Source organism: Amphibalanus amphitrite, unplaced genomic scaffold (assembly GCF_019059575.1).
Source record: "Amphibalanus amphitrite isolate SeventyFive unplaced genomic scaffold, NRLGWU_Aamphi_draft 000924F_arrow, whole genome shotgun sequence".
Taxonomy (NCBI): Eukaryota; Metazoa; Arthropoda; class Thecostraca; order Balanomorpha; family Balanidae; genus Amphibalanus; species Amphibalanus amphitrite.
Genome location: NW_024882418.1, coordinates 205055 through 276759, shown reverse-complemented (window position 1 = coordinate 276759; position 71705 = coordinate 205055). Strand labels below are relative to the sequence as shown.

The 71705-nt window shown below is 49.9% G+C and overlaps 2 protein-coding genes across 2 annotated transcripts; one reads left to right on the top strand and one right to left on the bottom strand.

The window, feature by feature from the left end:
• The first annotated feature begins 31911 nt into the window (after nucleotides 1-31911).
• LOC122368118 lies at nucleotides 31912-48538 on the top strand. The gene is made up of 4 exons (XM_043341765.1): nucleotides 31912-32022; nucleotides 34930-35046; nucleotides 47140-47259; nucleotides 47700-48538. Exons 1-4 carry the CDS (start codon nucleotides 31944-31946, stop codon nucleotides 48152-48154), a joined length of 771 nt encoding a protein of 256 aa, XP_043197700.1. The 5' UTR covers nucleotides 31912-31943; the 3' UTR covers nucleotides 48155-48538.
• Nucleotides 48539-49519: 981 nt separating this feature from the next.
• Nucleotides 49520-68435, bottom strand: LOC122368117. Its single transcript, XM_043341764.1, has 12 exons — nucleotides 68286-68435; nucleotides 67723-67830; nucleotides 67099-67254; nucleotides 66570-66750; nucleotides 65774-66027; nucleotides 65443-65560; nucleotides 65047-65143; nucleotides 52593-52650; nucleotides 51924-52277; nucleotides 51488-51663; nucleotides 50716-50905; nucleotides 49520-50520 (listed from the first exon to the last, which is right to left on the bottom strand). The coding sequence occupies exons 1-12, from the start codon at nucleotides 68433-68435 to the stop codon at nucleotides 50248-50250; spliced, it is 2115 nt and encodes a 704-aa protein (XP_043197699.1). The 3' UTR covers nucleotides 49520-50247.
• Nucleotides 68436-71705: the final 3270 nt, after the last annotated feature.

Here is a 71705-nt window from a genome sequence, read left to right as displayed (position 1 = left end):
AGTAAGACCTGCTAACGCCTCTCACTGCCGGCTTTGTAAGGACTGTCGCTGTAAGTACTACACAAATGGCAGCCCACAACATGCAGTTTATCAATGCCTTGACCGGGAGGACCTACCAGTCCACAGAGGAGCCAGTCTCCTCTGTCCGACAGGGAGGGCCCACCGAGCGCACAATGGACCCACAGTGTGGACAGGGAAGGTTCACACAGTCCACTGTCGGCAGGGACGACCCACCCAGTCCACTGTCGGCAGGGAGGACCCGGTCGGCCAGTACCGCGAGTGGTGGTGGTGCGGCCCAAATGGGACCAGCTGCCACAGCGCAGCAGACGGCGCGGCGCCACTGCCGTCTGGCCGGCCGGCGGAGTGGCCATATGTCCCACCGTGGGGACGGTAACACTGAAAAAAGTTTTTACCATCAATTTACTAAGTTACTAGCTTTGGTAAATTTTACCATCAGCCTACCATCATATTACTACCAGCCTACTATGGTGCTGAATACTATCCTGCCTTGACATGTTGATATTACCATGGTTACGTTTATCAGGGGTGGTTTTGTACCCCAGTTTACAAGGTGATAACCACCTGAGGCTAGTAGATACCCTCGTAAGCTAATATTCCCTACCATAGTAAAATCAACCTTTCCACGGGCGGATCCAGCAGGTGAATTCGGCGATCAAGTCTCCTCCTTTCCATAGAGGTGTTTGCCAATTTTTGATATGTTGGAAGGAGCGTCATCCAAGGACTAGCTGAGACCCTGAGCAATTAATAGTTTTATGGACGAAAGGCCAGAAATTTCTTGCAACAGTTCCCTGGGTGTGCTTCTGCTGCTATGGTAAGGTATACCATGGCAACACCATGACAACACTACACCCTTACTAACAATCCACGTGCGTCTGACTCTGCTGCAGCGGCGCCGCCATGTCAGTTCCGGCCGCGCGCCGGCGTTGTGAAGGTGCTCCGTGGTTTTAAATATTTGAACGGTGATTGTGTGGGTGGTTAGCGTAGCTGACGGTGGAGGATACTCGGAAATAACAAGTAAGTCGTTGTATCTTCAGCATAATAATACTTATCTCACGAGTGCCATTTCCAGCAAAGATCGCAGCCTTTGTTTCGGTTCATGTTGTTGAATTTCCTTGAGACCCTGTTGGACCGGGTAGGGGGAGGGTGGTGGGGTGGGTATCATTGCGGGCATTTCCCAGCGTCGGAAATCAACGTGTTTTTTTATTTGTTAACCCACGCCTCACTGGGGTATGTGCTCTAACGCGCCCCACAGCACGTTATAGCACGTTACAGTGGGGGGGGGGGGGGGCTCCTAACTCCGAAACTACTGGGCCGATTGTCAAAATTCAAACGGCCCCTGGTAGCCCTGGAAATATTGTTGAGCGAAGCCTAATGTCATTGACCTCGAGGTCATCGATGACGTCACAGGTCAGGTCAAAGTAAAAATATCAGCGTCTTGGCACTCTGGGCGCCGGCCAACAAATCAGATCAGGCTCATTTTTTGTTTGCACACTCGTGAATATATGCGTAACATAACCTGAGGGTACCGAACTTGTACTTCGAATTTTTCAGGTCAAGGCCATCTCATCCCAGGTCACGAAAGCTTTATATCGTGCATCGGTGACGTGAGACATGTTTTATGGTTCATGTAGGCCATATATATCGAAATCAGTGTTGTATGTGTCAGTTTAGGCCATTTTAGCTGAATATAGCTGAGGTCAGGTCAGGTCACTTTAGGTCAAAAATGGTCAAATTTTGAAGTTGACATTTTTCAACAAAAAAGGTGTTTGTCAGATGAAGTTCACATATATTCAACGCATATGTGTTCAATCACATATAGACCCCGTTTCCATGGGCATCACTGATCCGGATCAGCAAACTTAAATCGTATTATATTTCTCGAACTCTTCGTTACATGATATAATTCCAAGTGGATTAGGCTTATATAATCAGTTAATCCCTTATTTTCATTTTCATATATTGTCTAACTATACTGGATTAGCTAATCCATTTTTACTGATCCGGATCAGTGATGCCCATGGAAACGTGGTCATATTCTGCTTTTTTTCATTCAGAAACGTATATGTAAAAAAATAAATACAATTTCTGAGTTTTTATATTTATAATTTTCAAAATATTCAACATTTCGAAAGTCCGAAATCAGTTTGGTAGCCCTGTAGAGTCCACCCATGCAAAAAAAAGGATCTAGCTTAACCCTCAAGGCGGTGGGGGGGGGGGGGGGCATTTTTTGCATCCATCTTTAGTTTTTTTTTCGATATATCTCCAGAACCGCTGCGCCGATCTTCACCAAACTTTCAGTACCCTTTTGCACATTGTGACCAAATTTTTTTTCCAAAGGCTATGATAAGTTGGCCGCTACGTCGGAGTGACGTCATTTCTGCCATTGTCGACCAAAAAAAAAGCTTCGCGGGAAGAGCTGTCAGGTCTATAAATTTGATTATGCATAAAAATGTTCAAGACATGAAATGTGTAGAATTACCAGGGCTACTATACTGTTCTCTCGATTTTGTTTTTGAAGTTGACCCCAAAAATAAAAAGAAATAGATATAATAGCCAAAAAATCCCAAAAGTTTTTCGATTTTCGAAACAAACGGAATATATGTAATAGCCACTATGGACTTCTATTCACATTCCAAGTATTAGATCGATAACTCCTTTTTGCCAAGTTATAACAAAAAAAAACTGTTCAAAATTAATGACGTCAAATTTTCAAACTCGATTTTGGCAATTCTAGACCACAAAGCGCAAAACAAAGACCACCATTAGACTCGCCGTGACGAGTGGCATCGAATCAATACCAATTTTATGCGAAACTATCAACTTTGACCTGAAATTTGACCTTTTTGACCTGACATTGACCTGACCTCCACCAGAAAGTGACCAAAAAACCGTCCCTGATGGTCTTATAACCAACACCATTGAGGCGAATATGAAAAATTGGCCATAAAACATGCATCGCACAACCCTACTTAGTAAAGATAGGTTCATGTGCTGACCCTTGGTGATCGGACCTGGTATTATCAGTGACCTCCAATAGCAACATATGCTCGTATAATAGGCAACTCACGCCCTATCGCTGATTTTTGACAAAATGCCCTTTACTCGATGTTGCAGCGCATTCCTTAAAAGACCCGTGAACGGTGAAACATTTTATCTTTGACTTGGCCTGTGATGTCATCGGTGACCCCGAGGTCAATGAAATTGAAGTTCCCTCGACAAATTTAACAAGGCTATCGAACGCCATTTAAATTTTACCGATCCGTCATAGTAGCTTCGGAGATTCGGGGGGGGGGGTCAAAAATCCCCCCCCCCTCCCACCGCGCGGAAGGTAGCCGGGAGGCCCACCGCTTGCCGGGTTAAAACTCAGATCTTGAGAGCGATTACCGTTGTTCAATGCTTTGCATCAAAATCGGCCGAACATGATGTCACTCTGGCGTCATTTCCGGCCGATCTATAGTAGCTACGAAAATTTTATTAGTGCACAAGGTGTCAAATAAATTGATGCAGCCGAAGGTCCTAAAAGCTTTGTTTTGATACGTCCAGCGGTTTTAAAGATATTGCGTAAACACGAGAGGGGCTATGAATAGCCCTCCCCACAGTAGGGTGGGGGTTAACCCTCGCCCGTATTGGTGTTTTTCCAGCCACGAACGTTTAAGGGGGGGGGGTCCGTTGAACCCCCTCCTTGCCGTTTCGCCCCTGATTGAGCTAGAGCTTCGCGGAAAAAACGAGCGTGCTGCCCGTGACGAGAGAAAGCCGATGGTACCCAATTTTATCCTAGGTCGTCGGTCCTAGGTCATCGGTTGACCTTCCAGGTCAGGTCAATGACCCAAAAGTGGGGAAAACTGGGACCTGTTAGAACGTCGTAAAACGTGGCTGCTATTGGGTTTTTTAGGGAACTGATCACGAATATCATGTTAGCTATGATCATAGATGATGTCTTCATGCATTTAGGCCAGGTCGGGTCAGGTCAGGTCAGGTCAACCAGTAAGGGTTTTGCCGGGTATTCGTAGTAGGTGCACTAGGTGGCAACCGCCTCTGACAGCTTCGTAACATGTTACGAAGGCACCAAAACTACTTCGTAAATGTTCATATATGGTTGTTAAATTCGAAATCAGCTAAAAAAACTAGCCTAGAAAGATGCTGATAAAACTCGAAAAAGTAAACCGAGGTCATCAAAGGTCAATGAACTGACCTGACCTTCTGGTGACCTTGACATCCACCCTAATGCATGGGAGCAGCATCATATCCCATGTTTGAACGCTTGAAACCACGAAAGGACTGCAAACGCGCGGTAAATGCGAGCCGACATACGCCGAATCGCGATTCCGGCCAAACATGGTCTCGAAAAGTAGGTCACAGGTCAAAGGTCATTAGTCAGGGCCATTACATTTTTTAGGGTAGGTGTAAAATTGATTATAACTCGAGGGTACTGAAAGCTTCGTTGCGGTCGGCCGCTTTTTACGCGAGGTATTCGCGAAAAACCGAGGGGGAGTCCGTTCGACCCCCCCCCCCCCTATACGGGGGAGGGTTAACAAGCCAAAACGTTGCTAATTTTTATTTTGATCTGACCTGTGACGTCAACGGTGATCTCGAGGTCCATAAAATTAGGTTTTGCTCGACAGTTTTTCCAGGGCTATCAGACGCCGTTTCAGTTTTGACAATCGGCCCAGTAGTTTCGGAGTTGGAGCGGGGGGGGGGTTCTATAAATAGCCCCCGCCTCCCCCAGTGGAGTGCGTTACAGAACATACCCCAGTGGGGCGCTGGTTAAGAGTAGAATTTTTGAATTATTGCCAACACTCAACACTGCACCTCATGGCAATTAATTCATTATAGGGCATTTTACCTGAACCAGCCTCTGGCCTAATGTCCCAAATTTGCTAAATTCCTCACCCTACAAATCCCCTGTTCTATTAGATGCTGCCATTTTTTTAAAACAACTTATCTTAAATCCTTGTTTCATCAAACTGGGAGCTAGGTCACGGGACACTGCGAGTCAAGGTGGGAGGGGTAGGAGATAGAGTGTCACTGCAGCACACACAATCAATCTTTCCATTGGTTTATCTTATATCAATGCCTGCTCTTTTCCAGAGCTGGCTTTCGAAGTTCGAACCTTCGGTATATGGCTACCAATGCCCTTGGAGAAGGTGTTGCGTGATAAATCGCTGGAAGGGCGACATTCAACGATTGTGTGAAAAGAGACCGATTGCATTGTGATGATAAAGTGAACTGTAATAATTGTTGTTCATGCGCGTTGTTTGGTTATGTGCAGACGTAACTTTGTTTGTGGCCAAATGCTTTTTATGTGTGAAATATTTCATGTAGGTTACTAGGTAGATGCTTTGGAAAAGTGAAGAGCTGCTTTGTCGACTGCTAGGTAGATACTGTCATGCATGCTGTTGTGCATCAGTAAGTGGCTGTCGTAATGATAAACAAATTTGGCATGGATAGGCTAAAGCACAGCATATGAAGCATGCTGGTTGATGACTAGTAAGATCCTGTTAACCGACTGGTAATATCACAATAAATGTCACATAGTAAACTATTGTTTTACGATGGTTGGCCAGCAAAGCAAAGCTGGTATCCAGATGACAAAAGGATGGTTTTACCATGATAAGTCATTAGTAAGCATTACCAGGGAGTAGCTAACGATAGTAAAGTCCTAGTTTCGTGCTAGTATCACGTGGGTTTTTGGGCATGGTATGACGACATATAGTTACCGTGTTAATACCATGGTAATTTTTACTGGCATTGGTATTCACATGGTTTTACATTCATATTAGGCCTAGTATTTGGGTCGTAAGTTAGTTTACCATAGGTAAGAGGCTGTTCAAAATATGACCACCACTCGAAAACTAACTAGGGTGGTATTTTTCTTAGTAGGCGGTACCAGGATAATACTAGCGTTAGTAGAGCTTTGGTTTCTTATTAGTTATGCTTTAGTTTCAAGGTAGTATGATGAAAAAATATTACCGTACTAAGACCATGGTATTTTGATGAGCATTGGTAGTTGCATAGTATTCCTTTGATATTGGGCCTAGTATTTGGATCGTAAACTGGTTTACCATAAGTAAAAGGCTGTTCAAAATATGACCACCACCCAAAAACTAACTAGGGTGGTATTTTTTTCTTTCAGTGGGTGACGGAAACTGGACAGAGGGATTTACAGATCGGTCACACACACACACTTCCAAACGCAGTTATGAAGCAACTAAATACGCAGCAGTTGGACTTTCAGAGTGGAATATAAGGAAACGAACGTGTGAAATGGTACACTTTCCGAGGCTTGTACATTACATCTATCTATACGGTCGATGATAGTCAATGTTCTTCACTTTATGTAAACACTGATTCTAGCAAGGTGCCCACAGCAGTACATAAGTCTGCGTGATAAGCATACCATACCCTCTAGTCATCAAAGGCAACATAGCAGCTTTCCATTTTATGGCATTTATCTCCAAAAGACTGGCCTGCTCTACCACAATGAAAACTGCCTGTCGCCTGCTTCCATTTTCCCGATCCACTGATAAGGCCATCTGACACGGCCGGCTCCTTTTTCCATGTCCATCTGACGTAGTACAAATTTACAGCCAGACGAAACGACTTGGACAAGACGAGCCACTTTGGTAAGTGGTGCGACTCGTCGTGCCATCCGGTGGTTACAGGCCACATGTGTCGCTGTTCCCGACGGCAACTGCGGCGGACACTCATCGAAAGTAACACAAGCAGCGTCCCGTCTCTATCCCGCAGCCGGACGGGTGGAATACCGCCGACGTTTCGGTGAGAGCAGCGCCTACGTTGTGGATGTGTATATCGAGCGCCCGCCTCTGCCATTGTCGTGAGCAGACAAGCACAGCGGCGCCCTTTGTAGGTGCTTTACTGCAGTCTCGGCCCGAGTCTGATAATAATCGTGTCACGTGCGCTGCACAGAGAAAACCGGCGTGACGAGTGAAAAGCTTAGTGGAGAACCGACCCGTGAGTTTTTCACCTGCAAAGCGTCACATTTGTTTGTCATTAGGTACTTCCTTGTTTGGTGAATCAACAATCGATTACCATGTTATACAGCACTTGTTGCGTCAACACAAACACTCGCTGCATCAACACAAACACTCGCCGCGTCCACAGCGCACTGTCTGACGCCGCTGCGGCGGGCGGAGCGCCGCGGTCCTGCCGCCGACGCGAGCCAGTGCAGTCGACCTCGTCTGCTTCTCGCTGCAGAGCACTACGAGGTCACCCCGTCGGCGGTAGCGACAACGACCTTCTTCGGCTGACCGGTCACACACGACGAGCGTCGCCGCCGGCGGAGAGCGAGGCTCACTGCAGCCGACAGGGGCAGCCCTGCGGCCCTTACTGCAGCCGACAGAGAGCGGCCCCACAGCAGCCGACAGGGGCAGCTCTGCGGCCCTCACTGCAGCCGACAGAGAGCGGGGCTCACTGCAGCCGACAGGGGCAGTCCTGCGACCCTTACAACAGTCGACAGAGAGCGGTCCCTCAGCGGCCGACAGGGGCAGTCCTGCGGCCCTCACTGCAGCCGACAGGGGCAATCCTGCGGCCCTCACTGCAGCCGACAGGGGCCACCACAGCCACCGATTGGGGCGATCCTCGCCGGGAGCTGATCCCAGCACTCCGCTCGCTGTAATTCGTGTCGAAAGCCGACCATTACAACACCGCAGCATAGGTGGTTTGTGCCGAAAACAAGACCCTCAGCACAGCACGGTGGCGGTCGACGTCGACTGCTTTTATTGAGCTTAGCCTACTGAGGCAGCAACTACTCTGGTCTCTGACAGCTGCATTCATTGACACGCAGTCACGATAGCCCGTATACGGAGTCCAGCTGACCGCATCTGGTCCGCGCTGAGAGGAGCACCGCCCAGCGACGCCATCGGCCGTCCGTCTTCGCGCGCTGATGGCCAAAAGAAGCGCAGCGCACTCAAATGTAACCCACTTCCCCATCAGCCGTCAGAGAAATCAATCATATAAATTATGGGCCGGTTGGGTCACACCGGCGCATCCTCGGTGCTTTTTATGGAAAAGATTGCATCAGTCCTCTGGCTGGTGTCGCCTGGGCGTCAGGTTTCCCTTCAGGCGCGCGCGAGCGGACCAGATCACGACACGAGCCAGCCGCGCGGTGATGGTCTCACTCAGTCAGCAGTCTCGTTAATTCGGCGAGTACAAACAGGTGGCGATTGAGGCCGCGTCCATCGGGAGAGTGAGCACGGACAGCCGGGCAGCGTAGCCGTAACTCAGAGAAGGTGACAAAGAGATGCAGTAGGAGGGGGAATTTGGGATAAATAGATAAATATCAAATCAAATCAAGCAAACGAATGAAGAGAGGGAAGAATGTGAATTGTGAAGGGAATAAGGGGAATGAGAGGAAGACAGGGATGGAAGGAAAAGGGGAGAAATAGAAGGAAGACAAGAAAGAAAAGCAAGGAAGACAAGTGCAGCCAGGGAATCAATGAAAGCAAGTGAAGTCAGAAGCATTCATTGTACTGACCATTTAGTGTGTGTTTGGCCTGCAATGGGACTAGTGTGAATGGCTGACTTAATACAACTGATCAGCTGAGCTCAGCATGAAAAGAAAGACACACGGGACAAATGCAGAATCCCTGTTTCATTTTCATTCTGCTGTCACACCACTGATAAATCCGCTCCGGCTCAGCCGCCCGAATGTGGCCTAATTACCGTTGGCCGTGTCGGGCTCACATTTCGCAACTGATCCTTTGCAACACGAACAAGGACTTTACATCACATTCATGAAGAAACAGTCGCACCACGTCTGAATTGAAATCAGATTGGCTGCTAAGCCATTGCCTTGGCTCGTTACAGAACAATTTGTTAAAAATAGTGCAATGCAAGGTAACAAAGGTAATTTTACGATGACGGGAAGAAGGCGACGTTGATTACCCAAGAAAAGCGTCACGAAAAACAGCATCATTGTTCGATTAATAATAGATGAACCTTTTTTTTAGTGATTTACTTTGTGTACGTCTTGAGTTTTATTCAGTGGTGCTTTTCATGTGCCATCGTCGTTCATGAAACAGAGGTTGAACATATCGCGATAAGGGTAAAAAGTCAACTGCTGTCTCAGCAGAGTGACCAACCAGATCAGCCACGCCAGCTCTGTGTCCGATCTGAGTGTGAGTCCGTCCGGACACACTCAACTGCTGATGATCAATCAGCACGGTCACTTCTGCGTCTGGTCAGACTGCTGCACCTCTGTTAAGTGCTGACATCAGCACGCTTCTCTCTGCCTCTGATCTGCCCGCGCCTCCTCTGACGAGTGCTGATATCGGCGCTTCGGTTGCGAAACGGCCGAGAGGAGGCGGCGGCCGCCGGCGGCGGGCGGCGGGCGGGTCTTTTCTCCGGGTCTGACTCTCTACTGACCGGTACGTGACTGCACGGCCGGTGGGCGGCTCACGGACCGCCAGCGTGCCGCCCACAACGGGGCCGGGGGCTGAACGACGGCTTGGAAACGACGGCCTCTGCTGGGCAACGGCCGCTTATTCTGGGCAACGACAGTCACCGGCTGAACGACAGCCTCCGCTGGGCAACAGCAGCCACTGGCTGAACGACAGCCTCTGCTGGGCAACGGTGGTCAACGCTAACGGCGGCCCATAGGCTTGACAACGGCAGCTAATGCTGGGCAGCAGCAGCTGACGTTTGGCACACGGCGCACAGCAACGCGCCGCAAAAGCGATGAAGCCGATTCTATAGCTAGCCCAAATCTAGCATTGTTTTGCTGTAGTTGTCTTGCTTTCAGATGCCAAACTTGCAGGCTGGCTGAATAAACTGAAACTAGGATCTAACGATTCCATTGCAGGTAGCGTATGATTCAAAACGGAAAACAATGAATTGAGGGCAATATTTTCAATCGTCTCTGTATCCTAAACCCGCGAAGTCGTGATCCATCCTATAGATCCTCTTCCTAACATAGACCGTAGTCGAACAAGCGATTTGCTATCTTGAAGACTCGGACACTAGCTAAGTGGTTGTGTTGGCTCAGATGTGATACTGAGGTGGGAGACACGTTACCGGGGCATTCCCACACTATTGCCCCAATGACCGTTCAGCAGGCGACTGGTGATTTTCTCTTTCTCTGGTGCTGGTGCCATGAGCAATGTCAGGGTGGGAGCGACTCCCTTACATCTCCCATCGGCACCTCCTAACGTCCATGACCACCACATATTTCTGGCCAGCCATTCTCACACCAGGAACGCATTGCACGGGAACTCCGCGAGCCGCCCTCCCATTGCACGGGAACTCCGCGAGCCGCCCTCCCATGGTCAGCTGGGTCGACCATAAACTTTGTCGCAACTCATCATAAACGAGCAGCCTGTCCCAGCCATGCACTCTGAATCATGTATCTCGAGGCTATTGCTTTGTGAAGGAATTAAGAACCATTCCATTCGCAGTGTTAAATTGATCGCCAACACATCTTATACCGACATATTAAAAGCAAATACTTCTTAATCAACACCAGCGAACGAGTCTCATTGACTGCATGAAAAACTCCAGCCAAAATAAGTACAGACGACCAGGGGAGCCGGTAGCGTTCCACTGGTCCCAGTTCATAGACAGTTCGAGAGAGCCCCACAGCGCTGTATGGCCGTCACTCACCTATGCAGACGATCAGCAGAGCGGGCATGCTGGTGGCGCGTGCGACATCCACCGGGGATCGCGGTGGGCGCGGGGCGGACGCGGCAGCGGCTGGCGGCTGGCGGAGGGTGCCGTGACTTCAGCGCGGCGGGAGGCGGACCGGGCAGCGGGCAGCGCCGGGGGAGCCGTGGTGAGCTGTGGACGGCACAGTTCAGCACCTGAGCGTTACAGACGGAGCCAATCAACACCTGAGTACAGAGAGATAGCACAATCAACACCTGAGCACATACAAACGGGACAGTCAGCACATGAGTACAGAGAGCAGTCAGAGCCTGAGCACATGGATAGACAGCACAGGACACCACCTGAGCACACAGAGACAGCACAATCAGCACATGAGCATATGTGTACAGACGGTACACATCGATCGAGGATCAGCGCCTCAGCACACATATATAGGGCACCGCCAGTCACCTTGTAGACACCATAGGTACTGACTCACAGAAGATACACAAAGTCAGGCTACGTGCACAGACGGTGTGATAAGATAATCTATGTCAATGACGATAGGAAATATGTTTTTTTAGCAATCGTAATTGATTCATAGATAGCTCAACTAACGATAGTCATCGCACCCTAAGCATATCGTAACAAAACGACAAAGCACCTGTCCGCAAAAACCGGGCGACAGATTCACCGCCATTAAATGAGTCAACAAACACTGAGCGTGAGCACCCGAGCACCTGCATGTAGGCATGCACGAAAGGCTGATACGAATGAACAGTTCTGCAGAGCATGAAACAAAGATGATGCTAGCTAACGCTGAACCATAGAGTATAGGAACTTTCATACACTGGCGGATCCAGGGTGTCAGCGCGGGGGGGGGCATACCAGGTCACGGAGCCAAACCTAGGGTACCCCCAAATCCTGTTTTCTCATCGGATTTAGGCCACTTATTTTTCGTCATAGCCCTGACACGAGTTTTTTTTTCTAAAAAAAAAAACAGAAATTGTAGGACACCTGAACCCCATTGGCAGATCCAGGAGGAGGAGGCTTTTGGGACAAATACCCGGGCAGCGCCAGAAATCGACGAAAATTGGTGGGGCCGGTGGGGCCCTCAGAATGACTGGTGTACCTATAGAGCCGACCCAGGGCCGCCGGTGTGGCACCTTAAGAGGTACTGGCGTGGGACCATCAAAGCTATCGGTGTGGGTTCCCCAGAGGCAGTGGTGTGGGACCCTCAGAGGCACTGGTGCAGGAACCACAAAGGAGCCGGTGTGAGCCCTCTAAGGTGCTGGTGTGAGGCCCTCACATGGACGCCGTTGTGGTGCCTCAGACACTGGTGTGGCGCTAAGCCCACACCATTCACAGATGGCTGTGTGTGGGACCCTTGGAGTGGTTGGTGCGAAATGCGAATGCTTAATAACCCAGTAGGACCTCTCAGAGACCGACAAAGGGCCCTCAGAGGCCGGTAACGGACCGTATGATGCCAACAATGGGCCTTCACAGGCCGGCAAGTGAGGGCCGGCAGTATCTTCAGGAGCCCTGTGGAGTCCTTAGAGATCGGCATGGTACTCTCAGACGCCGGTGGGGCCCTCAGAGTCACCGGTGTAGGACCTACAGAGTTACCGGTGGCTGACTGCCAGAGGCACTGGTGTGGGGCCCCAGAGGCGCCGGTGTGGGACCCTCAGAGTCGCCGATGTGGGACCTCAGGAGACACTGGTGTGTCAGAGGTGGCGGTGAAGGGCCCTCAGACGTGTCTGTGTGGTGCCCTCACAGTCGCCGGTGAAGACTTTCAAAGGCATCGTTGTGGGAGTCCTCACTCCTCAGAGACACATGCATGGGGGCAAGGGGTCTTCAAGAGACCAGCAAGGGCCAGCAGAGGCCTTCAGGAGCCCTGTGGGATCCTGGAGACCGGCGTGGTACTCTCAGGCGTCACTGGGAGCCCTCAGAGTCACAAGTGTGGGGCCCACTGAGTTGCAGGTAGGTAGCCGTCAGACGCGCCTGTGTAAGACCTTCAGAGGCGCCAGTGTGGGGCCCTCAGAGCCGCCGCCGATGTAGGGCCTTAAAAAAGATTGGTGTTAGTCCCTCAGATTGGCGGTGTTCGGCCCTCAAAGGCGCCGGTGTGAGACCCTCAAAGGCGCCGTTATGGGCCCTCAGAGACACTGGTGTGGAGCCGTTCCATGCGTGTATGGGCCAGGACTCTAATTAGAGCTGACGCTTAATAGGTCAGCAAGGTCACTCAGAGGCCAGCACAGGGCCCTCAGAGGCCGGAGTGGGGCCCTTATGGAGATGTGTGATATGTGGCGACCCAGGAGCCCGTGACTCCGTGAGGTGCTCTCACGAGTCCTGCGGGTCTTATCTCAGTCGAAATAAGGCACGCTTGGACCCTGAGCGGCCAATTGGCACTGCAGGGCCTCTCGGGCCCATAGGGCACCATGCATCTAATGAGGCGGCACGCGCCCCTTGTGCCCCCCCCCCGTTTACGCTGCACTGGCTGTGGTCATACAGGTAAATCATATTCTAACCGTCCCTATTCCCAAGCATAGGCAGCGGCCGATTCCTGGTTTGCGCAATATGAGTGCCATCGTTAGACAATACCAGGCCCATGTCACTCCACTTTTGATGACATCATATGGGGGCCTCAGGACAATAATGGCGCGGCGCGCCACAATCGCTTCAAAGCTACTTGCCAACAGTTGCCATTTTTGAAATATTATTTTGAAATAAAGTTCCAAGTAATAAAAATATTGTAATAAAGTTGTTGAATAAATCGATACCATATCTAAAAACTTACTGAAAAATGATTTATTCATAGTAAAAATATAAGCTCGATGCGTTTTTACGTTGCTTTCCTTCAACTGCAGAGGTTTTTTAAATCGTCTATATCTTCAAAACCGGCCATTTCTTAGCATATTGCTGCTCTTTTTTATCGCTAGAAAATTAGTTGGACTTTCCAATGTTATGACATCAATGGTTGAGCGATATGTGTAGAGTGTCACCAACAATCTTCAAATGAAGTTAGTCATTTTTACGTTGTAAAGGAATGGAGTACCCCTATCGAGCATCAGGGGTGACGTCACTCAGGATCTGTCTCTGATTGGTCGGCGGGAGAGTGACTGTACCTTCTATAGATGGCCTTGGACAATACGGTCAAAAGGGTTGAAACTTGAAGCGGCATGACTGCCCTGTTGTAAGAACTAAGAAGCAACATACTTTTTGACAAAATAAAGCAATGACAACTAAATTGAGGTTACTTAAACGACTCTGATCACAAAAGTAGTTACATAGGAAGACTTTCTAATCCATGTTTATTTAGTTCCTCGTTATAGGCGTAAGATTTTGAACGGGGGGGGGGCATACTTGTACTGAATGCCCTCCCCAGGCTCCTGTCGGGGGGGGCATATGCCCCTAATGCCCCCCCCCTGGATCCGCCAGTGCTTTCATAGAGGCTTTCATAACGGTTAGTCCTGCAAACCTTCGTAAACGGACAAACTTTAAACTAGTCACAGGTCGTCGCACACACTCGTAGCTACTGAAACCTGTCACCTCATTGCATGAGCGGTATGCCCTTTCACATATAAAACATAAAACGATTAGCGCACCAAGCCAACGTTGAACCCATCCAGAGCCTGAAAAACTGACGTTAATTAACCCGCGCCCCAGTGTCAGTCTGGATTTTCCACGACCTGGGCCTCGTTTCATAAAACTCTGCCGTAACTTACACCTTTCCGTAATTCACACCCTTTCAAACTACGGAGCGCAAATAAATCCGTTTCACAAAGCCACAACTGGAATTGTTAAAGGGACCCTCCCACCTTAACATTAGATTTGAGTTGAGATAGCCAAAATGGGGTCCCTGGCTCACAATTACCGGTTTCGGCACTCACAACATCGAGAAATGCCTTAAATCGGAAATATTGAATTTCAAAATTGCAGCATTTTGATTCAGAGGGGCTAATGCTTAGGAATACCCCTCTGAATGTGTGACGTCAGCGCAAATATCTAACGATTTTTAAATGTTTGACTAAAACGTTTTGTAGCACGCGGTGGTATATGCTATTTGCGCGCAACATCTGCCGCAAACGCCGCACTTCTAAAATAAAGTCGCTAGAAACAGCGGAGATCCCAAAAAAGTAAACAAAAGTAAAAGTCTAATATCTTGAAAACCGGTGAATATTTTTCGGTGAAATTTGGTAGATATTCGTTTTCGCTCTTTCTGAACCGAGCGACATCACTTTCATGCCAATTCATCAACTTTTTTGAAGGTGGGAGGGTCCCTTTTAACACCTCCGTAACTAAGCACATTTGCGTAGTTACCGTAATTTATCAAGCGTCCTACAAATTACAATTTCATGTCAACACTTATTTTTTTACGAGACTTTATAAAACAATTATGTTGAATTTAAATCTTAAAAATTATGTATGAAAAAAACAAAATTGATATTGATGACCATCCTTTATTAAAACAATATATTAAAAACAGCATAAGGCCAGCTAAGCAGAAGTGCCTAACTACGAAAGTGGCGCGGCGCGGCGAATAAACAAAATTCCGATAGTGGGCCACAAAAAGCGGCTGGTACAGAAGATTTGCAGCAGGGTATATTGAATTAGGGGGTAGGACCAAGTTTAGTAGGCATGATCTCAGCAATTATCTTGTTTTATATGGCGGTTTTCATTATCACAATATTATTTTTGATATCATTAAGTTTGTATATCTCGGTTTTACGAAAAATAGTAGGGCAACAAAGATAAATTTCGCGAAAAAATAATTTTAGTTGGAAACATCCATTCTGGTATGCAAAATTCAGTATGAAGCCCAGTATAGTGACCGTCTACTGTGCTTCCAAGGCTGAGTACCTGATATCAACAGGAGTTGTTTACTATTTTGCCTTACGTTGCTAGGTGGTTGCTAGGGAGCTAAGGATACTCTCTTGCGCGATCATTTGTTGTCTGTTGCACTTATTTTTCCTCATTTTATCGACATGTTGCTGTTTCTGAGGCCTAACTCATGCTAAGAAAAAAGCAGTTTTCTTAAAATGTGTATTTAAGTGCCGTAGTATTAACACAGCTCTGCAATTCTGCTTAAATATCTCTAAAATCCTGACTTCCCGGAAAATTGTTGGTGGTGATGGGGATCGAGCCCGTCGATGAAAAGTGAGTCAATATTCAAAGGCTTCAAAACGTTATTTTTTGTTGTTCTGTGAAATAGCAATGCAAAGACCGATGACAGTGCCAGTGTTGAGCTTTCCAATGAAGCATTGCAATTAGTAGTGAGGTTATTATCACCTAAGATATCTTCCATCAAATATTAGAATTCTGCCATTGTCTTGCTGTAGAACAGGGTTACTTTCAGTCTCTTGGGAACACGATTTTCCGGTCTCAGATCGAAAAACACTTCAAAAAGCAGTCATAGACAATGAAATTTCCCACCTGATAGCATCTCGGGTTTGTATATATCCTGTCTAGAAATTTCATAAATCAGACGTAAAAATGGCCAATTTCGTCAGATTTCGAATTTTTGCCATTTGGTCTAATGTAAAGCATGGCTACTTTCAGTCTCTTGGGAACACGATTTCCGTACCTCAGATTGAAAAACACTTCGAAAGTCGCAGATAGTAGACGATTTAATCTACAAGATAGCATCTCGCTTTTTCCTGTATCTGGTCAGGTATCTTCATAAAACCCTCTCAAATATAGTCAATTTAACATTAAAGTCTATGGATTTGGAAGAATCTTCATATCCGACTAGATTTGGGCTACCATGTCTGTCGACCGGGGGCCGATTTGCAGTTCCTTTTCCTCATTTTGGCTGTTCTTTCTTCCTCACCGGGCTCATGGTGTGTCAAAAGTGGAAATAGCCGCCCGGCTTTAGTTCGCCAGCCTTGTCAATAGATGGCAGTACCACAATATGGGCAGCGGATCGTGCAATTGACGTCAAATTTTCGTTATCTGCTAAGAATTTAATGGCGGATCTTTTCATGCAAGAATCAAGTAAATCGGTCCACAACTTTTCTAGCGACAGAGATATGAAGTCAAACACCCTGCCAGAGCGGCGGCGCGGCGGCCGGCGGCGCCCGTTACGCGCCGCCTGGGAGACTGGCGGCGCTGAACGGTTCCGACTTGGCACTGCACTAAAACCTGTTAATTGCTTTGAATAGCTATTATAGCAAAATTTTCATTCAAGTGAGGAATAACCAAGGGCAGGAAGTATGTATGCTTGTGTGCGTACTGTGTGAGCCAAGAAACTGCATTAGCAGATACTCGCTAATATTAGATCCAGCCAAGTCCAAACGCATTCCAGGGGATATGTTTCTGATGGGTCAACAATATTTATCGTTCGAGGGCGGATACAGTTTTGACAGTACAAAAAATATTTTTGCACAGCTCTATTCCTTGAATAATTCTCTTCAACGCCTCTTTCCTAGTTAAGCGAATTAGCCCACCCTGGTTGAATAAATAAGGCGATTTCGCCACAAGGTCGCGGAAAACCGACCGAAAACGGCCGCGCTCAACGTTAATTTGGGCATGCAGACTCTTAGAAAATCGCATTGGGCGGGTAGGGTTTCCCAGGCATTGGCTCCAAAACACCGTATTCGGCTCCCGAATACGTCCAAGTGACCCGCCTCGTTCCTAGTTAAGCTCTCATTAGATCAAGTGACTCACAAGGAGCGAAAAAGCGACAAAAAAATGAATTTCCCTATGGCGGCGGGCTGCCGGGTTGCCAGACGGCGCACCGGCTATTTCCACTTTTGACACACCATGTCAACATTATAAAATATATTAAAAATTAGCTTCGAATCTTCACATTAATTCAAAATCACGCAACATTTTTGTGCGTAGTTTACACCACTGATATCAAGAGCTTGATAAAATATTTGGCGTTAATTACGTCGTTTTATGAAACCCAAATGGCATCAATTGGTCCGGAATCGAGCATTTGCCGTAAATGAAGCTCCGTACTTTCGATGGCGTGAATTACTCCGGTCTCCGGCTTTATGAAACCGAATTGGCATCAAATACGCCAAATCTGGCATAATTGACGGAACGCCGTAAGTAATTCCTTTTATGAAACGAGGCCCTGGTGTGGGGGGTGTTTGAACACTCCCCCCTTCTAACTCGGCTCCTTGGCCACGTAGCGACACGCGGTAAGCGACAATCGAAAGAACGTCAAAAATAAGGACGAAAACACTTCGGTCATTTTTTGGGTCAGGTCAAAGGTCAGGTCACCAGAGGTCACCAAAGGTAAAATGTTGACTATTTCAACATTTTGGAAACTGCCAACGGCTATCTCGGGAACCGATAGAGTTACAGCGCCGCGGAAAAGCGCATTCGATAGCCCTTTTACAGACCTTTCTGAGTAATGTTCTCAGATTTGACCTCAGGTCAACGGTTTAGCTTCCAGAGGGCAAAAACTCCAAAAATAGCCGTTTTTACGAAAATCGGTTTTTCGGCGATAACTTTTGACTCAAAAGAGCCATGGCATTACTTTTGCCAGCATCGTGTTCCTCTCGTCGAGACGCGTCGAATAAACTATAAGTTGACCTTGAAAGGTCAAATTGAAAATTTGACCTAAGGTCAAGGTCATGACCTGACCGGAAAAGGTCATGCTGCATATCAGTCGATCCGCAACGTCGAGCCGAACACATCTAAGGCGTTTTCAGCGCTCTAGCACGCCTCTATCAGAAGTTATTAGCGAAAAACTGTTATATTCTGTTCGTGACCTGAGATGACCTCGGGGACATAACGAGGGGTCACAAATGCCATTTTCCGGTTCAGTGTGTCAATTTTACCTACATTTCGATGTTTGGGAGTGTCTATAATAGCGTTCGTGCAAAACAGGCGCTTTTCAATTTTCTCCCATTGACTTATAATGGAGAGGCCGCAAAATTGACCTGACCTTAGGTCACCGATATCAAAATTCCGAGATAAACATTTTATAGATACTGTTACCCTCATCAATCGCTGAAAGTTTCAAAGTGATCAGTCACTCGGTGTAGCTATGGCAGACATTGAAACTTTTTATGAGGTGAGGTCACTTCAAGTGACCTGGTGACCTGACCTTGAATGACCTTGGTCTGAAATTTTCACAACATGTGTAGAATTGATGTATGATAAGGTGTACAAAAAATAAGAATTGAAAATTGTCGACAGAATTGAAAAAGTCGTCCCCTAGTTAGATCACTCTGGTCCGTCACAGTGGGTAACGCCGACTTCTTAGCAGCTAAAAGCTTGTCCCTCGAACCACCGTCCCACTTTTCTGGGCGTCGCCAGCTTCAACTAAAAGGTGTACAGATAAGGTGTTTTTGAGATATCTGCGAAAAACCGGACGGGGGTGGGGTGTTCAAACACCCCCCACACTTGGGCGCGGGTTAAAACTGGCGTTTGTAACTACGACTGCCTGCGGCTGAATTTGTGGCGTGCTATCCGGCTTTGAACGTCTGCCGCGCTGTGATCAGACGTAGGGGAGAACGGGGTCAATTGTAACATTTTTTGCATTTTATTACTTGGTGCAAACACGTTTGCAGTTATAAAGTTCTTTCTTTGATTATCAGAAACTACGATGTTTTGTCTTTAAAATGCAGTTAAAACATTTCCGAAATAACTTCTTTTTTGGGTCAAAATTGTTGTCCGAAAAAGTCAATTCAGCTGTTACAATTCACCGCAGATACGGAGTCAAAAGTAACACCACCCGGGGACAATTGTAACATGTTAACTTACAGGCTACAGCAACACAATTTTTTTCCAAAAATTTGACTTAACGAAAGTATTGGACACTTGTTCATCTTCCCAGACTTGGTAGGTACCTACGTTTCTTCTCAGGAAAAAAGACTTAAAACTTCGCACTTATGCAGGGGTTGGATGGACCTCCTCTCCCTCGGTTTTTCGCAAATAAATCGCGTAAAAAGCTGCCGATTGCGATGCAACTTACAGTTCCCTTAATTCTAGCAATGTTTCATCTTCCTTGAAAATTTGACGACTTTGACATAATGGCCACTGACCTACAACCTGTTACATTTGACCCCTGCAAAAATGTTACAGTTGTCCCCGTCACGCCTTGACATATTTTAGAAGAAACTGGCGCAAAAAGATGTTGCATGTATAGCATTTAATGCTTTCAATTTATGGACAACAAGCCCGCTAACGCTTGCACAAAGTCTGAAGTCGATATCTTTTTCAATGGCGGGAGTGAGCTAATCAAATATAACGGTATAAAAATTTACAAAATGCACTCAAAAACACATTACTGTGCACAGCCATCGACATACCCGGCACTTTCGCCTCAAACTCTGTTGGGAAAGGCAGTATAGAATTACGCATTTTCGGTCTTAACATCAGCTCATTCTATTGGTAAGTTTATGAATTATTAACACTGTTACGATTGCCCCGTGTTACATTTGACCCCGCTCTCCCCTACGTACGAGTCTCTCTTTGGTCTCTGTGGCGCCGGTACCGGTTCAGGTTCCCGACCGATCGGTGCGACAGCTGCCCACCAAACCCGGTTCAGCCAGTCGTAGGTCCGAGCCAGAACGTGGAGAATAAAAACGAACTGAATCAGTGCCTCAACCGCGCCGGGTAACGAGCTGGAAATGCAACAATTATTCCAATTTTGTACTTCATTTATTTTGTCTTATTCTTGGCGAGAATTTGTAGGGGTATAAGACATCGTCTATAAATTATCCTTATGCTTCCAGCTATGCCTGCACAAGTGCATGCTGAACGATTCTGGTCCGGTCAAAGCATTGCGCGTATAAGGGCCTAAATCTTAAAGTGACCATCCCACCTTAACATTAGTTTTAAAGGGACCCTCCCACCTTCAAAAAAGTTAATGAATTGGCACGAAAGTGATGTCGCTCGGTTCAGAAAGAGCGAAAACGAATATCTACCAAATTTCATCGAAAAATATTCACCGGTTTTCAAGATATTATACTTTTACTTTTGTTTACTTTTTGGGATCTCCGCTGTTCCTAGCGACTTTATTTGAAAGTGCGGCATTTGTTGCGCGCAAAGCAGCATATACCACCGCGTGCTACCAAACGTTCTAGTAAAGGATTTAAAAATCGTTAGATCTCCGCTGACGTCACAAATTCTAAGGGGGCATACCAATGCACTAGCCCCTTAGAATCCGAAAACTGCAAGTTTGAAATTCCATATCTCCGAATTAAAGCATTTGTCGATGTTGTGAGTGCCCAAACCGGTATTTGCAGGCCATGGCCACCAATTTGGCTATCTCAACTCAAAACTAATGTTAAGGTGGGAGTGTCCCTTTAAGTTGAGATAGCCAAATTGGTGGCCATGGCCTAAAAATACCGGTTTGGGCACTCACAACATCGAAAAATGCTTTAATTCGGAGATATGGAATTTCAAACTTGCAGTTTTGGATTCTAAGGGGCTAATGCATTGGAATGCCCCCTTAGAATTTGTGACGTCAGCGCAGATCTAACGATTTTAAATCTTTTACTTAAACGTTTTGTAGCACGCGCTGGTATATGCCGCTTTGCGCGCAAAAAGTGCCGCAATTTCAAATAAAGTCGCTAGGAACAGCGGAGAGCCCAAAATGTAAATAAAAGTTAAAGTCTAATATCTTGAAAACCGGTGAATATTTTTCGATGAAATTTGGTAGATATTCGTTTTCGCTCTTTCTGAACCAAGCGACATCACTTTCATGCCAATTCATGAACTTTTTGAAGGTGGGAGGGTCCCTTTAACACAATTGGGCGCCGGTTATATGATCAGCAATAGCCGTTTTCACGACGGGCTATGGGGCGAATGCACCGAATTTGACCAAATCTGTATCAAATCTCTTTTACAGCAAATATCTTTAAATCATGAATTCATTTCAGTGCTTTTGTCGATGATAACTTCTGATAGTATGACAAAGAAGGCATATGGGCAACTAGCGCAACCCTAGCTATTAGCAACAAAGAAATACACTAAACCTGATTTGACCAAATCTGCACCAAATATGTACTAGATAATCGTCGTAAACGGCTAATGACATACAATATACATATAACTATCTTGCGCGGTGGAAACAGCGGAAGAGCTTAAAACAATGCTACTACTTATGCTGTCCAGTGTTCACCAAGTAACCACATCAAACAATTCATGTTTGGTAAAAATTTGAAAAGTAGAGCTGTCGTTCGCTGCAATTTGGTCAAAAATTTACATTCTTCTTTATGTCTAAAAAGCGGATAGCTTTGTGAAACGTGAGCTTTAGGCGAGATCTTCGCCCAGCAGGACTCGATTGTATCGATGGCACATCGGCGTCGACTCAAGTGATCGGTTTGTCACTCCGTATTGTTTTGATTGAAAGTTTCCATCCCACGGAGCGCGCTGTGGGCCCGCCGCCACCGGCCGGTCCGGCGGCGGCGTGGTGGGCCGACCGGCGAGCGCTCTTCCGACGAGGCTCCAAACTGGTTCTATTGGGGTTAGTCGCGGCGCGCCGCCGCGCCGCCGCACAGAAGTAGGTGGCAGACAGTCGCGCGTGCGCTGCTAGCGGCGCAGGAGGAGGGGGCGGGGGTCACGGGCCGACCCAGTGGGGACACTCACCTTCCGTGGAACCGAGCTGTGTCAGCTCCGAGCGCCCCGAGTTCCGTGAGCTCTGGGTATTTCAGCGCTGCTGGCTGGAGTCCTGTCGGAGTTCTGCGCGAGGTGTTTGAGTCACTGGACTGGTCACTGCGAGTGTCACTGAGTGCGCCTGGTCCGGCCGGCGGCACTGCACTGGTCACTGACGGGGCGGCACGGCACGCGCGCTCACTCGGCAGGAGCTCCGGCGGCGCACTGAGGCGTCCGACGCGGCGCCGAGGCCGGCGCGGCCGGCAGCCTCCGTCGGCCGGCCCGCCCGCGACTTTCACTAGTGGAGTGTCGGCCGGCTACCGACGGCCACGGGCGCCGCCCCCGCCTCCGCCCCCGCCCCCGCCCCGGCCGGGCGGCTGCCCTATACGGCGTCACTCCTGGGGGCATGCGGGGAATCCCAAAGTGACCAAAAATAATTGGAGCTCAGGCAATCGGTGGGAATCAAACGGTGCCCATCCTCAGCTCTCGAACTGTTCAGGTGATACATGGTGTTGAATCGGCGAGTTGAGGTGGCCGGTCGCGAGGAGGCCCTATTGGTGTACGCTGTTTCGTCTTGAAATAACAATGTCCAACATTTTTGCTTTTACTTGTGCGAACTTTCTTGTCGTGGTGTGTTCTTTCATCCTATAAGTTCAACTTTCGTATTGGTCCAAAAATCCTTATCATACATGCAAATATATTCGGATGCTCAGGCAAAATTGTATACGAATTTGACGAGTAACATCCGTTGAAAATATCACTCAAGTGTTGTTTGTAAGCTTCAAAAACATTACATTTCATCACACAAAATAAGGCGGGTGTGATTACTGCTCTGCTCTGCTTGAAAAAAAAAATTAGTAAAGGCCTGCGAGGCCATGTAGGTTAGAGCCGTAACACCAATAGCTTGATCATCTCTGGGTTGTTATATCTGTAGGCTGTAGTCAGGCAAGATTCGTGACCTCACCATTTAACCCTCGCCCGCACATGGGGGGGGGGGTTGCCAACCCCCCAGGTAGTCTTTCTGCTCTGCACTCAACATTTTTAGAGCTAGAAAGCTGATTTTTCGTATAGCTGCTCCTCTATCCTTTCTTGATGTCCATCGAAAATTTCAAGTTTCTGTGGTTTTTGGTTTCGGAGATATGACCTTGTATTTCAGGTCATGTAATGACCCAAATGGCCAATTCTCAACATCTTGCGTTGGCTATGGGCCTTGTGAGCTTTTGACACCTTGATTTCGGTCTTTTTTGCCAGTCTTACCTCCCACCTATCATGGAACATGTTGTTCGACGAGGTACAGATGTCAAGGTCAAGGTCAAGGTCAACCTAGGTCATCTAAGCTAATTGCGTTTTAGGCAAGCGGAATTTACTTTTTGTGAAGTTTTTTGACTGCATTTTTGGTAAAAGCTTCTCAGATCATGATTTCATGTAATATGGACACATAAACAATCGGTGCACACATCAGTATACACACAGACACATACAGACATACAAACACATATAATTGACATTGACCTAACTTGACCCGAAATGACCTCAGCAGCAAAAACCTGGTCCGGTAGTGTGACAAAGAGGTTCTAGTTGGCTTGGCACGAGAAAACGGCATCGTCATCGGTATATGATAAGCAGCGCACTTGATATCCAACGGTGAACCAAAACAGCAACATTTTTTAATTGACCTGACCTGGAAGGTCAATGACTGACCTGAGAAGGTAAAACTGGGTATCATTGGATTCGTCTCTTCCCAAAGAATCTTTTTGGTCTTTACCGCTAAGCTCTATCTCCAACAGGAATGAAATGGCTCGGAAGGGGGGGTGGCAACCCCCCATGTGCGTTCTAGGATGGGAAAATGGCATGTGCGGGCGAGGGTTAACCCGCGCGGGGCTGGGGTCTCCAGCCGAACGCGCGGGGCTGGGGGGGGGGGGGTAAATTTTACCCCCCCCCCCTGTTATCTCCCGAACTAATGGTCCGATTTGGAAAATTCAAACGCCAATCGAAAGATCTCATCACGAACAACTAAAAACATGTACTTAATTTTAAGTTTGAGGTCAAAGTCAAGGTCAGGTCAAGGGTACAAATTGCAAGTTCCTACAGTATCGGCCTTGCACCGTAGTTGCCGAAGAATGGAGTCATGGACTGAGACTGATCGCCCAAAACGTGTTCTTAGGCTACCAAGACAATATTCGTTGCATACAATATCATTCAGAGGTCAATGTCAAGGTCAGGTCAGGTCAGGTCAGGTCACCAAAAACAAAGTATAGAAAAGGGCATGTGCAACACATGTTTTATGGGTCATTTTACTCATAGAATTCAATAGGCACACTCAATAAGTGATATGGACCACCTCTGGATGAATTTCAGGTCGAGGTCAGGTCAAGGTCAGGTCAAGTGAGGTCAAATTTTGAAGTTGGTTGTTAACCCGCGCCCCACTGGGGGGGGGCTATTAATAGCCCCCCCTCCCGTTTTTCTGCAATAACTTCCAAACCGCTTGACGGATCGACGCCAAACTTTCAGTACCTTCGGCTGCATCAATTTGACACCTTGTGTCAAAATTTGAACTTCGTAGCTACCATAGGTCGGCCGGAAATGACGTCAGAGTGACGTCATGTTCGGCCGATTTCGACGCAAAACATTGAACCACGGCAATCGCTCCCAAGAGCTCAGTTTTTAAGCTAGATCCAATTTCTTTGCATGAAAGAACTCAGAATTGACCGCGCTATCAAACTGCTATCTCGGATTTTCAAAATTTTGAAAATTTCGAAAATTTTATATAATAATATTCAAAATTTATATTTTTATATTTTTTTCAAAAAGTTTTTGACTTTTCGAAAAAACCGGAATATATGTGACAGAACGCATGATTATGACTAACTCTAGCAAGTTTTAGCTAAATATCTTCAAAAATGGCCAAGTTATACGCATTATTGCAAAAAATTCACAATTATTAATTTTTCAAATCAATTTTTCAGTACGTATTTGGCATCGTACACCAATATAAATGGCACCATCGTGTTCCTGAGCTCAAACTGCATTCAATAGACACCTTTTTTGTTGAAAAATTTCAACTTCAAAATTTGACCTTTTTGACCTGAAAGTGACCTGACCTAAGCTAAATTCGACTCAAAATGACCTCGAATGACATAGACGACATCAAATTCGAAATCTATGGCCTAAATGGACCATAAAACATGTGTCACGTGACCGACGCATGATATAATATTTTCGTGACCTGTGATGACCTGACCCTGACCTGAAAATCAAAGTACAAGTTTGGTACCCTCAAGGTATCTAGAGCATCTGTTCACGAGTGTGGAAACCAAAAATGAGCCTGATCTGACTTGTAAGACGGCGGCCAGAGCCCAAAATGTGAACAAGCCAAAGTGCTAATAATTTTTACTTTGACATGACCTGTGACGTCATCGGTGACCTCGAGGTCAATGAAATTAGGTTTCGCTCGACAGTTTTTCCGGGGCTATCAGACGCCGTTTGAATTTTGACGATCGGCCCAGTAGTTTCGGAGTTAGGAGGGGGGGCTATGAATAGCCCCCCCCCAGTAGGGCGTGTTATACACAGACCCCAGTGGGGCGCGGGTTAAGGCCTAAAAAGGTGTCTAACTGATGCAGTTTTCACGGCGAATCGAATGGTGCTATTTTTGTTTCCGTACGAGGTCTAGAACTTCCAAAAAAGTCATTTTGCAAAGTTTTTGTGTGTCGTGACGTCATACAATTTTGAATAACTCCCAAATTTTTGAACCGATTCTTCTAAAACTTGGTATGTAGGTGCACATAGACCACTTCTCTGACATATATTCCGATTTTTTCGATGCACTCAAAATTTTGGATTTTATAGTTATTTTCCCAAAAGTCAGTTTTTTGAAAAAAAACAATTTGGGCCAAATCCAAAATTTTCAAAAAACCGAGATAGCCATTTGATAGACAAAGTAGAATTACGTATATCCTTTTTTGTTATGTCTTGATTCCTGTAAAAATGAAGATGTTAGCGGCGTTTGAACTTTTGCCGTTTTTGAGGCGAAAATGGCGAACATGACGTCACTAAAACGTCAATTTCTCAAAAATTTTCCGACGGATTTCGCTCAAATTTTCAGGGAACGTGTCAAATTGATGTAAGAAAAGGTACTAAATGTTTGGCGGCGCTGCGCGCCGCCGTTTTTGAGATATTGCAAAAATTCGCGAGGGGGGGGGGTAAAATTTACCCCCCCAGCCCCGCGCGGGTTAAAGCAATGGGGAAAAGTAAAGATCGTCTTTTTGATTGTTCATTTTCCGGTCGATTATGAATTACGATTTAAGTTCAGATTAGGATTAAGGTCCATAGGTATTTGAGACATCAGTGTACAAAAAAGTATTTCACCGGTTTTAGGAATGAACATAACATCTCTCATCCATACTTTAAACAAACACGCTAAAAACACAGCACATTTTCAGAATCATGACATCACTTCCCATATAACTACAATGGAAAGTAGAGCACTTCATGGGCCGGATAAATCCGTTATCCACGGATAAATCCGCGGACCGGATAGGATTGGATTCTAAATTTGTTAAAAAAGAACGGATATGGGTGGGCCGGATTTGGGAATTGAAGGTTGAACCCGGATCAAAACGGATCAAAATTTTAACATTTAACATTGAAGTTAAAAATTAACCTAATGTGTTAAGCGGCAGCAGAGGTTTGATTAAAGTAATAGGCATCATTTTATGACACTCACTTGTCACAAGACTTGTCTTCAAGTGGATAATGTATGCAATGTATGCATGGTTTTTGGAACCATGATGGTCTATGAGATGTATGGCTGTCTGGTCCCTTAGATTGAATTCGTTAGTCCAGTTTTGGGTGAAACCAGTTATTGGTGAAACGGATTATTACGGATATTTTATGGAAGTTTGGGCTGCAATACGGGCCATGGGTGGGCCGGATTCTGATATTCAAAGAAAGGCGGATAATGGGCGGATCTGGATATGACTTGGCGGATATGGGCCGGGCCGGATCCTAAAAAGCCTATCCGTGAAGTGCTCTAATGGAAAGAGCGCAACTAGTAGTCAGCGGGTCCTTTAATTTAGGTTAGACAACGACATTTTTTGGTTACAACTTTTGACGGATAGATAGTAGAGCGATGGAAGCACATGGAATGTATTCAGCTCAACAAAACAAATCCGTTCATATGTAACATGACCTTCGGTCAGGGCGTGGCCTTGATATAAGGTCAAACTTCAAGCTCAATTCATAGCTCACTCGACGCGCGTCTCGACGACAGAAACATGATGGCGGTAACATAAAAAGGTCGTTGTAGCAAAACTGCACGCAAAAGGCATTTACTTTGACGGTTTTGCGCTCTGTAGGCCAAAGGGCTGACATGGTGTCAAAAAAAGGTCATGTTAGTAAGAGCTTGAAGAGCTATCGGAGGTGATACCCGCGACGCTATTGCTCTACTGGTTCACGAGCTTTTCGCCGAGTTGTAACAATATTGTAGAACAGGAAAATTTTTTACAGCTTTTTAAAAACGTTTCATGACCTCCAATAAGCATTGAACTGGGAAAAATGACCTTTTGGTTCTGAAAGTACATGTTGCAATCTATCAGCTACATTTTCATGTCTATCCAGCTCTCTTAGTAGTTTTTGGATAATGGCCTAATGGGGTGTTGCCAAAAATGTCTTTGGACTTCTCACACCACGGTAAAGTTGGCTAGGACCCCGCCCGGGCGCAGCGCGAGTTTAAGGCTCTTTGAACTTCCTAGTTCCTACCATGGATCCCACACAAGAGCATTGTTGCAGTTGTTTGGAAAGTGGGTTCAAGCGTTTTTCACGCTAAGAAGTGGAAAACGCCTTCGAGTTGAAAGTGTCAACAGGGTTGTGTGTGGGTGTTCCCGGTCATTACCTCACGCTCTCGTCTGTAGTGTGAGGCGTGAGGCGGCGCAGCGGCGGCGACAAGTGACGTGCTCGCGGTGCCGAGCCGTGCCCAGCCGGCCGTCACGGTGGGCAGTGAGCGCTCTGTGCCGGTGCGGTGGCACGCTCACCGCTCTGGGGAGGGCGGCCTCAGCCCCCACCCCATCGACAGCGTCACTCTCACCAGGCCGCGCCGACACCGGCCGGCGGCCGGTGTCGTTTTGAATGCAATGTTTGTTGAATGCAACAAACCATGACCTTGGTAATCCATCTGGAGGTGAATACGGATGATACAAACAAAGCCATCGTCCCTGTGGGGAGAAACCCCCAACAATCTTCAAAATATTTCAAAACATTTTGGAACTGAATGTAAAAGAGGCTTGAAATGATCTCACGCATGTCAAAGTGTTTTTATTTTAGGCAAAATAAATATCTAAAACAGTAAAACAAGCTTTCGGCATGCCGAATATTTATTTTGCCTAAAATAAAAACACTTTGACATGCGTGAGATCATTTCAAGCCTCGTTATATTAATAATAATCATGTCATCCATCCTCGCCCATATAAATGTAAAAGATACACTTAAAAGCTTACGCTTGATACGCTTGAGGTCGATTTTGAGAATGACCTTGACCTTGAAATTTAAACACATCAACGGATTCCTTATATTCTCTTCTGTCCTTTCCCATCAGTTTTAACGTGTTTCGTACATCCTGCCGTCCTCCTCCTCTGGCACACTTAGTCTGAGATCACTACACACGGGACGGGTTTTTGCCTTTGACCTTGACCTCTGACCTTGAAAATTGACCTGAGGTCAACAATTTTAGGTGCTTTAAAATTGTCTCGTAAAGGCTTTTCGTTTGGTAGCGTTTTTTGTTTCCATGGCTCCTATATTTTCGGAATAAGACAGGGAGGGGGAGGGGGGGGGGTAAATAATGCCCCTCCCCGGCTGTGGTGTTTGGAGTTACCCCCGGGCCCGGCCGGGTTGACGATCTGGAAATTTTCCTTTGTTCATTTTATCTGACCAGCAAGAGATGCCTCGCTCTCGATGTCAACTTCGGTCAGAATGGGACGAGCAGGACCAAAGGTGAGTAAAAACTGAGGTTTTTTATTCACTTCTCCTTCCACATGCCATTTTGCCCCATCACTAAGGGGGGTGGGGTTCCTTCATCCTAAATGCATTCAACGCGATATTTATATTGCACATACTTTTAAAACTATGAAAAGCTGCATAGCGCTCTCGGTTATATCATATCATAGGTATGTTGTCATTACAATGAGGTGGCTTGAGCCACGGCCAAGGCTTTGAAAATATCGAGATATTTTCAAGATAAGTATTATGTTAATTAACTTTAAATTGAGCGCGTTGGCGTCTAAGCCATAGGTAAATGACTTAATCTTATCGGTTTTATTTAACAAACTGCAACTTTCCACCAGCACATAATGGGGACATTACTTTACAATGCGCCATAAATGAAATTAACCCTCGCCCGCACATGCCGTTTTCCCATCCTAGCCCTCGCCCTGGCAGGGCATTTTTCATAACACGGCCTGGCAGGGGGGGTCGATGCGACCCCCCCTCGCGATTGGCTCCTATGGCACCTAGAAACACCAAATTTGGTAGGTAGGTGGGCCCTCCGGAGTTCTCGCCCCTGTGCAAATTTGGTTGCTCTATGTCAATATTTAGGGGGGTTTTGGGGGGTATAAATGTAAAAATTTCGCTAAAAACAGGTCAAAAGTTTTTCGCCTATAACTTTTGATCTAATTAAGATAGAGCAAAAAGAAAAGCACCAGTGAACTCAGCACGTCAAGGCGCGTCAAATGATATACTTTTTAGCTTGCTCAAGTGTACTTAAAGTTTTTCTAAAATTTTAAGTAAACTTAAATTAATAAATTAAGTTCAACTTAACCAAATTGCATCATATCGCATATCATTTGATTTGGCTGATCACCAGGAACACAATGATACCATTTTTTAAGCTCTAGCGTCATTATGTGCCAAGTTATTGGCAAAAACGTCATTTGACCTCAGTTGACCTCATTTGACCTGACCCATGGATAAGTACACCAAACAAAGAAGCACCAAGTGTCCTGCTGTTAAGTACCGTGGTTTCAAAGCACAAAAGTGATAAAACGAAGCGGATATCTCCAGTATTTTCCGAATTTAGTATTTTCCCATAGGCTTAACATTACGACGTAATGACCTCTAACTGACCTCAGGTCTGTGACCTCAAAAAAACCGGACTATATGTTATACAACTCGGTGAACTTAGCACATCCTGAAAGTTTGAAGGAAATCAGTCGAAAACTGTGAGTTGGACAGGTGCATAAAGAAAATTGAAATTTGACCATGACCTTGTACCGGTTTTTCTGACCTGGTGACCTGACCCAAGGTCACCCGGACCTGAAATTTGCAGGTCATATGTAAAAAGGTTGCCCCATAGGCTGTGCCAAATTTGGCGGCGCTTTTACGCTATCTTCGAAAAACCTTAGGGGGGGGGGGGGGTCGCATCGACCCCCCCTGCCAGGGCGAGGGCTAGAACGCACATGGGGGGGGGGGTGGTTGCCACCCCCCGCGCCATTTCGTTCCTGTTGGAGATAGAGCTTAGCGGTAACGACCAAAAAGATTCTTTGGGAAGAGACCAGTCCAATGATACCCAGTTTTACCTTCTCAGGTCAGTCATTGACCTTCCAGGTCAGGTCAAACTAAAAAATGTTGCAGTTTTTGGGTCACCGTTGGATATCAAGTGCGCTGCTTATCAAATACCGATGACTATGCTGTTTTCTGGTGCCAAGCCAGCTAGAACCTCTTTGTCACACTACCCAACCAGAAATGTGCTGCTGAGGTCATTTCAGGTCAAGTTAGGTCAAGGTCAATTATATGTGTTTGTATGTCTGTGTGTGTCTGTGTGTATACTGATGTGTGCACCGATTGTTTTTGGGTCCATATTACATGAAATCATGATCTGAGAAGCTTTTACCAAAAATGCAGTCAAAAAACTTCACAAAAAGTAAATTCAGCTTGCCTAAAACGCAATTATCTTAGATGACCTAGGTTGACCTTGACCCTGACCTTGACCCCTGTACATCGTCGAACAACATGTTCCATGATAGGTGGGAAGTAAGACTGGCAAAAAAGGCCGAAATCAGGGTGTCAAAAACTCACAAGGCCCATGGCAAACGCAAGATGTTGAGAATTGGCCATTTGGGTCATGACATGACCTGAAAAACAAGGTCATATCTCCGAAACCAAAAATCACAGAAACTTGAAATTTTCAGTGAACATCAAGAAAGGATAGACGAGCAGCTATACGAAAAATCAGCCTTCTAGCTTTAAAAATGTTGAGTGCAGAGAAGAAAGACTACCTGGGGGGGGGGGGGGGGGGGTGGCAACCACCACCACCCATGTGCGGGCGAGGGTTAAAAGCGCAGAAATGCCGTATCGTGTTTATGACCATTTGTTCCGCTCCTGTGTGTCCCCTGCAGGGGACAGTGACCCGGCGGGCGGGTCATGACTCCGTTATGGTCCGGTGGCTGTCATCTGCCGTGCCCCCACCGACCCCACCGACCCACCCCAGGGGTGCAGTGGTGTGTGCGGACGGGCGGGGCTGGACCGGCAGGCCGTGTCCTGATTCAGATAAATCACCCTCCAGCGACCCCGACTAACGAGCGCCGGTCCCGCCCTGTCCCACGCCCCTGCCTGTCCCGTGTGTACTCGGGAGCGCCGGTCCCGCCCTGAGCCCCGCCCCTCCCTGTCCCGTGTGTACTCGGGTGACGGGGCCCGTCACTGCCGGCGGGGGGGGGGGGGGTGGGGTCATTTGTCGGTCGACTGCCCGGGGTGGCCGCGGCGGCTCAGTCAGGTCAGCGCCATGGTGTCAGCGGCAGCAGCAGGCGCGCTCTGCGCAGTGACGGTGACGATGTTGCTACCGCCTCCCTGCGCCGCCTTCGGTAAGACAGGGAGCCCGGCGCCGCACAACCTGGAACCTGCTTCGAAAGCACGGCAACAGGCTATATGCAACCGGAACAAATTGAAATCACTCGTTCAGTAATTCTAATATCATTTGTGTCCCATATTCTGTCCTTCCATGTACGAATGTAAATAATGTTATGAATTAATCTTCGAGTGATTGCTTATTCTTACTTCACTCCATTTACAAACAGATACTGTATGAGTAAAGTTCAACAGCAGCCGACTTCGAGCTAATTTGTGTTTTGATTATGGTTCTGTGTTAACGGTACCCCGCACGAAACGTGCCTCGCATCTTCCAACCGTCTCTGGTTTCATGTCATTGTTGCAAACCTTTTTGGTTAGTAAGATTATGCCATTAGTGAAATGAAACCTAAAATGAATAAAACCAGTATAACGCCTTTTGGGGCGACTAACGGAGCGAGCGAGAGGGTGGGCCTTGCACGTGCGAAATTTCGAGGGGGTACCTCCAACTGACTTGTGCACTGCACCCTACTAACCGGTCTCTAGCGATGTGCCAAATTTGGACACAATCGGCCCAGCCGTTCTCGAGATCTGGAAGCGGCACCCTGCACGTGCGCACGTGCAACATGGGTCCCAACTGACTTTTGCACGGCACCCTACTAACCGGTCCCTAACCGCGTACCAAATTTTAGCGCAATCGGTCCAGCCGTTCTCGAGATCTGGAATCGACCCCTGCACGTGCGCACGTGCAGCAGCACCCCAACTCTGGCACATGGATAGGGGAAAGTGGGTGTATTGCGCCCTCCTAACCAATTGCGCCCACCAACATTCCCACGGATTCAATGGCATGTTTAGAATTTTGTGTTCGAAAACATGATTTTCACCACTGCATTGATCATTTTATGGCCCAAACACTCCGATGAAGCCAATCAGCAAGGCTCATTACGCCATCAAAGATGTTATGGCGTTTTCTTAACTTTTTTGCAGTATTTTGAACTGTTGGCTATAAAAATTTGCGATATTTGTGTGATTTTCAGAGTGATATTTAGAAAGAAAACCCCTTTTTTCATTGAACTTCACTGAAACCGTAAACTTTCTGCAAAATCTTTATGATAACTTCTATGCTTTTATTAAAAAGTACCTCAATTTTAATTGCGCCCATGGCAATTGCGCCAGGGGGGCGCAAATAGGATAATGGTGTAGCCATTGTATCACTACAGTATGAATGCATCATTAACTGATTGCAATAAAGAAGGAGTTTAATGTCAGGCAAGGGAGCAGCCCGCCGTCGTCAGTCCGCAAATTATTTCTATCGTCAAACTTATAATGCAGCTGCCATTTAGGCTACGACTTGTGGTGTAATTGACAAAATACGACATTTTCAACATGGACTCAGGCGTGAGAAGTGACAGCTATGATAAAAAGTAAAAACTGATGTCATTAAGTTGTCAAAACGATAAAAATTCTTAATTTTGAGAGAAACGATTGAAAATTTAACTGTATAGGCGCATACGTTTACATATATTTAGTCTGTTACAGTAAACGTTTTTGTTGCACTTTTACAAGCGTACGGACACAGGTGAAGTTATCTACCTGGGCAAAAAACATCGCGATTTATATCTACCTTTATTATTTATCCAGCCTGAATAACATTATAAATGTTTAAGTAAGCCGCAATGACATTAGACTGCCGGGGTGTATGTATTCCGTCTCATTCACTTAGCCATGTTAAAGTATAGGGCACATTTGGGTTCTAATTGCGCCATCCCCCTGGCGCAATTTACAGCAGTTGTTGGCAATTGCGCCCTTTTGCATGTTTCTGAAAAAGCAGCTGTCAGAAGCAAACAAAACATTCTTAATTGATCAATAGGCTCTTAAAGGGACCATCCCACCTTAACATTAGATTTGAGGTGAGATAGCCAAAATGGGGTCCCTGGCTCACAATTACCGGTTTCGGCACTCACAACATCGAGAAATGCCTTAAATCGGAAATATTGAATTTCAAAATTGCAGCATTTTGATTCAGAGGGGCTAATGCTTAGGAATACCCCTCTGAATGTGTGACGTCAGCGCAAATATCTAACGATTTTTAAATGTTTGACTAAAACGTTTTGTAGCACGCGGTGGTATATGCTATTTGCGCGCAACATCTGCCGCAAACGCCGCACTTTTAAAATAAAGTCGCTAGAAACAGCGGAGATCCCAAAAAAGTAAACAAAAGTAAAAGTCTAATATCTTGAAAACCGGTGAATGTTTTTCGGTGAAATTTGGTAGATATTCGTTTTCGCTCTTTCTGAACCGAGCGACATCACTTTCATGCCAATTCATAAACTTTTTCGAAGGTGGGAGGGTCCCTTTAAATCGTAGCCAATGAGCTCCTCTTTGAAATGGTTACCACTGCATGCTTATATCTCCAGCGGTTTTCTTACAATTAGCGTTTTTCCTTAAGGTGGCGCAATTCACCCTCCTTCCCCTATGCAGTGCCTAGTGGGTGCCTACCTACATGCCAACTTTCAGCGCAATCGGCCAAGTAGTTACCGAGATATTGCAACAATTACAAAACTGACACCTCTTCGTTTTGCACGTGGCACGTGCATAAGGGGTCACCCACATGCATCGGGAATAGTCCAATACTTGGTAGAAGGAATGAAGCTACCTTACAAAAATTACCGCACGTAAATCGGTCAAGTGGTTGCTGGGATATAAGCCTCGCAAAAGCGTCCGCACGGCCGGCCGCTCATACTCAGAAATTTCCGTTAATCTAAGGAAAGACTCCGCTCGCTTCGCTCGCTCCGTAATTACCGCTTCAACTGAGGCGAAACGCCCGTATTTCGACCAGGTGAAGTTTGTACCGGAGCCTCACAGCTCTGAATTCATGTCAATGCTCATGGTGCCTGCCTCTGACACGCCGTCTGTGCCTGCAGTGGGCCGGGGAGAGGTGCAGCTGCCAGCACAGGTTCAGTGCCCCTCGGCGATGTACTCGGACCCCGACACGCCGCAGCTCAAGGTCACACACCTGTGCGTGCCGACGCGCCGGCGAGGTGAGTGCCCCGCCGCCCCGCCCCCGCCCCCGCCCCTGCCCGCTCATCTCCGCTGGGCCATGAGCCACCGAAGGTCGCCGGGCCGCCGCTCCCGGCCAGTGCCGCTCCTAATTGCTGTTTACCTGGCCACACTGCCCCAGAGATGCCGTCTGATGCGAGAGCTGGCACATCTGGGTCCCGGCCGTCCAATGACATTTGATCGAGTGTCTCGGTGATAGAGAAATACCTTACTGATGGCGACCTTGGTTTCTCTCATGACAGGAAAGGTCAACGCCACCTCGCAAGAGCTCAAAGAGGCATACGGCTGTTGGAAATATCTTCTATCTACGTATATATTTCATTTTCGTGATAAGTGAACAAACAACAAAGTATTTTTATCCCCCGTCAGTTCATTGCTCATCAGGTCAACGGTCAAAGGTCAGGTTACCAGAGGTCATCAAAGGTCGCAGTCCCATGTGGCCTATTTCGACACTTTACGACAAATCGGCTCATAATTCAGGAACCACTGGCGGTCCCAGGGGGGGGGGGGGGGCCACGGGGGCCATGCCCCCCCCTTTGGTGCTGAAAGGTGGGGCCATACTATCTTTTGGCCCCACCTTTCAGATCGAACAAAAGTCCTAGAAAAGCTTTTCGTATGTTTCATTTTCTTTCTTGCGCCATCAAAGGACGTAAATTTCACCCATGAGTGGGCTCAGTTTCGCATTCTGTCAATTTGGCGGTCAGCGTCGCTGGCACCGGTTCACGAGTATGGCCGGATCTTATATGGAATATCAGCGTGGGTTTACTTGAGGCTCTCGTAGGCCCAGCAATGGCTGGCATGAGACCCTCTTCGGCAGTGGTGGGTGGGCCCTGCTAAAGGAGATTAGCTCTACGACACTAAAGTAAGACCTCATGGGTTGGTGCTGTGTACCTCAGAAGCCCGGTGGTGACGCCGTATGCCGGCTTGGTTTCTTAAGGATTAGCGTGGGAACTCCGGGGCCTGCATAGAGTTTGCATGAGCTAGTATGTTATCTCAGAGGCATATGTGTGTAATGTGTACACAGTGGCGGTCGCGGGGGGGGGGGCATCAGGGCCATGCCCCCCAAAGGTCAATAAAGGGGGCCATCATATCATTTGCCCCCCCCCCCCTCAAACAACCAATGGGCCCCCATATAGGTGTATGGGGCCCTGGCAATTATTCGATCGTCACGAGGCTAAAAAAAAACCCACGCCCAGCTATTAATATAGCTCCCACACCGGTCTTTGAGCGTCCTACACTGACCTCTGAGGGAACTTCAGTGGTGGTCAAGCGCCCACGTTGGCCGCTAAGAGCCTACATCAACCTCTGAGACCCCACATCTGGCCTATGAGGGCCCCTGACCGGCCTCAGGGGTCCCAACCGGCGTCTGAGGGTCTCACACCGGTCTCTGGTGGCCTTATTTCTGTCTGTGGTGTCCCAAGACGAACCTTTAGGTGCCAATGAGGGCCCCGCACTGGCTGCTGAAGACCCGACGCCGGCCTCTAAGGGCCTGCATTGGCCTCTGAGGAGGGCCCCCCGGCCCATCTTGGCCTTTGAGGGCCCTCTGCTGGCCTCTGGGGTCCAACGACGGCTCATGCCGGTCTTTTAGGGCCCCACGCTGACCTCTGAGGGCCCATGTTGGCCTGTAATGACCCACATTAGCCTCTGAGAGCCCAACTCGGTCACTGATTGTCTCAAACTACTGGCCTTTGTAGTTTGCAGGCTCTGTACTGGTCTCTGAGGGCCCTAAACTGGCCTCTACGTGAAAAGATACATGGGTGGGCTTCTGAAGATCAGAGGGCTCACGGCTCACGCAGTCTCCGGCACAGCCTTACGTTGGTCCTGATCGAAATTACTTTACGTCCTGATGGTCCCGCGCAGGTTCCCTCATATTCCGACGTCGGGACCCCATGAGCCGGTGTGGGTCCTGGGGCTGGCAGAGACTGATGAAGTCCTTAGGGCTCAGGGCCAGTCTTTTTAGCAGTAAGATAAGACTAGGCAGGTTGAGTGAGCCCCAATAGAGCCGTTGCGAAGCCCCGCAGGAGTCGCGCGCGGCCCTCAGATGCCAATTTTGAAAGCTCGGAACCTGTGGGGGGTCTCCAGAGGTCGGTTTACCTACTCCTCTCTCCCGCCGCCACACAACTAGGTATGTTACCTATATGGGTAGGTAAATGTCATAGTCTGAAAATGCTCTCTGGGTTTCACATGCTTGTTCAAAGCAAGAGGTATCTGTACTTTTCCGAATTGTTTTATAGTGGTAAGGTCATGAATCCGCGTGCCTGACCTTCCAGTATACCTATGCTACACCGATCCGTCGTCATGGTGCAGTGGGCCGACCGGTGGAAGCACCGTGGGACGGGAAATGGAACTGGTGATTTTGCCTTAAATTGAGCTTAAATATTTCACGCAAGAATCAGATGGATGAAGCATAAGTAATGCCAACTGCGCGGCATCTCGTGGACGTAAAAAATTAGCCGATCACCAAAAATCACATCACATCAAAAATCACCCCCCCCCCCCCGGTGACGGATAAATGTTATGTCCCGCGAGTGTGACTTTGGCCCCCCCTTTTGCTAGCGGCTGCGACCGCCAGTGTCAGGAACCAATACCTAAAGCTAGGGCATCGCGGAAAAACGCAATGGATAGCTCTCCTAATTGTTCATTCTGGAAATATTATCCGATTTGATGTTAGTTCAAGGGTTGGCCTTCACACAATTTTGTAATTGATGCTTTTGCTGAAAATGCTTTCTAACGTAACTTTAGTCACATAAGCCATTGTAAGCGGTGTAGTGTGTAAAGTTTGTCTTATCGAATCGTGTTTTTCTCGAAGAGACGCGTCGAATGGAGAACAAACTGACCTTTAAAAAAATAATAACTGTGTACGGAAATACAATGTATAGTCAAGGTCATGACCTGACCGCGAAAGGCTTTGTCGTAGGAAGGTATACCAATTGTTCCATATTGTAAAGGTGTACCCATCCACGGTGTTTTAACCCGCGCCCCGCTGGGGTCTGCCGACCAACGCGCCCTGCTGGGGGGGGGAGGGCAATTTGGCCCCCCCTAAGATCTCGAGAACCCATGGGCGTCACCACCACTAGGGACACTAGGGACATTATTACGTCTCCACTCCGCACTGCCTCACACAGGCTGGCTCGTGGAGACAAGTTTATTGCTGAGGCAATCTGGGCTCATACACGAACACTAGTCTGTGCTGACCGCGACGCGACGACCACCCCACACGGCACACACGGCGCATGACCGCACCCGACACGCGCGCCAGACCGACTCTCTCGAGCCGCCGCGTCTGCGTGCCGGCGCCGCCAGTGGCGTCGCCAGCTCCGGGCGGAGGGGGACAATTCGCGATACCACACCCTGCCGCCCTTTAAACGAACATATTCCCAGGCGCACGAAACAATGGCATGAGCACAAAGCATCATTTGTTTAGGCGCGCGCCTTCAGGGTTACCTCACCCCTTTACGTGAAACAATCACCTTTCAATCACAATCACAATCACAATCACAGATCCAATAACATTTCAAATATCGGCGATCAGACGCCGATAAGCCGCCCCGGGCGCCTCCGACGCCGGGCGGAACGGCACTGCGGGTCGCCCTCAGTGTGCGCGCCGCGCTCACGCTCAAGAGGTCCCACCACACTGACCACACTGACCTCACCGGCGCAGCCGCCGCCGCCGCCGCCGGGGTCACCGGCGTCGCTAGCGCCGCCGCCACCGCGGTCACCCACGGCATCACTGAGGTCACCCACCTGACCGTCGCCTCCGCTGGGGTAACCGGCACGACCGTCGCCGAGGTTATCGGCGTGGCTGACGCCGCCGTTGCCGCCGTCACCGAGTGCACCACTGAGGTCACCTCCGCTGTCACCGGCACCGACACGACCTCCACTGAGGTCAACGCCACTGATACACCCTCCGATGAGGTCGCTGGCACTGCCGGCGCGGCCGCCGTCACCGCGGCCATCGGCGCGATCATCGCCGACGGGCCGTTTGACGCCGCCGCCGGTGTACCCGTCGCTGAACCCTGCTCGTCGGACGTCGCCGACGGTCGCCGCTCTGACACTGCCGATCCCGTCTCCGCCACCGAAGCTTCTGGCACGAGCGTCTCCGACGCGCCGCCCGGCACCGCCGCCTCCGCCGACGTCCCGGCGCCCGCTGCTCCCGCCGGCGTACCGGTGTCCGCTCCCTCCGCCGGCGCCCCGGCGCCCGCCGGCTCCATCGGCGCCCCGGCGCCCGCCGGCTCCATCGGCGTCCCGGCGTCCGCCGGCTCCATCGGCGTCCTGGCGCCCGCCGGCTCCTGCAGCATCGGCATCCCGGCGCCCACCGGCTCCTTTAGTGTCACGGCGCCCTCTGACTCTGTCGGCGTCTCTCACTCCACGGTCCTCGCTGCCCTGAAGCAGCGACCGCCAGTCGAGGCGCATGTGGCGCAACCAGTCCCGTCCTATCAGCGGTTGGTGTCCGAGTCGGTCGCTGACTACGACATTCAGCCGCCTCCGCTGGCCGCCGAACTCCGCCTCTACGGTCGCCTCGCCGCGGACCGGCACCGTCTGGCCCGTAAACGAGCGCAGCTGCACCGTTGATGGTCGCAGCTTCAGCCCCGGGATGCTGCCGTCCGCCACGATCGAGACTGGCGACCCGGTGTCTGCCATCATCTCTGTTGGCCGGCCGTTGACTGTCACCGTGACCAGTGGCAGCCGGTCCTGACGCTGTGTCCTCCGCTGCGCCACGGACGTCACGGCGTCCACAGACGTCACCTGACCGCATCCGGGGCAGTCACGCTTCAAGTGCCCTGAGTCGCCGCACCTGAAGCACCGGCGCGTTCCGCCCCTCCGGCGCGGTCCGCCGCGTCGGCTGTCCCGCCGACCGCCGTTTGCTGAGCCGGGCTGTCGGAAGAATCCGCTCTTCTGCGCCGCTCCTGCCGCCAGATGCACGGCGCAGACCTGCCAGTCGGCCTGGTCGCTGTCCTGGATCAACTTGACAGCCCGTCGTTTGCTGCAGTCCCGTTGCAGGTGTCCGCGCTCTCCACACCGGTAGCAGCGCGGCGCGCCGGCCCACCGTGGCCGCGCACCAGCCTGCCGGGGCCGCGCACCGGCCTGCCGGGGCCGCGCGCCGGCCTGCTGCGACTGCGCGCTGGGACAGTGGTCCCTCCAGTGGCCCAGCTCGCCACACTGGAAACAGCGCTGCTCCCCTCGGCTGGGTTGTCCGAGCGCCTGCACCTGCTGCTCCTCCTGAGGTACGGCCAGCTGGCCGTCCTGCCGCACCTCACGGAGCAGGCGGTCGGTCCGCTCCACATTGTGGACTATGTTGACGACGTCTTGGAGGCTGAGCGGCTCCTGCGCCTCCACGGCCCGCTGCAGCACTCGCTCTTGCAGGCGAGGCGTGCAGCCCGCGATGGCCTGGTCCCGCAGGGCCGCGCTGGCCTGCTCGGGCGGGAACTGGCACCGAGCTGCCGCGAGGCGCAGACGGGACAGGAACGCGTCAAACAGCTCGCCTTCCACCATGCGCAACCGCTGAAACGCGAGTCGATCAGCGATGACGTTGCGCTGCGGCGCCAGGTAGCTTCGGAGTTTAGCTACACACGTCGCATAGCAGCCGGTCACTCCAGTTGTCGGCTCCGGGAGCGTGCCGTACACCTCCTGCACCTCGGGTCCGAGCAGGTGCAACAGGATCGCCGTCTTCCTCTCGTCCCCAGTGACGTCCAGGGCCGCCATGTACAGATCCACGCTGTTGAGCCATCGAGGAAAATCCGTCCCCGGCTGGTACGGCGCCACCGCCGGCAGACTCAAGCCAGCCGCCGCCATTTCGTCCGAGGTCCGGCTCCACTCCCCGCCCGCTCCGAGGGGTGTTCACGGGCACCGCACACTGCTGCGTGCGGTGTGTGCGGTGCGTCCAGCAGGCGTGGGGGTAGGGGATGGGTAGGCGGCTCTGACGTCACGGCTGCGTGCGGTGGACGGTCCGCTGTGGCCAGTCCCGACCGGCCACAGCGATCGCTGTGTGCGGTGACGGAAGGCTGACGTAGGGACGCAGTGGGCGGAGCTTGGAGGCTGTGTGCGGTCCGACCGCACACAGGGCCCGTGAACAGCCCTCCGGTCTTCTCACGCCGCGGCCGCCGCCGCGCGACTGAACCGTCAGCTGGCGCCGGCCAAGGTCACTCAGCAGTCAGCACACAGCTGACTCGGGCTCCCTGCCGCCCGTCCCTGGCACCGCCGCTGCGTTTCCCGCGCTTTCCACTCCGGGGGAGTCACGTGACCGCGACGTCACCGAGACACGTGACCACGCGCCTGCGCACTCGACCAGCGCACCCGTCCGAAAATGGCCGCCGAGGCCCAAAAACTCGGACAGCGCTGAACACAGGGGGGACTCAACACAAGCCCACGCCCCCGTCAGTCGCAGGACACGCAGTTTACTGCCACTTACCAGTCTCCGCGGCTCCGTCGCAGTCTACACGCGGTCCACAACTGCACAGCACAGCGTTCGGAGTCGCCCACGGCCCAACCACGGCCTCCGCAACGAGTTCGAATTCCTTGTCGCCAGGTATTACGTCTCCACTCCGCACTGCCTCACACAGGCTGGCTCGTGGAGACAAGTTTATTGCTGAGGCAATCTGGGCTCATACACGAACACTAGTCTGTGCTGACCGCGACGCGACGACCACCCCACACGGCACACACGGCGCATGACCGCACCCGACACGCGCGCCAGACCGACTCTCTCGAGCCGCCGCGTCTGCGTGCCGGCGCCGCCAGTGGCGTCGCCAGCTCCGGGCGGAGGGGGACAATTCGCGATACCACAGACATTGTCCCTAGAAGTTTTGAAATCATCGAAAACTACTAGGGATTGTCCCTAGAAGTTTTTGGAGTTCCCTCTACTGGGGACACGCAAAGAACCCGGGACACGATAATGGCGCAACTTGCTGAGCTCTCCGAACACATGTTGTGAACGGTCGCGTCAACATCGCCACGGTAAATAAAAAGGCCCGCGAGCGGTGTGCCTACCCACAGATGTGACGGTGCCCTCCGGCCTCCAGGCACGTCCGTGTGGTCGCCGTAAAGCTGGATACGGCAGGCCGGCACTCGACCGAGAAATTGGTCGAGTTTGTTTCCCAGTCACCCGAGGAGACACCCAAGCCGATTCTGGAGGTGCCCAGCATGATTGCTGAAACGAACTCGGCTGGTTACATACAGGTCCAGCTTATAAACCCGACCGATGACGATATGCAGCTGCCCGCTGGTTTCGAGCTGGGGCAGACTCAGCTGTATGAGGGGCTGGTCGCCACAGTCTGCGTGGACCCGGCGGGAGGTCAGGATCAGGGCAGTACTGGGCCGCCGCTCTGGGCCGGCCGCTGGTCAAGCCAACATTTCCTAAATCAATTCCCTCTGGAACATCGGAATGGGGATCGGAGACGGCGGGTAGAGGGGGGAGGCATCAGGGCCATGCCCCCCCCCCAAGGGAAAATCAGGGGTCATCATATAATTTGCCCCCCCCCCCCACCCAAAAAAAAACAAGCGATGGGGCCCCGGCCCTTATTCGATTGTCACGAGGCCAAAGAAACCCACGCCAGCTATTAACAGCTCCATACCGGTCTTCGAGGGTCCTACACTGACCTCTGAGGGCCCTTCCGTGGTGGTCAAGCGCCCACATTGACCGTGGAGGACACGCATTGACCTCTGAGGGCCCCCCGCTGGCCTTTAAGAGCCCCTAAGCCGGCCTCAGGGGCCCATCCGGCGTCGTGAGGGCCTCACATCGGCCTTTAGTGGCATTTCTGTCTCTGGGGTACCAAGACTAACCTTACGTGTCCCTGACTCCTGAGGGCCCTGTAATGGATTTTGAAGACTCGATGCCGGCCTCTAAGGGCCTGCATCGGCCTCTGGGGGCCTATTTTGGCCTTTGGGGCCCTCTGCTGGTCTGTGGGATCTAACGCTGGCTCATACCGGTCTTTTAGGACCCAACACTGACCCCAGATGCCCCAATGCTGGCCTGTAAGGCCCATATTAGCCTCTGAGGGCCCCGCACTGGATTCTGAAGACCCGATGACGGCCTCTAAAGGCCCGCATCAACCTCTGAGGGCCAATCTTGGCTTTTGAGGGCACTCTGCTGGTCTCTGGGGTCCAACGCTGGCCCATGCCGGTCTTTTAGGGCCCTACACTGACCTCTGAGGCCCCATGCTGGCCTGTAAGGGCCAATATTAGCCTCTCAGGGTCCCGCACTGGATTTGGAAGATCCGATACCGGCCCTTTTATGGCCTGCATTGGCCTCTCGGTCACTAAACCGGCCACTGATGGCCCTATTTTGTTCTCTGGGGGCCCAAGACTTGCCTTTGAGCGTCATGTACTGGCCTCTGAGGGCCCACACCGGCCTCTGGGGCCCCATAGCGGCCTTTGAGGCCGGTATGGTAATAATGGGACCCCTGCAAGCTAGCACTGGGCCTCCCGAGGGTCGACAGGGCCTCTTTGCCAAGTTGCCCCCCCCCCCAAACGCCAAGTCTGCGATCGTCCCTGCATGCATAGGCAGAAGGATGTGGGCACGCGTTTCATGATCGAAGATAATGCCTACTACCGCGTAACTTCTTCGTTTTTTTCCAACTAAATATTAATTATTCTATTAATTAATAATTAATTATTAATTAATTAATTATTCTCCCTCGTTTTAAAATTAGAGTGGCCGAAATCCAACGGGGAATGCAGATTTGGGGGTAGGTTGGTATTGGCGACCAGACTCAAGCAAAGGTTTGTGGCGACGCTCTGGAAAAGTGTCCCTAGAAGTTCTGAAACCGTGGTGACGCCACTGCGAGAACCACGCAACATAGCGACAAGCGGTAAGCGGTGTTGGATAGCCCCATCAGGGAACTACCTTGTGACCCAATTTCGTTGACCTAGGTCAAACCGATGACGTCACAGGTCAGGTCAAATGTCGAATTTTCACCGTTTACAGGCATTTCAAGAAATGCGTTGTCAAATCGAGTAAAATGCATTTCATTGAAAATCATCGATGGGGAAATGTTCGTCAAACACATATTTTGCTATTTGAGGTCACTGATACTAGGTCAGGTCACAGAGGTCAGGTCACTGAGGGTCACATTATGAAAATATCATGTGATGCATGTTTTATGGTCCATTTTATATGCCAAATACGATTGTGTGGGTCAGGCAGTCTTTAGGGTCAGTTATAGAGTTGCAAAATTTCCCCCAAAGGCTGCTACCGGCACCGCCCCGCCCCACAAAAATTTTCTGGGATACCGGCATGCTACCACGACCCAAGCAAAAACACCACCAAATTACCGGCATACTAAAAAAAACCTGCAATGTTGATTCTAGCTTACCCCTACAAGAGATGCCACACTTTGGCAATTTTAGTACCTATCCCAGTTCTCACCCAGCAGCCACCCAATGTCCAACCTAACTACGAACAGGATGATTTTGGCTCAGTTGGCCCCACAAATACCCACAATTTTGAAACTCAGTTCCAGTCTATAACTGTTAAAATATCACGTGTACTCAAAGAGGTATTGCCTACAAAAAGCAGTAAGAAAAAAGCATCAAAAAAGCAATGACAAAAAGAACTTAAATTACTGAATTGTTTCTGAAGACTGGACAGTTCAAGTTAGCAGTAATCACATTAACATTTCAGAGGTGTTCTACTATTCCACATTCTCCTAAAATGTTGCAGGAACCTACCAACCAAAATCAAATTTTGAAATCTAGATGGCCACAACATAAAAAGTACCTACAGATTCGGCCATGTGCCTGAGGAAGCGAGATCAACACCTTTTTTCCTTTTCGCCATGGCTTGCTGGCTCATGAATAAGATACGAATCATTTGAAAAATGTGAAAAACTCACTTGTCCTGAGAACGGTCACCAAATAATATGCATAAAAACGATATATTACCCGCTTTCTCGAAGCATCTTCCTTTCCAAACACAAGGTTATCAACTATCAAAGATTTCGAAACAGATGCGCCATAATAACAGAGACTTTTAACCAACTGATTAAATTGCTGCAAAAAAAAGTTTCTGAACTGTAGCAGACTGCCTCATAAATGATTTGTTGATGTAAATGATCCAAAACGATATTGAATTCTGATGTAATCAACATTGTGAGTTTAGTTCACTACAAGAAAATGCATTCCCTTTCAGGAATTAAACCAAAAAGACATACGAATAAATATTACGTCATCATCTTACATCCTTCCATCAGGGGAGAGAGGATCTTAAAAGTCGATCCTTGGAGTTGGTTCCCCTGTTATTCTGCGCCACTTTGTTTATTTTGTATGCATATTGTGTTTTCTTGTAAAGATGAGACAAAATGCCAGTTTATTTGATTTTCATTTCATTTTTGGGACCAAAGTCAGGCTCAGGGCTGCCTAATACCTGCCTTTTCAGCTGGATTTTCAGTGTCAAATACTTTGTAGAGTATCTCAGACCACATCTCAGGACTCAAGGCCAGTTTCCAACAATGTGTTTTGTGGTGTTTTGATTCTGCCTTTTCCTCTAGGGAACGTTGTCATGAACATTTATTTATTTTGTTGTATTTTACCTATTACATACCCTTAGACTTACTGATTGATCGAGCTTTTGCAGCATGAATAAATATTCTTCCATTTATTGACCACAGTAGATTCTTGACAATCCTTATTATAACGAAACCTGTGAATCGCTGAGGTCCATGTGTTATCCCTACCCTTAGCAATGTAACTTCTACCACAAAATGTATTTTGCAGTGGCTAATATTGGTGTAATTATAATTTGATAGCCTCTTAGTGCCCAAAGTTTAAACCATATGCTGATATTTTCTATTTTTGTGCAAAATCAAAAATACCGGCATGCTACCGGCAAGACATGCCAGATACCACGAAAAAACCTGCGGTAGTGAAAATTTACCGGCATGCCGGTAGTGCGGTAGGGAAACTTTGCAACTCTAGTCAGTTACGACTTACGATTATGTTTCGGTGAAGGTCAGGTCAAGGTCAGGCCAAGGTCAGGTCAAATTAGGTCAACTCTCAAAGTTGATATTTTTGCACAAAACGGGTATCGGTTCGATGCAGCTCCTCGTCACGGGGAGTTCAATGGTGTTTTTTTTTTGCGCTACGTGGTCTAGAATTGCTAAAAATTGAGTTTAAAAATATGACGTCATCAATTTTGAACAGTTTTTTCGCTATAACTTGGCCAAAAAAGGAGGTATCGATCTAAAATTTGGTATGTATATAGAAGAGCGCAGGGACTAACACACATATCCATTTTTTTCGAAATTCGAAAAATTGTTTGGATTTTTTTAGTTTTGGTAAAAAAAATCAATTTTTTGATTTTTTGGGGGTTAAAATAAAAAAAAATTGAAAATCCGAGATAGCAGTTTTGTAGTGCTATTTTTTGTCTACATGACCATATAAAGAGCTTTGAAATTGCTTGGTAACTGTAGCTTTTAAGAGCGTTTCACGATTTCATGTTTTTTGCTCATTTTTGCTCGAACATGACCTCAGTTTGACCTCAATAACTCCTGACCTAAGGTGACCTAAGACTTGAAATTTGGTGTGAAGGTGTCAAATTGATGCCCGGAAAGGTACTGAAAATTTGGAGGCGTTGCGCGCCGCCAATTTCTTGCTATTTAGGAAAAACCACAGGGGGGGGGGCAAATTGCCCCCCCCCCCCCAGCGGGGCGAGGGTTAATCACTTATAATGTATAACAAAGGGTATTTAAAAAAACTGATGGTTACCTTTTATTTCTTAAGATGACCTCAGGGCCTGGGTGAGGTCATGGGTGCAATTTTCCGATTTAGTATTCGGTATTAAGCTCAGCTGTAAAACAACGTTTTAGAGTGTTAATGAAAATCGCAGTTATATTTTGTACCTATATGGTGTGTTCCCTGTGTTCCCCATTGCCCCGTTGTATTACAGGATGTGTTTCCCGTTGGTCCGCTGTGTTACAGGGTGCATGCCTGGCTGTTCCGTTGTGTTACAGGGTGTGTTCCCCATTGCTCTGCTGTGTTACAGGGCGTTGTTCCCCATTACTCCACTGTGTTACAGTGTGTGCTCCTGTTTGTCCCGCTGTGTTACAGTGTGCGTTCCCGATTGTTCCGCTGTGTTTCAGGATGTGTTCCGGGCACCAGCTGGAGGGAGCGCTGTGCCACCTGCTCGTGCCCCTCCCAGAGTTCCGGGCCGTCAGAGGCGGTCTGCCAGGACACCGACTGCCAGGAGGACCCCGCACTGGGTGAGCTCCGAGCCCATGGTCCGAACTGAGGGACGGCTCCAGTTTGGGACATATTGCCCAGGGTAGCGAGCGCTGCTGACCACATTTAGCCATGTTGAAGGCCGTGACAACAGCGGGGCCCGGGGGTATCTATTCCCACTTCCAAGAGCGGGCCGGTGAAAAATGACAAACCGTGTGTCTGACCTTCGCGGTAGACAGGGGCGACATCAGGCTGTCCGTTCGTGACCACAATGGCACCACTGAGTGACCCCCTTCCCCCGGCAGACTGAGGCGACAAATGGCGCTGCGGGTCGCTGGTTCGACTGTTCCACCCCTTCTCCAGACTAGTCTGACCCCTCCCCTCCCCGGCAGACTGGGGTGACACGAGACTGTGCGGCCGCTGGTCCCTCACTGTCTGACCCCTTCTCCATACTAGTCTGACCCCTCTCCCCCTCCGGCAGACTGGGGTGACACCAGGCTGTGCGGCCGCTGGTCCGCCGACTGTCCCGCCGGCTGCCGGTTCGCCCTCCGCGACTGGCGCTGCACCTACTGTAACTGTGCAGCCCCGCCGACACCGGCCGCGGAGACCACAGCAGCGACCCTCGGCGCCGGCTGCGCCCCCGGTACCGGCCCAGCCTGGCTCTGCAGCCAGACCATCCGCGTCACCGACCGCAGAGCGCCGCCCAGCGGCCGCCAGGACAACTCGAGACGCGGCTCCCCGTCGCCAGAGGCGCTGACCACGCTGACTCGCGCGGCCCGCGGCAGCGACGGCGGCTGGACGAGCATCAAGCAGGCGGGTAGGATGGCCAGGGCCCGGGCCAGCGCCCGTGGAGCACGGGACGAGTCACACGGGGCCACAGAAGGGGGAAGGCACAGGTCATCAGCCTTGTGGACGGCTGGTGGGCACCGGCTGTGACAGGGAACGTCTGTGCCAGAGGCCAATGGCAGGATTGTCCTTCCGCTTCGCGTTTTAGTCTTGCTTTGGTATGCGTTCATTTGTTGCTGGTCACTGAGGTAGGAGCTCTATTTAAGAAACCAGCGCGCGAGCGAGGCAGCTCTGTGGGCGAGCGTGCACGGCACCCCACTGCTCCAATGCATACACAAGGTGCAGGGCAAAGGCTGTGCAAATGTGCATCAGATTGTTGAATAAATTATGTCCCAGCAACTGCTTAAATTAAGAGACATGCTCCTTCGAAATCACACTTGCAGCACACTGCCACTGTCACCTGCTAAAAAAGGAAACTGAATTGTATAAAAACGGGCTAACTGGCGGCACTGCGCCATAGCGTATGGGCCAGAAAGCAAGTATCGCATCGGCTGGCTAATCTGCCATCATTTCCCACACTACTGAATGATACAGACGGTGTAAAACACGTTAAAAATATATTTCGCTGTTGATGATCCAGTAGAAAGCACGGATTGTCTTTGAGGCGCCGTCCTCACTGAGAGGCGGGCGCAGATGGGGAGGGTCGATCAGCCACCCCCGAGCCGACTGGTCAGGCCTGCGGTCCTCGGGGGCAGCGAACTGGCAGTGAGCGGCACGGGCCCGAACGCCTTCCAGTTACAAAGCGTACAGCGTACACCAAACAGCCGCTAGAAAACGCACAGCGCACACGGCAACCACCAGAAAACGCACAGCGCACATATAATAGCCCGCCTCGAAGCTGCGGGTCTGTGACGGCGCACGGACGCCCGCCGGGCGACCACGTCCAAAGAGCGCCCGCCGGCGCCGGCCGCGGGGCGGTCAGTGCGGTAAAAAAGCTGCCGTCGACAGAGCAGCGGCCACTGGCCCCGTCACAGCCTCCGTGCGCTACCAGCAACAAGCGGGGGCCGCGACCTGGCGGGGCGGGACCTCAAACATTTACCGCTGCCTCAATACCCGAACTGGTCGGCGGGACAAAACACCGCACGGTCACGCACAATAAATAGAATATCAACAGAGTGGGAGGGGCGCGTCCTGGCACACGCGCACTACTACTACTGACGCGCTGTACAGCGGGCCCTCGGGAAGCTCGTATACACACACTCAGCGCCGCCACACCACGGGCCAGCGGCGCCGCGGCGCCGCCGCAGGATACAAATACAACACGAGCAGCGCCAATCGTCCCAGTGGACCCCATTTGTACAACAAATTGCAGCCGGTATCAGCTAACAGCCTCAAAAGCCAGACGTCGGCCGTAGTTAACATTACTCGGACCATAAAGCTTGTGTCGAGCGGGAGGTAAAACAGATCTGACGTTAAAATCAGATCATGATTTTTCATGCATCACCATAGGGTTAATTTAGGTCCGAAAGGCAAGGAGATAGTCCAAATGCTCCTACTACTAGTAAGTACTACGCTTTTCCAATTCATGAGGCAGGGAATCCGAAAGCTCTACCAAATACTACACTACCTCATGAAACACTCCAGGGACTACACAATTTTGGGGGCCGAAATAATCGCGTCAAGAACGGTTCATTCCATGTCACTACAAGACCAACGTTCACGTCAGCGGCGCCAGCGCGCTGCCACCAAACAGCCCGGAGGAAAACTGTACAGGGCGAGCTGCGCGAGCGAGCAGCTGCCCCAACGATCCTCTCACACAGCCTATGTCGAAACAATGAGTTGCGAAAACCGGCGAGCGAACATCAGATCGGCGTCCACACATGATGTCAAAATGTCGTTAAAAACCTACAGTAAAAATGGCATGTGATCAAAAACATCTTCTTGATGAACAGGGTGATATGGCAATTGGAAGGTCAAATCTCGCGCGCCCTGGAAAACCAGTTATTGTTGTGCGTGCGCACCGATGATTAAAAAACCACTATACAAAAGGGACATTTACAGTTACAACCGTTGAAATGCATCAGAGTGGTTGGCTCCGGCCCGGCCCGGGCCCCGGTCGCGGGGAGGTCGCTGTGGGGTCGCCAGCAGCCCGGGTCGCGGGGAGGTCGCTGTGGGGTCGCCGGCAGCCCGGCGGTACTGGCGGCTCGGCGCCGGCGCAGCGCTGGCGCGCCTCAGTCGTCTACTCACAGTCCGCCGGCCAGCTGTGTGTCACGCAGGGCCTCCGGCTCGCCGGGCCGGCAGTTGCCGCCCAGCTGCACCAGGTGGCTCCAGGGCGCGTGGCCGAGCCAGAGGCGCAGCTCGCCGGTGAACTGGCCCACCGTCTCCGGACAGAAGTAGATGGACATCTGGACGTAACGCTGCGACGGCGCCAGCAGGCGGCCCTCGGTCAGCTCGGTGGGCGTGCGCTCGTTGGGCCCCGAGACCACCTTGAACGGACCCGTCACGTGGTAGTCCACCTGCGGGGAGAGAACAGACAGAGCGGGGGTTAGCGGGCAGCGGCGGCCGACACAGCACTTATCGGATACGACAACTAGAACTGAACGGTGTGGTGACTACTTCACAATTCAGCTCTCCCGGTCATCTCTGTGACCCAGCCTGTAACGCACATAGTTGTTGAGTTATTCCATTAACAAAATAGCAGTTTTACTCACATCCAAGTCCTCGCAGGTCTTGTTGGTCACGTCCAGTTTGTGGCACATGGACCAGTGGTCGAAGTAGAAGCTTTGGCTGGAGACGTGCAGCGGCGTGGTCAGCAGGTCTGCCTCGTCTTCCCCGTCCTCGAGCACACTGCCGCGGCCAGAGACCCGTACTGGCACCGTGTACACCACCATCGGCTGGCCCCTGAGGACGGGTTAACACAGGTCAGTTATAACACCTCACACTGCCGCGGCCCGAGACCCGTACTGGCACCGTGTACACCACCATCGGCTGGCCCCTGAGGACGGGTTAACACAGGTCAGTTATAACACCTCACACTGCCGCGGCCCGAGACCCGTACTGGCACCGTGTACACCACCATCGACTGGCCCCTGAGGGACAGATGAACACTTCAGACTCGCACAGAGCACTGTCACAGGCACGATTAAATATGAACACCCGATGACCACTGGTCACCACAGAGCGTCGTTGAGACGTTATCGAGCGAATCGAACAAATGTTACCTTGCTACTAATCACCCTTACCCGGCCATCCATAACTGACCACCGGGGCCGGGCCGGAGCATGCCCAGGCTCATATCCAACCGCAGCATCGCAGCCCTTCCCGTCCGATCTCTATCCACCTCACGGTCGTCTGGCCGACTCAGGCGGCAGGCGCCCGTGGCACCGACCCACCCGCGCCATCCTCTCCACAGTACCAGCACCTACACAGGCTCCTCGGCCTGCAGTGCCCCCCCGTCCCAGTCCTCCTCACCCCAGCACTTACACAGGCTCCTTGGCCGGCTTGCAGAGCAGCTGGAAGTGCTGCGTCAGCTTCCCAGGGTACGGCGGGCTGAAGCGCACCTGCAGGGACACCGTCTGCCCAGGCGCCACCTCACCCTCCTTCGGACGGATCTTGAACACGTCGTACCCGCACTTCTTCATCTTGTCCGGGTGGGCGCCCTGTGACCGGACAGAAGACGTCACGTGGCGATCAGTTATTAGCGTCTAAGGCTATGCCTATGTTATCTTTTATCTTTCTTAAGGGCGCATAGAGAATTTCAGTCAACAAACTCCATTAAAAACCTACAGCTCGTGGAATCAAAGTCAGTCAAGTAACAAATATTCACGGACCGGTAACGAAGTCTCACAATCCTCCATTGCCCTGTCCCGCCTACACTACCCGACTGTCCCTGCCGTCGCAGGGCTGTCCCGCTGCGCACCTTGACCAGGTAGGGCACGCTGTAGCCGAGGATGTTCCAGGTGAGCACGTCGTCTCCCAGGTTGGTGAGCTGCAGGGCGGCCTCACTGGGCACGCCGAGCGCCGTGAGCGGGAACAGCAGGTGGTCGGTGGAGAGACGCAGCCGCGGCCGGCCGCTGTCTGTGGCCACCACCCGCTCGGCGCCCGGCCCGTCCGGCCACCAGTCCTCGTCCTCCGCGGCCGGCGCCGGCGGCGGGGGCGGCGGGGGCGGCGGCGGGGCCAGCGGCGGGCCGCGCTTCCTCGGACTGCTCTTGGTGCGGCTCGGAGAGGCCGACGGGCGCCGCGGGGAGCCGCCCGGCGCCGCGCTCGGACCCGCCTGGGAGCAGAGAGAAGCCGTCAGAACATGGGTGATTCAAGCAGAGGTGGGGCATGCACTGGCCGGGCGGCACAGCAGGGACGGGAGATGTGTGCATTTTGTGCCAAAATGTCTCACTCGCACAGAAACAACATCATAATTGCTCGAAGTAACAGAAATATCTCAGTGATGCGTCAATCAGTAGCACGATAATAAAGAAAAGTAATGTCAACTGCTAGACTGTAAAGAAGACTCGCCTGAGAGCTCTCTGCTTTCTGCAGATTATTGTTATACGAACTGAGACAGACTTACCGCGGCTCGCTGAGACAGACTTACCGCGGCTCGCTGAGGGCTGACGGGCGTGGAGCTACCCGCTCGACCCACGGTGACGGTGCTGCGAACGACGAGAGGCTCTCAGGAACACGACAAAATCACATTGCTCAGATCAATACAGTGGATTTATTAGAGAAACTCCAGCGTCAAATATGCATTGGAAGACAATTGTGAATAAAGTATTTCTCAATTGCATCAAGTAAAAACAGATACAATTGTGAATCGTTGATTCCCACACAGCAGGGCCTCGGCTAAGGAATTTTGACTACTGGGGCAAATGGTCGAAGTGTGTTAACTGCACCCTGCTGGGGGTGCCCCCCCCCCCTGCGTTTTTCCGTGGATATCTCAAAAACGGCGGAGCGGAGCGCCACACCTTATCATCCACCAATTCTACACATGTTGTAATAATTTCAGACCAAGGTCATCCAAGGTCAGGTCATCAGGTCACTTCAAGTAACCTCATAAAATGTTTCAATTTATGCCATAGCTACACCGAGTGACCGATCGCTTGAAACTTTCAGCGATTGATAAGGGCAACAGTTAGATCACTTCACGGATAGGCTTTTCAGGATCCAACCCGGCCTATATCTAACAATCATATCCGGGTCCACCCATTATCTGCCTCTCTTTGAATTTCAGAATCCGGCCCGCCCATGGCTAATATTTCAGCCAAACATCCAAAAAATATCCATAATAATCCGTTTCGCCATAAACTGGTTGTGGACTATCAAATTCACTGTAAGGGAATTTGATAAGGGATAGGGGATACGGGACCAGATAAGGGATCTGTAAGGGATAAGGGACCAGACAACCATATACCTCACAGACTATCATGGTTCACAAAGGCATGCTTCTAAATCACATGTACAGGTCACCGCTGAAGTAATGTGGGGTTATACTGTAATCGAACAAAACCTAGCACCAATCATTAACCCGCGCACCGACGGGGGGGGCGGATATCCGCCCCCCCTGAGGTTTTTCGCGAATAGCGGGAAAACCGCGGCGCGTAGCGCCGCGAAATTTGGTATGACTACTCCCTCATCAATTTTACACATGGTGTGCAAGTTTGAACCTCCTACCTTTCAAGGTCAGGTCACCAGGTCACTTTGAATGACCCAACCTCAAGTCACTTTTTTGCAACTTTGTCACCGTGCCAGAGCTACAGTAGATGTCGGAGGCCTTTGAAAGTCGCAGGATGTTATTAGGTCATTAGTAGCTACAATTTGTATATCTCGGAATTTTGATATCGGTGACCTAAGGTCAGGTCAATTTCGCGACCTCCCCATTATAAGTCAACGGGGGAAAAATCAACTCCCTGTTTTTACCACTAAAACGGGTCGGAATGGCCCCATATACCATACATGACTTCATATACGATCAACCTTCACTACCTTGAGGTCTGTTTTGCTGTTGGGCAGCTGTGAGGTCATGTGACGTCATCAAAGGTCACCAAAGGTTTTTGGCCAATAACTCCGTACAGGAACAAGATACAGCGGCGTGGATGGTCTCATTGTGTTCAGCTCGTCAAGACGCATCGAATGATATACATGATGACCTCGAGGTCACGTGACCTGAGGTCAACCTTTGACCTTGACCTTTTGAGGTCAACATATATATCATTCGATGCGGATTGACGAGAGGATCACGATGATGCCCTTAGTTTGTTCCTATCTTGACTAATTCGAAAGTTATTCGAGAAAAACTCTCCATATCTAGCGCCGCCATTTTGACTTTTTCGACCCCTGTGACGTCATCTTTGACCTGACCTGAAAATGACCTCAGTAAAAATTGTAGATCTTGACCGTGCGTATCCGATGCCGTTTACCGCTTGTCGCTATCTTGCTTCGTTCTCGAGATCTCAGGGGGGGGGGGCGGTCATCCGCCCCCCCCCCGTCGGTGCGAAGTTGGCGCAGACCCCCGTCGGTGCGCGGGTTAATGGTGAGGCCTATCATCAAAAGCGAGTATCGCACAGCTTCGTATTTCAGTTAGACAGCTTCCTCTAAGGTGTCACAATTCTATCTATCATAATATGCCCGCTATCATCGGAAAACGGGAATATCCACTTCTTCGGGGCACCCCGGAGTCCCGTCTCTGTGACCGCCACTGAGCAGCGAGTTGTAAACCTACGCATTGCGTACTACGACGTAGTAAGGAGACATTGCTGGACCCTCAAGTAGAGCGTAGCCATTGATAATCTAACAGCGGCGTCGACCGATAGGATCTCTCTCGACTTCCGAGAACGGTAGGGTCAGAGGTGGGGAGTGGTTGACCGCGGCCCGGGGCTACCGGCCAGCGCAGTGGGAGGGGCTCGGGTGGCGATAGGCTGACAGGGACACCAGCCGCAGGGCAAGTGAGCTTTGACCCCAGGTGCGCGGAGGGATCCTGCCCTTTTGGAACCGGAATAGCCGCCGAGCGCTTCACAACACGAGACCTCTGACTAGTGATGTAAATTTCTCAGAACTTAGCCCGCGCCGGGCCGGTGCTCCGCGACTTCCGCGCCGGGCCGGAGAGGGGTTGTCTGAACACCCCCTTTCTAACTCGGCTCCTGGGCCACGTAGCGACACGCGGTAAGCGGCATTCGAAAGAACGTCAAAAATAAAGATGAAAACACTTGTCATTTTCTAGGTCAGGTCAAACGTCAGGTCACCAGAGGTCACCAAAGGTAGAATGTTGGCTATTTCAACATTTTGGAAACTGCCAAGGGCTAACTCGGGAACCGATAGAGCTACAGCGCCGCGGAAAAACGCAATCGATAGCTCTTTTACAGGCCTTTCTGTAGGGTGCTCTCCGATTGGACCTTAGGTTAACGGTTTAGCCTCCAGAGGGCACAAACTCCAAAAATAGACGCTTGTTTTTTACGAAAAGTGTTTTTCGGCAATAACTTTTGACTCAACAGAGCCACGACACGAATTTTTCCAGCATCGTGTTCCTCTCGTAGAGAAGCGTCGAATGAACTATAATTTGACCTTGAAAGGTCAACTTGAAAATTTGACCTCAGTCAAGGTCATGACCTGACCAGAAAAGGTCATGTTGCATAACAGTCGATCCGCATCGTCGAGCCGAACACATCTAAGGTGTTTTCATCGCTCTAGCATGCTTCTTTTAGAAGTTATTAGCGAAAAACTGTTAGATACCATTCTTGACCTGAGATGACCGCCAAGACATAACGAGGGGTCACAGGTGCCATTTTCCGGTTCAGTGTGTCAATTTTACCTGCATCCCGATGTCTGAGAGTGTCTAGAATGGTGTTCATGCAAAACAGACGTGTTTCAATTTTCTCCCATTGACTTATAATGGAGAGGCGGCAAAATTGACCTGACCATAGGTCACCGATATCAAAATTCCTAAATATACGTTTATAGATACTGTTACTCTTATCAATCGCTGGAAGTTTCAAGGCAATCGTTCAATCTGTGTAGCTACTAGCTAAGCTATGACGAGCATTCTATTTTTTTTCTGAGGTGAGGTTACTTGGCGTGACCTGGTGACCTGACCTTAAGTAACTTGGGTATGAAATTTTCACAACATGTGCGGAATAGATGCACGAATAGGTGTGGCAAAAACGTCGGCGCTCCGCGCCGCCGTTTTTGAGATATCTGCGAAAAACGGCAAGGGGGTGTTCAAACACCCCCCGGCCCGGCGCGGGTTAAACTGAAACAAAAATACATACCGACTTAATGCATGTAAAGTACCCAAACTATTAGGTCGACTATTCTTAATCCAAAAACTTTTGATAGAAAATAAATTACGCATCATTAAACCTAACGTCCCGACAAAAAATTACTTCGAAGCTTCTTTTTTATGTTCCCATAAACCGTGTGCTCAAACCCAATTCTTCCAGCAGGGTGCTTGTTGACGAGCTATAGTTCTGTCTTTGACAGGCATTAACTAAACAAGTAATACACCTTTTTACGCCCAATTTAGGCGGAAGTGCACACATTTCATTAATAGTGCAGGTGATTTCGATGGTTCGGCAGAGTGCCTTCATATATTGAATTGCGGCACGATATTCGTCATTGTGCACCCCACTCCGTCATAGTGCAGTTAAAAGTGGCCCAGGTTCAGACATATTGGACTTAGTGCAAATAATAATTCGTCAGGTTAATTCAATTTCGACATACGGCATGTGCTTACGGCAACGTTCAAATAAATCCAGCACGGTATAAATAAGCGATTATGTAAACAAATCTCACCTTCCTACGCAACTTAAGCCCTCAGCAAAGCTCTGGAGCTAATGAAGAATGTGGGATGTCACGTGAACGTGAAATGCGCTACACCTTTTTACGGCCAAATATAGAAATAGTGCACACAGTTCAGTATAATAGTGCAACCGATTTCGACAGTTCGGCATAGTGCACCTCTAGTTCGGCCAAGTGCATGATATTCGGTAATAGTGCACACGTTTCAAATGAAGAGCAATCAATTTAGAAGATGGTGCGTTCAAATTCAATGAGCCGTAGGTTCAATTTCGTCATAGTGCACGGTTTCGTCATGTGGCCTGATAGTCGGCGTCCAGCAAAGCGATTTAGGCGATGTTCAAGTGAATTCGCTGCTGGATTGGGAAAATATTTTTGAAAGCCCCTATCTGCCTGTCAAGAGTAGCGTGAATCTTTGTCAAAAACCTGCTCAAATGCAGTTTCAGCTCTCAGGAATTAACTTATCATTAGTCTCGCTCTAAGAACTCGGTGACACGGTCGAGTGGCGGTCACGTGGCATTCAGGGCTTCTGAATCGGGTGCATAACTTCGTTGCTGGTTCAAAAAGATCAGAAATGCTATGGATTCTTGTTATCGCCTTTCAGCATCATGGCGAATTTGATTGAACAAAGCCGAAAAAATATTGCTCATGCCGAATATATAAGCACCCGACGAATTATGTGCACTATGTCTTATATGATTGGAGCTAAGGCACCCAGATGAAACATTAAATACCCTCTACCTTTTGCATCCAGAGCAGTGCAGCTGGCTACTTGACTTTTTTGCGTTGCTGACTGACTACGAGTGTCATTGGAGGCTCAGGTAGCGTGAAATGTCAAATTAAAATTGGTATTACTTATTTATGCAATGCCGTGTTACTGAACAGTGCCTAAATTACATGCGGGACCCCGAAATTGAAACGATCTGACGAATAATGTGCGATATGTCTAATATGCCTGAACCTGGGTCACTTTAAACCTGCACTATGACGAAATGGCTGCAATATGGCGAATATCGTGCCGCGATTCAATATATCAATGCACTATGCCGTGCTGTCGAAATCGCCTGCACTATTTTTGAAATGTGTGCACTGCCGCCTAAATTGGGCCTTTTCATTGCATTCATTAAAATCTCGTTAATTTTTATTAGCATTAAAATTTCAATAATTTAGTAAAATTTCATTAGCAGGTTGTTTGAACGGCACCCCGCTACACTTGACGAACAGCAAGAGCGTTGTCAAAAATATTTTCTAGATGGGGCACCGAATTCGCTTGAAGGTTAACTAAATTGCTTTGCGGTACGCCGAATACCAATGCATATGACGAAGCAATGCACTCTGGCGAAACTGAAATCGCAACTACTGAAAATGAATGCATTCTCTTTTAAATTGCTTGCACTGTTTCGGAGCCGTGTGCACTATTACTGAATTTCATGCACTCGGCCTAAGAAGCGGTGCACTATGCCGAACTGTCGAAATGGTTGCACTATTTCTGAACTGTGTGCACTATTTCTATATTTGGCCGTAAAAAGGTGTATACCGGGGCAAATCATCAGCCGTGCCGGGCCTGAATTGCAAAATACGGCCCCGACTCCTGCGCAGAGAAATTTGTCCCTGCTCGGGAAACATAAAAGCTGACGGACAATTCGTGCTCGTAAATATTTAAGACGTCTTTTCATCGTGTGACATCACGCTGGTGCACATAGCTGAATCAGTATAACAACATGTATAACTCTCGCCGGACCTGCTGGTTTTCTACACACAACCTATCGGTCTAGGGGATGGGTGGGTGCGACCCCCTAGCTGTTTCGCCTCAAATTGAGCTAAATCTTCGAGGACAACGAGTTTGTGTACCGTTGCAATTTGCAACAGCTAATGCCTAATTTTAAGGTCTTTGGTCAGTCAGTGACCTCTGGGGTCAGGTCAAGTGCCCCAGGGTACGGTTTAGATTTTGGTGAATAACTTCGCAAAAAACGGCCGCAGAGCCGCGATTTTGGCAGCATCGTGTTCGCCTCGCTCAGGCGCGTCGAATGATATACTTTTTGTTCGTGTCAGGTCAACTTAGGGTGTTGACCTCAGGTCAAGGTCAGGTCAGCACCCCCAGGTCACGAAGTTGGTCGAAAGAGGTCATGTCGCATATCATTCGATTCGGCAGGTCTTTCGGAGTCCATTGGTGGCTTTCTCGACTCGCTAGCTCAATTTGATCGGGAGTTATTGACGAAAAACTAATATGACCTTGATGACGTCATAAATGACGTCACGCAAGGTCAACATTGCAAAAGTGACGCATCTAACCTTGCAAGGAGTGCATCAAATCACGATTCTGTGTGCTTGAGATAGTTGGAGATCGTTCCCGGCGCCAGAATAGCAGTTTGAATTTTTCCCCATTGACTTATAATGGTGAGGTCACGAAAATGACCTGACCTCATATGACCTTTAGGAAAAATCCGAGATATACAAGTTGTGAGACTCATAATGGATCCTAGATCCTGCAAGTTTCATTTCCCTGTGACATCTCCTCTGGCAGTGAGGGCGTTGCGAAGTTGCGACATCTGAAGACCGTGCAGAGGTTCACTTATGACGTCATAGGTCAGTGACCTGACCTGGCCCAAAAATGCGGTTGGTGTCAAAAGATGCGGCTTGGATCAAAGGTCAGGTATGCCAAGTTTCAGCTCTCTATGGCCAGCGTGTTCGGAGCTACCGCGAAAAAACCCTATGGGGGGGGGGGCGGCACCCGCCCCCCCTCGGCCGGCGAGGGTTAAGTATGGAAATACTTTTCGATGCCTGCAACTATACTCATAGAAAAGATGTATGTTAAGTTGTGGCCAAAACGCTAGCGCATAGCACCGCCGCTGCTAAGATAAAGATATTCGTGGAAAACACCAGTGCTTTCATCGAGGCGGCGTCGTTGTGACGCAGCAAAATGCGATATTGACACCGCTTCTCCGAGATGCACCGATAGCGCTGTAGCCTTCTCAAATAATTTGAACGACATACCCCTGTTGTTTAGCCACCATTTCGTTCCACCTCCCTAGAGACGAGTGGTGGGTATACGGCGGAGCAGTATGCCCGCCTGGCACAGGCTGCTCAGAGCCATGACGCTGCACCGACCCGGAGGCGTTTGGCGCGGCTGACCCCAGTGACCTCGCTCCGCGACCCGACTCTCGGTCACGCCACAACCGAGCGGCGCTAGCCTCGACGCAGGGGCACCTGGCTTCATTCATGCTTTCTACAAGAGCGGTGATTGGTTCGCTGCGGACTTCCCACATCCGTTCTAGTGTGCAAAATTTGGGATCCAATCCTATCCAGTGGCCATGGATTTATCATGGATAACGGAGCTATCCGGTCCATGAAGTGCTCTAGCAAGTAGCAACATTATGTACAAAATGTATATCTCGGAATTTTCATATCGGTGACCTCAGGCCAATTTTGCTACCTCTGTATTATAAGTCAATGGGAGAAAATTCAAAACCGCCTCTCTTGGACGAAAGTCATTCTAAACACTCTCAAACACAGAATAACAAGTAACTTTGACACACTGAACATGAAAATGGCATCCGTGACCCGTGACCCCTAGGTCATCTCAGGGCACAAATGGCATCTAAAAGTTTTTCGTGACTAACTTTTGAAAGAGGCATGCTAGAGCGATTAAAACGCCTTATATGTGCTCAGGTCGACGATACGGATCCACTGATATGCAACATGACAATTTCCGGTCAGATCATGACCTTGACCTGAGGTCAAATTTTCAAATTGACCTTTCAAGATCAAATTATAGTTCATTCGATGCGTCTTGACGAGAGGAACACGATGTTGGTAAAAGAAGGCTCGTGCAAGGCTTGAGTCAAACGATATCGCAGAAAATAATGTTCCCGAAAAATTCGTCTATTTTGGAAGTTTCTGCCCCCTGCAGGCAAAACCGTTGACGTTAGGTCAAATCTAAGAAAAATGCCCAGAAAGTACGCTGATATGGCTATCAAATGCGCTTATCCGCAGCGCTGTAGCTCTATTGGCTCCCGAGTCATGCGTCGGCATCTTGCAAATTGTCGATATTCGACCTGAAAATCGGCGAAATGTGGCCTTCAATGACCCCCATGACCTGGCCTTTGACCTGACCAAAAAGGTGGCCGAAGTAGTTTCATCATTATTTTTGACGCTCTTTCGAACGAATGGCAGCTTATGGATTATGGGGGTGCAAAAACATATGCTTGGCAAATGGCAATGCACGCCTATGTTTTTGGCTGGTAATTGAGGGTGCAGCTGCACACCATGCACCCTCTCTTCCGCCGCCCCTGATTTCTTGCCACAAACGTCTTCAACCGCTTCCGAGTGAAATAATGTACGTTTATATTAAAGGTAGTGTGCCACCTTTGAAAGATTTCCCATTTTATTTTTCCTAGGATAAAAAGCTTCTGTTTTTACCTAATATCGCAAAAAAAAAATCAACAATGGGCCTGGAATAGTGCCTTTTTCGCCTAAAAGTTTATCGGTTTTCCGATATGTATAACAACTGTAGTGGGCTCACCTGCAAATAGGCGTCGGCAACAATCGCGAATGCGGCGCACATGTGACAATAAGCAAAGGTCATTATTACGGAGCGAGCGAAGCGAGCGGAGTCTCATACTGAATTAAGGGAAACTCCCGGCCGGCCGTGGGGACGCTCTTCAAAAGCTAATATCTTAGGAACGGGACATCCGATTGACAAGCGGTCTTCTTTACTGAATGTCACTTGGTCGTAAAAGTTCTGTGGTGTGATGGCCACCATGCGTTCTTGCCAACCACCGCACGTGGCGCGTGGTAAAGTTGGACATTTTTTAAGAACCCCCAAAATTGCAACCTCAATAACGGCACAACGGTTGGGCCGATTGAATTGAAACTCGGTACACAGTTAGGTCTCCATCAGATAATTCATCTGCATGTGTTAAGGTTGGGGTGCTACAGCACGTGCGCACGTGCAGGGGGCGCTCCCAGATCTCGAGAACGGCTGGGCCGATTGCGCTCAAATTTGGTACACGGTTGGGGACCAGTTAGTAGGGTGCCGTGCAAAAGTCAGTTTGGACCCCGCTTGCACGTGCGCACGTGCAGTGTGCCGCTTCCAGATCTCGAGAACGGCTAGGCCGATTGCACTGAAATTTGGCACATCGCTAAAGACCGGTTAGTAGGGTGCAGTGCACAAGTTAGTTGGAGGTACCCCCTCGCAATTTCGCACGTGCAAGGCCCATCCTCTCGCTCGCTCCGTTGGTCGCCCAAAAGGCGTTTTACTGGTAGAGTTACGACGTACGGGAATGAGTTATCAGCTGTCTAATCGTAGACAACACAATGTCGAGCCTTAAACTGTAAGCCTGTATTGGTATTGTTTCTTTTATTTGGCTGTCGAACATTATTTATGGTTTGAAATATGATTTTATGTAAAATAATTGATATGAAAAAGCCGTCTCTTAAGTTATGACCCCATTTCACCACACGCAAGTGGCAGAAATGACAATGATCAGCTGACGCATTTTTCTTGGCCGAAGTCAGAGCGCGCGGCCCGACGCACCACCACCGCACCACAAAGTATGAGCAGAAGCCGAGCCCAAAGCCAGGGCCCCGGTAACGTGAGGTAGCCGAGTCGGGGCAGCGTGCGCTGACCCAAGCCGGGGCCGCAGCTTTGGGCGCGGTCTACCGCATCCCCGCGGGCAGCCCCGGGCTATCACATGACACCGGGAGGACGCGCGGCCCCGGCTTGGGTCAGCGTACGCTGCCCCGACTCGGCTACCTCACGTTACCGGGGCCCTGGCTTTGGGCGCGGTCTACCGCACCACCTAACAGGCGTGTTCGAAACCGCAGGAGATGATGATGAACGGGTTTATCGAAACTTGATTGGATGAGCATATCGGTAATAGCGATTTCAGTGTGTGCATTTATTGTTCATAGTGGTGTGAAATGTGGTTGGGGTACGACCGACAACCCGTCGGGGCGAATTTCGCACTGGGGTACTCAAAATTTGAAGAATTTAAGACGTTTCCATGAGTTTTGAAGGTATGGATAAGTTCTAAAAATCCAGTTCTCCTTATCTGGGCCATTAACTCCATACGGTCCAGGAAAGCTGGCACACTACCTTTAAGGTATTATCATTTTGTGGAGGCTGGACAATGCCTGACCACTCACGGTTCCCTCCAGTGCACGCCAAGGGTTTTGAATTTGACAAAAGCTGTGCTCATACGGGATGGTTTTATCAGGGTATAATGGGATGATTTTCGAAAAAATAAAATATTTCATCGAGCGCTTTTCAAATGCGAGCTTGGGAACCAAAATATAGCAAAATTACAAAATAAAATAGATTTTTCGCGAGGAAAATTGAACGTTTTGCATCATTTAGTCGTCTTTTAGAAGTGCCAGAATGGTCCTGTATATCTCCAATTTATGCTGAGAGCCTTACGGTTAACTCTCGCCCATGTAGGGGGGGGGGGGTTGGTGCAACCCCCCTGAGGTTTTTCTTGGCTACATGCCGAACCGTTTCAGATAGCCTGCTCAGATTTTCAGTACCCTCTGGGGCATCCTTTGCGCAACTTTTGGTATTTTTTGTCAGGGTCATGTCAGGTCACGGAGTTATGACGTCATAAAAGGAACAACCTCCGGCCAGATTTACGCTAAATTGGAGATTGCTTCACATTGGTATAAATGCCGACTGACCTGACAAACTGATGGATTGTTTTCGAATCACAACTGGCTGATTTGACATTGGCACAATGTCCGTTGACATTTTGAAGGTTACTAAAGGTCAAGGTAAGGTCAGTGACCTCGGTTGACCTGTAATGACTTCTTGCACTTGTATGCCTTTTCGGGGTAGGTATTTTGATGCCCTGAATTCGAATTTGCTATCCATTTCAGGCATCGTCGGTTGTTTCTTGTAGTTCATTTTGGGTCAGGGTCAGGTCAGTGACGTCACACGCCTGACGTGACCCAATGCACAAATGACCTTGCAGACTTCCGATGCTCCCAACGCATCATTTTTAGAGTTATGACATCGAAATACACACCAAACACTAAAAACCGAACCCGTAACTTCAGTCACTTGACCTGACCTCAGACGCTACCGGTTAGCCTGAGACCTTAAAATCGGGTACCAATCGCTGCGACTTGTAACGGCACACACGCTCGTTTTTTCCGCGAGGCTCTAGCTCTATTAGAAGCGAAACGGCGTGCTGGGGTCGTATCAACCCCTCCGAAACCCATTTTGTTTGCGGGAAAATGAGGAACTTATAGAAAGAACACCTTTCTAATTTTTTGCATGTCGATTTGCAATGACATGAAGTTTATTTTGAAAAAATAAAAATGCGAAAAATTTTGGTCCCAAAAGTCATTAGAGGCAAATGAAAAAAGATTAAGGTTTTTGCTCAACAATGAAAATTTTTCTTTGGAATTTTTAAATTGTAATATTAATTTTTGATTCATCGCAAGCTTAGTGTTGTTTACTGTTTGTTGGTTGCTTAACCCGTTCTTTAGTTATAGGCCATCAAACTCACCGTTACAAACCGAAGTTAAAAAAATGTAATGCAATATAACTAAAAAAGTTTTGATCTGAGAACTCTGATATTTTGCCAGGCGTCTTTGGGGCCTATGATTACCCCTAGGACCGATTTTCATTAAAATCTGAAAGATGAGGGTGACGGGCCTGGTACGATCTATCGTGGAATGTCCCAGCTGTTCTGGACTGATCCCGACTAATCCCGACTGATCTCGGCTGTTCCCTTCCTTCCCTGGATGACATGTAACGTACCCGTTTCTCACACCGTGACAAGCCCCGGCCGGCCTCCCGTACCGTGCGCGGCCTGCCCGGCCCCTGGCTCCTCTACCGCATTTACCGTATCTCACCTGATTCAGCGAACTCACTTTTTGTTGAGATCTCGAAACTCGAAAAGCGCTCGATGAAATATTTTAATTTTTTCGAAAATCATCCCATTATACCCTGATAAAACCATCCCGTATGAGCACAGCTTTTGTCAAATTCAAAACCCTTGGCGTGTACTGGAGGGACCCATTGGGGCATTCCTGGACTCTACTGGGGCATATGTTAGCCGAGGCCCTGCCACACAGGCCTCGCAAAAGACCGGAGTCGTTATCTTTTACAACGTTTTACAAAAGTGAGGCAGAACTCCTTCGAACATTTCCGTGACTGTAGCAGTTGTCTACCCGCCCCAGCTGTGACGAGCCAGATACGCGCGCTCCCCGTCTGCAGCCCAAACCTCCCGTCCATCTTGACCCCGGAGTGAGTAACTCACCGGGGCACAGCGGCCGGCTGCAGCTCCTGAAGGTTACCGCAGCCGGACGGACCGGCCACCGCCGCCGCCGCCGCCGCTCCGCCGGCCCCATCCGGGTCTGTCCGCACACCAACACAGTCGCGCGTCAGACACAGCGCTTATAGGAATCAGAACCGGGAACGGATTACACATGGTATTGGTGTTTATCTAACTTACACGTCGAACAGTCTTATACTCGTATGGTGTCATGCACGGAGTACGTAATATTATAATAAAATTGTCTATTTGCAGATTACATTCGTAATGTTCTGTTATCAATGGCAAACATTTCTGCGAACTGTAATATCTGCACAGCAAGACGTGGCAAAAATCATGGCATGCCTGAACCCAGGAGCCCGAGCGCCTGACGGTACTCACAGAGGAGCGGCAGCTTGGTCTGTCTCATGTTGCTGAAGAAGACGTCCTCCAGCTTGTTCGGAGGGATGCCGAGCGGCACGTCCGAGCACAGGTCCTGCAGCTCTCCATCAAACGTTTCCTAAAGAACAACAGTCGATCAATCACCACGTAGAAATCGCAATCAATGCCACACAGCGGCGCTTACGGCGGCTTGCCCACACCATATGTCGTACAACGGCAGCGCAACGGCAGAGAACCTCCCTAGCTTCGTGGCCCGACCCGCTATGTCCTCTTTGCTCCACCCAACCACCGGGAACCCACCAGGAGCTTTGTGAGCCGTCGGGACACTGACCTGGAAGTCAGTGAGCTGGAGGAAGCCGCGCGGCCGCTGCAGCGCCGGCGCGCCCGTCGGCCAGGCGTGGCGCAGCTCGCGGCGCAGCACCTCGTCCCCGCAGAGCACGGAGACGGCCAGGCCGGCGGCGGCGGCGGTCGGCTGGCTCGGCGGCACGGCCACGGTCAGCTGCTGGGTCTCCCCGGCGGCCACCACACAGCGCGCCGGCAGCGCGGTGGCCGCACCGTCCGGCACGCGCTCCCGGCACGTCGAGTCTGCGGCGGGCGAGGGGGATAGATCAGTCAGCGACGCGCGACTCGTGAACCGTCTGCGAGCACCCCCGTCAGACGGGACAGCAGTGATGAGTCTTTCCAAACGATAAAAGCGGCTGATCACAACAGAGTTTAGCCTTCGATACCCACAATATCATAGTCACCCATGTCATAATTACGACATAATTACGACCCAGGTCATAATTACGAAGTTCCGCGGAGCCGGCCACCGAGCTACGCAGTATCGCACTTAAAGCCTACCCGGCGCCCACAGTCCGCCATCTCATCTCCCATTGATAGTTAATGCACTCATCAGCCCACTCAGCACCCACCGACCCCCTCTCCACAAATCACTGCTCAGCCTCAGCAGTCAGCACCCACCGACCCCCTCTCCCCAAATCACTGCTCAGTCCACTCAGCACCCACCGACCCCCTCTCCACAAATCACTGCTCAGCCTCAGCACCCACCGACCCCCTCTCCCCAAATCACGGTTCCCATATCCTCCGCCCCTGCCCCCACCCCGGCCCCCGCTCCCCATACCCACCTGTGCAGACGAACAGGCGGACGTAGGCGGCGCGCGGTCCGCGGTTGGAGACCATCAGGCCGGCCAGCAGCGAGCCGTCGGGTGCCGTCATGTTGAGCAGCAGCGTCAGGCCGGCCGTCGGCTGGCGGGTGTTCAGACACACCTGGATGTTGGCGGCGCCGCCATAGCCGCACAGCGGGATCTGAGAACACGGCGCACAGAGGGGACTGTCGGTCGAAATGGAGTCCAGACAAACAATTTACATCAAGAAGACGGCAATTACTATATCCAGCCAGACCTTATTCTTGACTCTCGAGACAATTAGTATGCACAGAGTACCAACAAGACCGAAATGATAGAACAAGTACCTAACCAATTCTGAACCTATCGACAACAAGCATGTACGGAAATCGGCCGTCTATCAAACAAACGTTTGCAAATGTGTCAGTGGAATGTGCCCAATGCCTAGACTCACCACGGCGGCGAGTCCTGTCGGCTGGGCGGCCTGTGAGGATTTGTGTAAGTGTATAGCACAGTGCGTGCCACTCACCACGGCGGCGAGTCCTGTCGGCTGGGCGGCCTTGCGCACCAGCACAGAGTCCCGGTAACAGTCGGCGGCAGGCGGGGCGAACAGTACCGGTACGCGCCTCTCGGTGGCCGGCGGCAGCGTCAGCTCCAGGGCCCGGCCCGGCTGGTCGCCCTGAAACTGCCGGGGCGCGGGGAGGCACCGGTCACACCTGGGTCCGGGTGGCACTCCTGACTCGAGCGCCGATCGGTCGTCGTTTTTAATCAGCATGCCGATTGCTGAATGCTGGTGATTCCTGGCCTTTCAATGGTAAAATAGACTATGAGTTGCGGTGTTCACCAGTGAGAGGCCGAGATACATCAGTAAGTCAGCTCCACAGCAGACCGAGGCTCGATAGTACGGTGATAGGTCAATGTTTGAACACTTTACCTCTGGATTTGTGCACAGTTGGCGAGCGAAAGGCCATTATTTTTCAACATCTCGTTATTTCTACTTTATTGACGATAAACCTCCTGCCAGCTCCCTCTAGCTCGGACCTTCTGTCCATGCATTGCAAAAAGCACACCACCCCGAGCCCGAGCAGTTCTCCCACAAAGGGTTTGGAACACTGAGCCGTCGGCGGCCTCTCCTTTCCTCCTGCCCACCCACCTGGAACACCGAGCCGTCGGCGATCTCCCGGTCTCCCACCAGAGGCCCACCCACCTGGAACACCGAGCCGTTGGCGATCTCCCGGTCTCCCACCAGAGGCCCACCCACCTGGAACACCGAGCCGTCTGCATCTCCCAGTCTCCCACCAGACCAGTGTTCTAAAATTGGATATTGGTTGGGTGTGCCGATGAAGAAAAAAAATCTTAGGATGAAAAAAAAGAAAGTAAATAACTGCAGTATTTTTGCAAAATGGTTTAATGCCAATTTTTATGCTAACTGATAAACCAGGATTTCATGTCAGGATCTTGACAGGGTGTGGAACAAAAGGATGTGGGTGCATCAACTGTCAAGTGACAAGTGAACTGGCTGTTGGGAATACATGAAACTCTTTTCAGAGATGAAGTAAAGTTGGTCATTCATATTTTAGAGATGAAAATATTTTCCCCATTAGGTGTGATTTGCCACCAAAAAGGCTGAAAAATGAAACACTGCCAGAGGCCCACCCGCCTGGAACACCGTACCGTCGGCGATCTCCCCTCTCCTTCTGCCTACCCAGTACCCACCTGGAACACCGAGCCGTCGGCGATCTTCCGGTCTCCCACCAGAGGCCCACCCACCTGGAACACCGAGCCGTCGGCGATCTCTCGGTCTCCTACCATAGGCCCACCCACCTGGAACACCGAGCCGTCGGCGATCTCTCGGTCTCCTACCATAGGCCCACCCACCTGGAACACCGTACCGTCGGCGATCTCCCCTCTCCTTCTGCCTACCCAGTACCCACCTGGAACACCGAGCCGTCGGCGATCTCCCGGTCTCCCACCAGAGGCCCACCCACCTGGAACACCGAGCCGTCGGCGATCTCCCGGTCTCCCACCAGAGGCCCACCCACCTGGAACACCGAGCCGTCGGCGATCTCTAGCGCGACGCTCAGCGTCTCGGAGTCGGAGTTGTTGCGGAGGCTGAGCGGCCGCGAGTCGCCGCTGCCGACGGCCGTGCCCGTCCAGAGCAGCGGGCCGCGCGTCGTCTCCAGCATGTCGAGCTCGATGGCCGCCTCCAGATCTGCGGACGGCAGGTGGGCCATCGGCGAGAGTTCGGCCACGCACAGCTCGGCGTCCGGGAACAGGTCCGAGACGGGCGACAGCTCGGCCACCGAGCGCAGCTCCGGCAGCTCGCTGAGCTCGGCCAGGTCGCTCAGCTGGGAGCACAGCTCGCCGGACTCGGACATGGCGGAGGGCGCGGCGGGGCGACCGCTCGGGCACCGGTCCTAAGTCGGAGTGGACGAGCGTCACGCCCCGCGGCCGCGGCGGCCACCGGAGGTCACAGGGGCGGCGCCAGGCCCGCCGCCCGGGCGGGCCATACGCGCACACACGCACACCGGGCCGGGTTTGCGAGCCGCTTTTTACGCTCTTTTGGTTTAATTGCGCCTCGATACAAGCAGTTTTAGGGGTGGCGACGGGGGATCGTGGGCCCTAACCCATCAAGAAGAACAAAAAGACAGTGGATCGCGGGCATTTGTCCCTGTACAATAGTGGGAATTCAGCGGGAAAATACACGATGAAAATAGCATGCAAAGATTCAACGATGTTTAGCCAAGTTAACACCAAATACCCGAATAAGCGGGATCTTTGATTTTCAGAAACTCAAGTGCAGCGCCAATATAAACTTTCCTGTCAGGCGAGCAGATAACACACTTCAAAAAATAAAGAAATAGGGGAGGAGAATTGAGCATCGACTGAACCCGCATTAAACACATTTACGTGCAACAACATATCATTAGAAAATCAGCACTTCGACTCGCTTCCCTGGGTGCCGTTCAGGTTAACCCCCGCCCGTACTGCCGTTTTTCCAGAGCTGCTAACGTATGGGGGGCCGGGGGATCCGTTACACCCCACCCCCGCCGTTCTGCACCTGGCCGAAGAAGAGCTTCGCGGAAAAAAACGAACGTGTTGAAAAGAAGCCCGTGACGAAAAGAAGCCTATGAAATCCAAATTTAAGGGCCTAGGTCACCGGTTGGCATTCCATGCCAGTTAAATAACCCAAAAGACGGGAAATCGGGAAATGTTATAAGTTCTTATAATGCGGTAGCTATGGGGGGTGGGGGGTGGGGGGTGGGAGTCAGGGTCGTCTTTTCGAATCTCAAATTAGTTTGATCTTAAATGATGTATTCATGTATCTGGGGTAGGTCGGGTCGGCTCAGGTCAACTAGAAGGCGTCCTGTCGGCTATCCATAGTAGGAGCGAACAACCAGTCAGCTTCGTAACGTATTGCTTAGTTCAAAACTACTTTTCAAGGTGTTCAAATTGGTGATTAGTTCGAAAGCAGCTAAAAAAAACTACCCTTAAAAGTCGTAAACATCGAAAAAGTCATCTGAGGTCACTAAAGGTCAATGACCTTAACCTGACCTGGCCACCGCGGCGGTCCGGTGCCCTCCATAGCAGCGCACCTGACGCTGCCCCTGCGACCCGCCCCCAATCGCCGGCGGGCGGGCGCGCGCCAAGGCCGGCAACGAGGAGACAAGGAGACGCGGGAGTGTGGCGCCCAGCGCCAGGAGCTACCGGTAAGGTCCGGAGAGAACCAACGGTTTTATTGTCCGGGATTTGCTGCGCTTTGGGTTAGACGTATTCTTAGCGCTATAGGTAATGCATTAGCTGGATTTCAGTTGGTGGCGCTGTGGGGATCTGCTATAAATCAACAGCTTTTTCCACTTTCCACTTTCCGCAACAGCTTCTCACCGCGCGTTTTGGCCCCAGTTTTGCTATTTGTTCCGATGGGAAACAAACTTGACTCAAATATCTTTAAAAAACGGTTCATATTTTTGGGTGAAATTTGGTATATATTCATTTTTGCTCTGTCTGAACCACGGTCCATCATGTTTCTGCCAAATTCGTTCAACTTTTTTGAAGGTAGGACTAGGGTCCCTTTAAATCCCGCACCGATGGGGGATGGGTCGTAGGACTCCGTTTTCATGAATTACTAGCGTAGGTAACGATCAGCGGGTACTAGCAAAACTTTCAGTAGGTATTTTGCCTTTTGTATGTTATCCAGTTTAACACCAATCCTGAAAATTAAATGGGCCTGAGCAAAGTCAGCTGGCTTTGACCTGTGAGCTGTTTGAGTTCCCTCACTCAATTTAACTCGCGTCTGCTGGCCAGAGTTGCACCTTGACACATGCCAGTGCAGTGCCCATTACCAGACTTCATGTGATTACAAACATATGAATTATGAAATGATGCTTATCTCATGGATTCTGATAGGCGTGAAGTTCAAGTCAAGGCCATTTACCTCTGATGACGTCTGACTATTTTTCAACTCATTTTCAAATCAAACTTAATGCTAAACGTGATGATTCAGTAAACAAGAATAAAAAGATGTGATTAGTTTACCTATGGAGGGGGGGGGGATTGGAGAACTAATCCAAGTTCTTTCCTAGGAGAGCAGCAGTGCCACCTAACATTAAATATCTGCTAGCATAGTAGGCAGTAGCATACCATCAAAGTTCAAAAGAATGCGCTATTCACTTATTAGGTTTCACTGTACAGGGTGTCCGGGAAGTCCTGGCGCTTTTCAACATTTTTAAAATAAATGCCTTTGGTCCATAGATACTCAACAAAAGAACAAAACAATGACCAGAAACACCAAGCCACATGCTTCTGCTAAGTGCCCATTCATTGTAACCACCGTCTGTGCCGACGACAGCCTCGACGCAAGGGTGGAAACGCCTGCGGGTTTTAACGATGCAGGACATTTCCTGTCCTCCCATGCTGTCATGATGCGAGTCTTCAGCGACTCCAGGCTGGGATTAGAGTTGACCTATGCAGAGCTTATTCTGTAAAACGCGTAGCATGCCTTAGTCGAGCGGGTTAAGGCTGGGAGAATAAGGTGGCCTAATCTAATTTCACCGCGGTGACCTGGTCCGCCGAGCTCCTCTGTCAGTTTGGTTTGGATGGCAGCGGCGTTGTTGGAGGGCGCTCTGTGCTGTTGAA

Coding starts and splice junctions, on each gene's coding strand:
- LOC122368117 (XM_043341764.1), bottom strand. CDS start 68,435: ATGGTAGGAGACCGAGAGATCGCCGACGGCTCGGTGTTCCAGGTGGGT. Junction 65,561..65,773: donor TCCAGCTCACTGACTTCCAG/GTCAGTGTCCCG, acceptor GTTGTTCTTTAG/GAAACGTTTGATGGAGAGCT. Junction 50,906..51,487: donor AAGCCGGCCAAGGAGCCTGT/GTAAGTGCTGGG, acceptor ACCCGTCCTCAG/GGGCCAGCCGATGGTGGTGT.
- LOC122368118 (XM_043341765.1), top strand. CDS start 31,944: ATGGTGTCAGCGGCAGCAGCAGGCGCGCTCTGCGCAGTGACGGTGACG. Junction 32,023..34,929: donor GCCTCCCTGCGCCGCCTTCG/GTAAGACAGGGA, acceptor CTGTGCCTGCAG/TGGGCCGGGGAGAGGTGCAG. Junction 35,047..47,139: donor CGTGCCGACGCGCCGGCGAG/GTGAGTGCCCCG, acceptor GCTGTGTTTCAG/GATGTGTTCCGGGCACCAGC.